This window comes from Gambusia affinis, linkage group LG01, assembly GCF_019740435.1.
Source record: "Gambusia affinis linkage group LG01, SWU_Gaff_1.0, whole genome shotgun sequence".
Lineage (NCBI taxonomy): Eukaryota > Metazoa > Chordata > Actinopteri > Cyprinodontiformes > Poeciliidae > Gambusia > Gambusia affinis.
The window spans coordinates 30293385-30357744 of record NC_057868.1 but is presented as its reverse complement, the minus strand read 5'-3'; the positions used below and the strand labels follow the sequence as shown (position 1 = coordinate 30357744).

Here is a 64360-nt window from a genome sequence, read left to right as displayed (position 1 = left end):
TCATTTAAATCCATCCCATAATCTGGTATAGAACATACTTTTCATTGAGCTCATATTTCTGTATTTGGAATGGTTAGTGTAAAACCATCAGTCTATGCAGTTCTTCGTTTTGAAGTGTGCCCCACAGAGGTCTTAGTTGTTAAGGCCAAGAAAGGGGCGATCTTTTACCCTCCCCCAGTGGAACAACTGCAATGCTTTAACCCTCACCATGCATGTGCAAAACACAGAGCTACAGTTAAACAAGAAGAGAGTGGATAAAAGGGATTCAGATTTAATTTGCAGCAAAATCATGCAGAATGTTGAAGACACACACAGTGATTCTGATCTTTCATGTGGTGTGGACATTGTCCTAGTTAAATGATTTATTGTTTTTCAAACTTCATTCCAGTTTGTGTGTGATGTTTCATCCAGACTTCTGCTTCTGGTTGTAGAAGCCCTTTTAAACTGCAAATGTATTCTGAAATAATACCATTTAACCAGGAATGCTTCCAGTGTGCTGTTTGTGCTGAGCTTGTTAATTGAATGTTTGGCACGTTTTCTAACTACATTTTTATAAAACACATTTCTGCTGCCTTTGCCAAAAAGCAGAGGGAGAATTTATGCTATAAGTATTCCCACAACACCCTGACTTTGTCAGCGGTGTGATACTCAGTTTTCTGATCCATTTTTGGGTGTGACCCACCACTCTTTTCTATCTGGAAAAGTAAACCCGTGGTGCTGTGAAACTACCATCTTTGTTTGTATTAATGGATATGAACGAAGATGAAGATGGTTCTTTGTGTGACACGTTGCCAAAGCTCTCATCTGGGTGACAGGCACAAGATGATTGCCTCTGACTTTACAATCCATTTCAAGAAGCTAAGTTGTCATTTAAACCTTTCGTGTTCGTCTGACGTCTGTTAAGGACAGTGAAGATAAATTCAATTCAATTAAGTTTATATGTATAGGGCTAAGTCACAACACGTGTCATCTCAAAGCATTTTACAAAAAAGGAGTTTCAATTCAATCACAAAATTTCTATTTTAATCAAAGAATGCATTAAGATTAGTGTTGCTATTCAAAGTAGTTTCAGAGCATATACACAAAAAAAGGAACAGAAGAACTGAGGAGTACTTTCTATGTTAAAGAATAGTTAATAGCAGGATGACGTTTAATTTAATTTTAGGTTTTAAAATACATTTAAAGCTTTAGGATCAAGATATTTGATATTATGAAAAGTGGTATTTTAACAGAAATTAGTCGGTTTGACATGTTGTTATAAAACTACAAAAATCATTAACAGAATCATTTGGGCCCTTAAATCCATGCAATGCATAAATGGATTATGCTAATAAATCCAACACACTTTAGTGCCAAAATAAATTGCTGTCTGAGCTCTGGTCTGTGACTTATTGTTAAGTTTTTTGCTAGTCTAGTAATAAATAAAAAGTGACTTGCCTGGATCCAGGGCAATTAATAAAGCATCTGGCTCTAAATGATCACAAAACATAATAAATATAATGAAACAATAATTTTTTTTTTTTTGTATTATTTCACCATATTTCACTTTTCACCTCATGATATCTCCTGATTTATATTCATTTGCATTCTATCAAAGCTAAACCACTGTTGCCAACTTGGTGAAGTCATCATTATCTTGACGACTTTTAAGTGATTTGCAACAGTTTTAGCAACAATATCTGTTTTTGCTGGAAACCTTTGGAGACTAGTAAGCACATGTTCTTACTCTTCTCAATGAACTGTGGGGGCTGCAGCGGGCCCCTCCTTCTTCCCACAGGTCTCACAGATGTCCTTGCTCAGCAATCCTTTCCCAGCTGGACCAGATCCATTCCCTTTGCTTCCAGCCAGCTAATAAACTAATTCAAACTCTTAATGTTAATTGTATACAAGGGACAACAGACGATTATTATAGTTTTAGGCTGGGTTTTATATTACCATACTGCTTTCGGACTCAGAAAGACTGAGTCTGAAAGCACAGACACAATCGATTAATGCTCAATTTAAGCTAATCCAATACATATGGCTAATGAGACAATATGTTACTCTAGCTTTATTGAACACATCTGATACTAATATCCCAGACATATGTGCGAAATGTGGGGACAAAGGCACTTTGATTCACTTTTTGTGAGAATATCTAGAGGGCAATTAATAAATTAATTAATAAATCATATCCAAAACTTTCTTCCAAAATTTTGGATATGATTTCACACTTTTCAGTGTTGGATTATAAACACACAACCCCTCCTGTTTCCATTGTGTGTTGTGAGAAGAATCAATTCACTTTAGTTTATTTATATTGCACCAAGTCATAAGACGCCGTGTCAAGGTGCTATACCAAAAATAAAGTCATTTTAATCCAATTATACATGTATGATCTGAGTAATCCAACAGTGCAATTAAGTGAGTGTACTTTGACTACTGTGACGGTGGCTTACTAGGTAGGAGTTGTCAGTTCAAATCCCTGCTTAATATGTCTCAGTTTTTGGGCACAATTGCCTGCTCAAAAGACCCAGATCAGCTGTGGCTGAAATGTAATTTACCATCACCAGTGTGTGAATGAGTCTATAAATGGGTAAATGACTGAATGTGGTTTCCTCTGGACTTGATAAAGCACTATACACTATACAAGAGCCTAATGAAGCACTTGTATATACAAGAAAAGGCATTTTACTATTAAGCTGACCTCTGGAATTTCCTCATTCTGTGAGGTCAAATAGGATGCAAAGTTGCTGTGTTTGAGTTCTTTGAGGACATCCTGGAAAACTATCTTTGCTGGTTAATCCACTATGTTTTGGGGATATTCTTCATCTATCATCCTTGACACCCACCTTCCTGTTTACTCTGCTGAACCGATAGGTTACTCAAGCAAATGTAACTGAGGAAATATAACTAGTCACTACCCACCTCTTAGGGCAGGGGCCTCAAACTTCAGTCCTCGAGGGGCGCAGTACTGCAACTTTTAGATGATTCACTTATGTTCTAGACTTTATAGACTAGACTACCGTATTTAAATCAATAGTCACACCACCAAAACTGGAACAAATCCAAAAATATTTTCCCAAACTTTGCCTCTATTTGATCTTTTTATGACCTGGAAGTACGCCACAAATCAGATTTTATCATATCAGACAGGGAAATTTCACATGTGCTCCTATACTGGATATGTTTTTGAACGGTCATGCCTCATTTCTTCTGACTCTTATGTGATGACAGATTTGATGTCACAGATTTTAGAGGCAAGAATTTACTCACACAACACCACAGTAACACGCTTACACACAAGTAAGCCTTCTTACATGTGCTTCAAGGTAACAAACATTTGAGCAGACATGATTGATGTATCTTGATAAAAAAAAATGCAACCTTCCACTTGCACAGTTTCAGAGGCAATGCACACATGGTGACATCTTCATTTGCCATCATACAAGAAATAACATATCATTATGCACTATTATTTACATCTTATTACTTTTGTAAGCTCAGTGGCTGAGTGTGATACGTCTTCTTCTGCACATGTGCATCACTTCACCACTGTAGACTTTTCATGCTGGAACCTGATTGAAGTCGCATTACCGTTATAATGTAAACAACTACACCAAGAAAGCATTAAGACCTACATTGGGGGGACATAATCTCAGTTGTTGCTTTGATTTCCTATCTGTGATTTTTACTAAGTAACAGCTCAGAAAATGTTTTGGAACAATATTTCTGAGTTAGAGACTTTGTGTTTCTGACGGTAAAAGGATGAAAAAGCTGGGAAAGTAAAAAAAAAAAAAAAAAAAAAAAAACACAGGGTGGGATCCCTTCTAAGAGCCATAGTTATTGTTGAAGAGAACTTGTCTTTTCATCTTGCAGTCTATCACTTGACAGCTGCTTTTAATCCCCCAAAAAAGAGACCCTACTTTGAATTATAAAAATACTTTCCCTGTTCAGTAATGGAGCAACGTCTTTGGATAAAAAATTGATCACTGCCATTGCAGAATGATTTGCAAAAGGAAAAGTTGTAGCTCCAGAGAATATGTTTATTGGAAATCATGTTATATTGCAGTCTATGATTGCTGTGTTGTTTTTTTCCCCTTTCATCCTACTCATCTGCTTCCTGTATAGATACTTTAAATACAACAGCAAGGCCAACACACATGCACTTGATCACATGTGGAAATATTTTCACAGTTTTTACTTATGGTCTCCTCTGAGACACTAAAGATTTCACTTTATTAGAAGCAGCTTTTCCCAAATTTAGACGTTATGCAATTTGATATTATAAAACATAAGGCGTGACCATTTCTTGGTAAACACATAATAATTGATAATAACATGACACTACTGCTGAAAAAGGATGCTGTCTGTCATGATTTCAACTCATGTTTATTATGGAATAAATATGATATACTTATGAATAAACTGTGGCAGGATGTTATTCCTACCACATGACATGTGGTATGATGTGAATGCATCCCTGGTAAAGCTGCCGCCGTCATAAAGTGCACAGTGTGTGGTGGTGAGGCAGATGCTGCAGACCCAGGTACGGAGTGAAATGGTGGTTTATTGTATAGAATAGTCCACAAAAAGTCCAACAACCAGGCAGCATGGCAGAGCAGAAAGCCAGGGCTCAGCACCGGTAGCAACCAGAGGCAACGAATGAACAAACAACACTGACTAGATGCAAAGACAGAACGCCATAATGAGGCGAGGACCCAACAAAGACAGAGACACAGGTGACACTGAATACACAGGAGGTAATCAGGGAACGAGACACACCTGGGAACTAATCAAAGGGAAACAGGACAACACGGAGACACAGAGACACAGGAAACTCGAAATAAACACACAGAGAAACTCAAATCACAACAGCCACAGTGAATAGTTTGTGCATATTTCATTCATTCCGTCGTTTTCTTCCAGTAGGAAAAACTCAGAGGAAGTGATCAATAACAGTTTATTGACCAGAGTTTATGTTGAATCTGCACAGCAGTCCAGTATGGCAATACATTGTGATATACCAATATTTAGTGAGAACTTGTTCAAAACAGACATGAGAAGATTTATTCACACTGAACATTACATTATTTCTTATCAGAACTTCAGTGCTTTCCAGAGAAGATGCAGTCAGTGAAGTTATAGAAATCCTTTAATAAACGTGACTGTAATTGTTTAGCCTAGAACGTGTGTCTTCCCACTACCATCTGTTTTTTTGCCAGGGGTTTGCTTCTAAGGACGGTGGAGTATTCGGTGGACATTTTAAAAAGACGCGGGTTGACAGCTGCTCACCAGGGCTGCGTAGTGTCCGTCTCTAAGCAACCGTGACAACTGCGTCAGTTCGTGAGTTGTGTTGGGGGCGGTCCTATTTAGGTCCCGCAATGACAATTTAGCTGATCTTAATATTTCCCATGTTTTGTTTTGGTCATTATTATTGCACTTATTTTTGAGATGTGTGTGACAAGTGTGTCTGTCAGACGTTTATAGCAATATGGAATAAATCGCCTCCTGTATTGGTTCAATACGGGGTGGAGACAACTAGGCCGGTCACTATAGCAAATTTTGCTGAGCGATTAACTGTCTCAAAAATTATTGCGATAAACGATAATATTATTTGAAGACCTTTTTACACTGATTTAATGGAAATGACTTAATAATGCATGCAATTTCCTGCCAAAGATAGATACACTTTATTTTCAAAAGAAAATTAAACACCGGAACTGATAAACAAAATAAACAAAACAACCAAAAACAAAAATAAAATGGATTCTCAGTCTCCATTAACAAAAATGTACTTGAATAAAAACAAAACGACATAAAGCCAAAGTGGAAATAAATAGCCTACTGCATTCAACCAAAAGAGTGCAGATTATGAAGTCTGTGTACTATATTGCCCTTCAGTAATCATTAGATTTAAATAGAGAAGATGGGCACATCGACTACCTGATGCAATAGTTCACACTACACGTTACATTTTCCCCTTATGACAATCTCAGAACTTTGGGCGTTCTAAGATTGTCCTTGCGATTTCGTAACCGATCATCCTGTGTGGTGTGTTACAGCTCCGATCTAAATCAGGGGTTTTCCCCGACTGGGAGTGTTAAAAAGCTTGTTGAATGTGACAGGTAGCCAATCAGAAAGCACGGATTCCCCTCCATGCTTTCTGAGGGGAAATTACAGAGGGGAATCCCAAACAGCTGACACTGCGCAACCCGAAGTCCAGACATCGGAGATGATATGTGGAAACAACATTAATGTTTAGAAAATATTTTGTGCAAAGAATATAGAAATGACAAGGGGAGGTCTTGGAGCGAAATTGCTAGCAATTGATGAACACGGTAACTTTTCAGCTGTTCTTCTAATGATTTTCATTCAGTCAGGACATTATGCTGACACTAGAGCCACATGCATTGCAGGTAGATTGTAGTAAAGCATTGATTAATGCCTGGTTTTAAAATTAGTTAACTGAACTTGTAGCCATTTTGTGCCCATTGTTGGACACCATACGATAAAACCCGATCGAACCATTATACCTAGGATTTCTGTCCGCTAATGTGTGATCTCAGGTTTTGAAAATGGGCCGACAATCGGCTGACAGCTCTAAGATGTGTAGTGTGCGCTGGACATTACACTAAGGATATGAGGAAGGGAGGGTCAGTGGAGAGCACTGGAGTTGAACCTTTTTTCATTCAGTGTCATAAACAGAAATAGAAAAAGGCTGGGAGAAACGATAATGCCGATAATTAAAATGACCTTGGTAATTTTAATTTATCATACGATTAATTGGTTTATTGTTTATCATGACAGGCCTAGAGACAACAACAACCACCTGTTATTTTAGGCTACCTTAAGCTAACCTGAATATTTACAACTCTCTTGTTGATACACTGACATTACTTACCTACTGTCTTTCAACCACTTTGAAACACTTTTCTTCATCTCTCCAACATCTTTATCCCTCCCCCTATTCCGTTTTCTGTTTTATGCCCTGGAATTTTGTTCTGCTGCCCCATCTTTACTTCCTTGCTGTCGAGTGCATCACTACAATTCAAAAATATAAAAGAAAAAAACGTGCCTCAGCGCGTTCTTGAAGGTATGGTGCCCAAGATACCTTGGGAGGGGAGAGAGGCTGGCAGGAGGGGAAGGGCGCCTAATCATTGCTGTTCCTCTGTTATTGATCATTTCATACACAACAGCTCTTAAGTACACAAAATGCTGCCTAGAATAAAATTCCCCACATCGTGCATACCCACTTTTTGGCCACTGGCTAGCTCACAGCACGGGGTGAATCAATTAAGTCTATTACTGATAGTTATGTTTATTGTTATTATTATTATTATTATTATTATTATTATTATTATTATTATTATTATTATTATTATTATTATTATTATTATTATTATTATTATTACAGTGATTGAGTAGACTTATGGAAATAAATAACTTATCACAAACACTTGGTTAATTGGACACAAATAGAGATGGAAAAAATGCCACAGTAAAAACAGAACAAAAGAAATTAGTTAACCTGAAAAAGACACCTGCAATACATAATGCTCAATATACACAGCTCCAAAAAAAAAAAGAAGAAACCCATCCATTTTTGTTTTTGGTCAAATCTAAGCTTCTGATTAAACTTGTAAGCTGAATACGTCGCACATATAGGAACATAAAAACTTGGATTGGACAAAATGTACAACTTCCCAGGTACTGTGATTGCTGATGCAGTGGTGGGCTCTTCCATGTCTGAAGAGACAGAAGAAGAATGAAAACAATGCCATTATTACATGTGTTCAGCTGGGGTACCTCTATATGTTTGACTGTATGCAAAGACATACAATATTTGATCAATACTCACATCACTGTGGTTCTATCTCTATATCCTGTTGGTCGATGCTTTAATCAGAGAGGTTAAAGTTAGTATCACTTTTGCATTTGTGAAAAAACAGCATGACTTGTTTTGACTTTTGCATATCCTTACTTTAAGTTTGTGTCTAATCTTGATCCATGATGGCAGAAAATTTTCTGTTTTGGAAAGAAAAGATTTCATGTTATGAGACAAATATACATAATTAGAGAAAACTAAAAACAAGAGCAAGAAACACAAATCAATTTATTGAATTTCAATTTCTTTAAATATCCTAAGGGTCATAAAGTAAAGCAGGGAATTTTGTGGAGTCATGATATTACTGGAACAGAACATAGTTGCAGTGAGATGACTGTGGTTATTTACCCATAGTTTCCAGTGTTTTAAAATCACCACAGATCCACCACTTCCATCAAAGTAAATAATGTTTCTATGTTTTTTGTTCAGATACATTAATTTCACCGCAGACGATCGTCTCATTCCGACAAATTTGTGGTGGAAAGGCCCCAGGAATGAGGTTTTGATGTTTTTTTTTTTTCTTGCCCCTGTTGTGTAAGTAGTAGACAGTATGTGCCATGAGGTGGGTAGTAAATTATTTTAAAGAGAATATCAGTCAAAATAAAAATGTCTTTTGAAGTCAAACATATGCTGGACAAAGTCAGAGAAGGAAAAGAATACTTCAGTAAGTATGGATCAAAATCTTTTACTGTTCTTCTCAGTTGCATTGGTGCATTTGGAGTAAGTGCATTTCTCAGAACAATTTGTACAAACATTAAAACAGCCTGGACTACCTGCAAAATCCAGTGTCTTTCTCAAAATTCTTAGTTTATTTCAAATTAAATATATTTATCAATGAACATATCAGTGCTTCACAATGTTAAGTCATGTTGTCAATATAGAGATGTACTTTGGAGGGATACTTTAACCATGACTAACGTTTTGATGACAAGAATTGCAAATTGTGATGGTTGTAGAGTCATGGCCAGAAATTGGTCAAGAGTCATATTTATGATGTAATTTGTTCACAAACTATGTAATTGTGATACAGAAAGGAGGGCACACAAAAAGCTATATCTCCTTAAAGAGATTTAGTGCTGTGGGAATTACAGTCCACTGTTTCTATACCTTCCATCTGCATGCTGAAAAAATTCCTCAGTAGGGTTAAGTAATGAAGAGTACAGTGAAAGGAAATCCATTAGAATCTTGTTGTGAGTCGCACACCATTGCCTGATGATATTGGAGTGATGGAAACTGACATGATATCTTCAGCCTCTCCTGCCTTTTTCACAATTTCGCCTCTTAACTCCTCCGCCACAGCCTCACTCCTCTTCCTCTTCCTCTTCTTCTTCTCTCTGACTGTTGACTCTGTCCAAGTCCTTGTCCTTCCATTGTCAGAAATGTAACATTGTGTTGTTCTCGGGCTTTATTCACGATATGTTTGCCAGTTGATAGTCCATGAATCACACCTTCAACCTATTTCAGAAAACTGGTTGATCATTGGTTGAACTAATGCTCCACACATTTAGCTACGCCGGAGAAACTCAGGAATCACCTCGGAGCAATTTACCAGTTCAGGACAGATTTAGAAAAAGGTTTAATGGAAATGTCTAGAAATATGATAGACATAGTATGACAATCTGTTCAAGCATTTTGGACGTTAAAACTTATACAATGAAATTATGCTTAAATGTTGTGAAGGTTGAGGCTGTTCAACAGAAACCCTTATAATACATTTTGATCAACATGACAAAAGCAATTGAAAATGTAGAAAAAAGCAGATGATCATATATAATCACTTGCATGATGCACAAAAGCATTTGCAATTTGTTTAAATGAACAGAAAATTGCTTTTTTAATGTGTACAAGTGACAAATTGAAGACTGAGCTAGTAGTTTTAAGAATTTCAATTCTGTTCTGAGAAATGCACCAAAGCGACTGAGAAAAATTGTTCTTCTGTTTGTATTCTTACAGTAAAAGTTAGGCTATTATCTTTACCCAGGATCAGATATTTTCCTGATTTACTTAACTTGACCAAGATTACTTGAATATGTAATTTGACATCTCGAAAATCACTGTTAATTGTGCTCATGACCCACACGTCCCCACAAAGACACGCTGGCAGCAGTCGTTTGAAAAATAACTCTGTTGTTTACAACTGTGGCTACTTTCTGCGCATTTTAGCTACCCTGCTGTCCAATAGCCAAGCATTCTCACAGCAAACACAGATGATTTTGATCAGTGTGCAAGCACTCAATACTTAGGCACAGTTTGTATGGCAACATATCTTGAGCCACATGCGGCAGGAATAAACACTAAAGAGAGATTCTGAAGACAAGACTTTAAGAGCACACAACTTCAAGCCTAAGAATAGGTCTTCCACATGTGAGGAATTATCCACTTTAAGAGGAATTTTTGTTGTTCCACTTTTTGTGCATTTCCTGCAATAACATTTGACCATAGGAACAGACAAGTTGAAAAACTTGTGATAAAACTTTCAAGGTGAGCAAGATTACACCACACCATTTTGACACATGTTGAACTCTTTATGGTTTGATATGGTGTCGATTTCAATAAGAACACATTGCTATGTATGTATGTATGTATGTATGTATGTATGTATGTATGTATATATGTATGCACATACATACATATGTATACATATACATATATCAAATCAATTTGATTGATTTGATATATATATATCAAATAAATCAAATTATATTTGTATAGCACATTTCAGCAGCAAGGCATTTCAAAGTGCTTTACATCAAATCAAACACAAAAACACAATGCAACATAGAATCAACAATCAAAACACAACATTAAGTCAGGTTTCGTCAAAAGTTTTGTAATTGATTATGTTTCAAATACAACTCTAAACAAATGGGTTTTTAGTTGAGATTTAAAGGAAGTCAGTGTTTCAGCTGTTTTACAGTTTTCTGGAAGTTTGTTCCAGATTTGTGATGCATAGATGCTAAATGCTGCTTCTCCTTGTTTGGTTCTGGTTCTGGGGATGCAGAGCAGACCAGAACCAGAAGACACCTGAGAGGTCTGGAAGGTTGATACAACAACAGCAGCAAATATAGCATATATACAGCATATATATATATATATATATATATATATATATATATATACAGCATATATATATATATATTTGTATGTATGTATACACATCCATAAATCCATACTATCCATCTATGAAGTCTTCTAGAGAAAAAACACACATTTTAAGAACAGGGTCAATCTTTGAAAATTTCTTTCAAAAAACAAATAAACAATGAATAGTCTCCTGTACCTAAACTAGTAAAACGCATTATAAAATCATCACATTATATGATTATTGCTGCAGTCAAATTATGTTTTCTGCTGGCTGTGCCTCAACCTGAAGAATTTAATCATCAAATTAACTGCTCTCTGTTCCTAAGGGGTCATCTGTGGCTGCATGTAGACATCTGTGTTGCTCTAATACCATTAAGGGTTTCGAATATTCAACCAATGTAAGCAGACTTTCAAATATTGATCTAACAAGCATTCACAATTGTCCGTTAGCTGTAGCACATTGCATTTTAAAGCAAATTTCCATATGATTTATGATGTACAAGCTATAAGATTAACAAAACCCCTTCAAGTCATTCAGTCCTTATATATTTACTTTGCATATTTACTAGAGTAAATAAGTATAATGTACATGCAGAGAAACAGTAGGTCCCTGACAGCCTCATAATAATCATAATGTTAACATCACTTTTATGTGCATTTTGCTCACTCCTCTATGCCACTTCAAGCAATCAGGTTGAACAATTGATACTTCCCAGAAGAGAAATGAGTCCCACAAGCTTCCTCATGCTGCCTGCTCTGCGTACCTGGCACTTTAGGGCTCGGTCAATGAGTCAATCAAATCATGGCTTGAAGGGAGAATGTTCCCTTCCCTTTTCTCACTGGAGAATCGTCCTATTATAGTATTCAGTAATATTTGTCAGCATAGCGCAAATTCCTTTCCACAAATAGTAGTTAATGTTGCTAATCCTTTTAGACAGGAGAAACAAAAGCAAATCCATTAAGTATAATCGAAACTGTTTCAAAAAGAGAGCATGTCAAACCATGTCTGTGAGAGCATGAACCCATCTAATTGCAGTAGCGAGGGAAGGAAATCAAGTCAAAAACACTCAAGAGTGCACTGATAAATGTCTAAGATGATGATGGCAGAGCTATTTATCTGGTTATTTTCACCATCCCACAACAATCTGCTGGACTTTTATAAACTCCCCAAATGAGGGAAAAAGGAAATGTTTCTTCTAAAATACAACATCTATTTGTCAACCCCTATAAAAGCTTGAAAGGAGGATGGAAGTATTTTCCTTTGAGCAATTCTATTTTATTTCAATCCACTGTCTTGCTCTGTTTCCATCAGCTTGTAAAGGACCACAGGAATGCTGGTAAGTATTATGTCAGGATATTATGTCAATATCCTGACATAATTTTATCCTATAATGGGGTATTTTCTATAAACACAACATACCAACTATAGACCTGTTGTGAGGATACTCAAAAACAACCACAAATGCCCATAAAATATCACTGCTAAAATTAAAAGTGTCAAAAGCATTATCGTCTGGGTCAAGAGAGCAAAATTACAGCAAGAAGTGAGAGGCAGGAAGTATTTTAAAATTTTCTGTAGGGGCTGATGCTGACCTCACAGAGGAAAAACAGGAAACACGCAGATAATATAGAAGGAATGCATTGTTACAACCACAAAGTTACCACTCAGGTGCATACTTTATTACAGCATCTTGTAATATGGATGCAAGGTAAAAACCATCCGTTTACGTTTAAAGCTCAAAGCACATGGTTAGTGTAAAGATCAAACAGGATTGATAGGTTTGGCATTTCTGGGGTTCACTTTTATCCTGTTTTTCATCACCTCCTTCAGGAAGATTGTTCTCTGATTTTATTGAAAGGAGCATGGCAGTTGTTGGATGAAAAATCTAAATTTATGTTTGGTAATTCTCCAGAGTTTAGTACAGAAGTCAAATCCATGTGTGTTCTTATAAAGGACAGGCCGATAACACAGAATGAGATATCTATCTATCTATCTATCTATCTATCTATCTATCTATCTATCTATCTATCTATCTATCTATCTATCTATCTATCTATCTATCTATCTATCTATCTATCTATCTATCTATCTATCTATCTATCTATCTATCTATCTATCTATCTATCTATCTATCTATCTATCTATCTATCTATCTATCTATCTATCTATCTATCTATCTATCTATCTATCTATCTATCTATCTATCTATCTATCTATCTATCTATCTATCTATCTATCTATATATATATATATATATATATATATATATATATATATATATATTTTTTTTTTTTTTTTTTTTGCATAAAGTCTCTTTACTGTGGTTTACTGCAGTCTCAAAGCCTTAGAAATGTTTTATAACAATTTCCAGAAAGTCACAATGTCTAGTGACTTTGCTATATTAGTTGGTTTAATTAGCGGTTTTCCCTTAGTAAATGAAGCAACTATCTAAAAAGTCTTTCTCTGGCACTTGTATTTGTTTGATTTTCTGTAACATGTAAGTAAAACAAAGCAAAAGACAAGATAAATCTGTGAGGGGGCAAATACTTTAGTCACTTTGAGTCCATGCCATCCAAAACATGCAACAAAATGCCTGTTGTACTCAAGAACTCTCCAGAACTCATCAAAGTTCTGGCCCAGAATCGGACCCTTAATGCCAATTACTTCCCTTCACTATGCCAGCGCTCTCCAATATACAGTTATATACATCAGTGTTTCCCAACCCTGGTCCTCAAGGCACACTGTCCTACATGTTTTAGAGGTTTCCCTGCTTTAATGTGCCTGATTCAACCTTTTAATCAGTCATCAATTGAAATAATCACAAAGCAAGGAAATACTTAAAACATGCAGGGCAGTGTGCCTTGAGGACCAGGGTTGGGAAACACTGATATACATCAATGGTTTCTCTACATCATCAATAACATTTTATTTGGCTAATGAACAGAAAAAGAGCAGCTTTATCAGCAATTATACAAAATGGCTGACTTGTCTTTTTTAATTCTTTGGTTAGAATTTTTCCTTTTTTATGGAAGGATATTCAGTCCTGTGTGAAGTTGTTCTTGCTGCTTCAAAGCAAAATCATGTGTGATTGTATAGGTTTGTCTAGGTTAACTGAATTTCATGTGATTTCTGAGTTTCCTGAATGTGTTTTTTTACATGTTTGCTAAAGCTGTCACCATGTCATGGCAGTTTGTTATGGTATAGATAATCTGCGAAAATAATTAACCTCCTCCATGAGCAACTATTGCCTTCTGAAGAAATGCATAGTTCCTGGCCAAGAACAATCAATCCAGGAGGAAGGTCTTAACACTGTCACATAGCTAGGTTGTTTTAAAACAAAGTATCAGAAATATTAATTTCTATTAAATAATTTCTTCCACACCTGATCGATTCAAGAAAAGTGTTCATCCTCAAGAACCCACTGAATTACTCTACTGCGAATTGTTTTAAACATGCCAAAACCATAAGGGAGGGTGTAGGTCAAAGCCAAAACCTGTCTGCCAATCACAATCCTTCAAAATGACCACAACTTCCTGTTAGGAATTAAACATGGCTCCAGGAGATTCGTTTGTGTTGACAGGCAGAGAGGTCGTACTACTTTTAAATACGGTGCTAGAATACAAAGTTAATAAAACACAAGAAAAAGTCAACTGGGAATCATGTCAAAGCGTTTATGTGAATGCGTTTTGAGGTTGAACAGCATTGTGCCTCTATTGGGATTGTACTGCTTTTTCTTTTTCGCAATTGCAGCTTAAGACATTGGAGCAGTAGTACAAATCAAAAAAAGATAAAGTGCATGAACACTTTTTTTTTCCCACCAGGGGGTCTTTTGTGGGCTCTAATGTTCCTTATATGACAGTAGGCTGACAGAAAAGAGGGAGAGAGAGGGGGGAAGACATGCGGCAAATGTCACCGGGTCAAGGAATCGAACCCGCGACGGCCGCATCCAGGACTGAAGGCCTCCAAATGTGGGTCTCGCTATCCCCTACGCCACCACAGCACACCCATGAACACTTTCTGAAAGTGCATGAACACACCTCTCTGAATGCAGTCATCTTTCCTCCACCTCATGTCCAAAAAGTAACAACGGTCACAAAAGTGATGTAAGTGTAACATTATTTTTGGCAGACTGTTAAATCTCCGGTCTCCAATGTCCACACGTAATATGCAAAAAATGAGAACTTGGAAATTTTCACTCAGATCAGAGGTTTTATTATCAATCGTTTTTTTAGCTATGAAATGGATGTTACATGTGGACAAAAGGCCAAATTGCAGGTACTCACTGCTAAATGTGCAAATGGTGGTAAAACAACTTACCGTTACAGGAAAATCATCTATCTGCTGTCATTGGTGGCTATGCTAACTACCCTGAGCATTCACAACCAGAATAAACAATTGTAGCCTTAGCAGGGAACAAAGGGACAGAGGGGGAGAAAAAATCCATGTTTCTTTAAAAGATCAAAACGACTGAGCAGTCAAGATTGTTTCTAATCAATTTTAGAGTGGAAAAGAAGTAAAATTAAAAGGTGAATCACAGATATCAAAACTCAGAAATCAGGGTTCCTTTGACAAAATAAATATTGTGGCAAAACCATGTTTATCAGTGGTGATACAACCTCACATAATATATATAAAATGTAGCATCATTTCAATTTCACATTTATGCTCATAATGAATAAAAAACAAACTTAATTATACATCAATATCAATTTTCAGATTCATATTTTGTCAAAAGAATCTGATGATAAGGTCAATCTGTAAAGCATACAATTTTCTCATGATTATTTTTTGAGTTGGTACATCAAAGTGTTAATCTGCAGCCTTTTCTTTTTTAACAATTTGTACTTTATTGGTTCCTGGAACTCCAATAATAAGCCTACTCTCCTTTTATGTCTTTGAAAGGATATCAAGAGCTGAGAAAGCAACAAATTTGGAAACTAATGAGAATTGTTCAACTCATACAAAGTATTAGGGCAAAGGAACATAATTACACACATCTGCCTTTGGAGATTTTTTTTTGCTCAAAAAGCCTCCCCCCTGCTTTTCTATGAGAAATGAAGTAGGTGTCACTTTTATGCACAACATAAAACCACAGTAAGGGTAACCAACCTGCCAATGGCAGTTTTTTTTTATCGCTAGTAATGGAATGCACAGGCAAGCTTCAATTGTGCACATGTGAATTCTGAAGTTCACAAGAAACATGCTGATACCTTGTGGACGATGAGACAGTAGAGCGTAAGAATGAGTACCAGTCCCCCGCTGATGGATGCAATGATGAAGCCAAACTTGTACACATCCCTGACTGGTTTTATCTGCGAAGCCTTCGCCGAGTTCCAGTCATAACTGTCTGTGGAAATGTTCACAGGATCTGTGATCACAGCCTTCCCAGACATCTGCATTATTCATCACAACATTCCAGAAGTTTGAGTTTCACACCTGTAAAATATTGAGCGGTTGACCCTCTCGGTAGCTCTGTCGAGGAGCCAAAGCTTTCTGAGTATTCCTGCTGGCATCTCCAGTCAACCGGTGAGTCACTGGTTGTCACCAGTTCCCAGTAAACAGACAACACCTCTGAGACTCTCTGCAAAGCTTCCAACGTAGACCCTCGGTAGACCACCTCAAAACTCTCTGGCTTATCCTGCGGCACATTACGAGAAACAAACCTTTTTTCTTTTCTTTCTGACAGAGCAGGAATGATCTTTCAGAGAGCTTGGGCAGCTCTCACGATATTTATTAAAATTTATCTTCATTCAGAAGCACACATTCACCTCCACCTCTTCATTAATCTGAGGCACGCATCTCTGCGAATACATGTTGAGGATAAGTGCCCTCAGGGACTGAACGAAGCCATCATTTATTGAGCCCCGACCGTACTTGAAATGGGTGGTTAGCAGCTCCAGTGTCCATGGTAAAGCAGCTTTCACGAAGCAACATTTGCTCTGCAAGGAAGGAAAAGAAGGTCAGCAGATTTAGAGGAGTTATTTATTTATTTATTTTTTTATTCACTTTTTGTACAAAACAATATCATTTGGACAAATGTTGTCTTACCAAAGTTCTCTGTTCTATGAATGTGTAGGTTATTGAACACCCACTTCTCAACTGGTTGTCCATCTGTAGAAATAACAATGGTAGGATTTCAGCCAGAGATATTTGATCTGATCTGTTTGATGTTGTTTTAACACCTACCAGTTGCCTGACTATCAGCAGGTGTTCTCTAGTGATTGAGTGTCTGCATGGACCGGGTACCTCTGCCATTGACAGAGGGAAACTCAGGAACATAAGCACACACAGACACTTTACCTGCAACTGACAAAACAGATTATCCTCAATTCAATTCAAATCCAGAGCTTGTAAACTTGAGTTTAGTTTCACTCAAGCACTCATTCTGAGCTTCTGTATTCTAAATACAAGCATTAAACACCTACAATTTAAATGGTAAAATTGCTCAATAAAAATCTTGTGCGGTCTGCTGTTTTCCCTCACTTATTTTCCTCCTCCCCACTGACTTTCACTTAACTTGTAAATCATTTTACATGAAGAAAAAAATATTAGAGCAATTTCTACTGCCGCAACACCTTTCACAACTGGAGTGGGGCCAGTTCTCACCTTTCCACCCAAACAGCAGCACAGAGGAGAGGAGCTGCTTAGAGAAAGTCAAAATTACAAAATTGTAACCACTTCTGAAACTGTTAAACTAGGGTACACATTGCGATTAGATCTGGTCAGAAGTGCCTGATGTTTGAATCTTAGAGATAAATCTGAGTAATGGTCATATTTTTTCTTTATTCCACAGAAAGTTGGCTAGTGAGAGGAGCTCCTTCTGTAGCTCGTGATGCTTGCTATCGCACACCTTTTGGAATCCGTAACAGTGAAATGGGCTCCAGATGGACTTAAACTCTGGATGGACTTAAAAAAGATGGCAAGCATAATTCTTTCCACCTCAGAAAAAATAAAATAAAAAATCTATACTCAGTTATACTCGGTTGTTTTTAAAAGTGACCATTAATGTAAGTTGTTGAGATATTGTTTTTTCAATGGGATAATTATGCCACACCTCAGTATCGATGTGAAAAGAGCACTGAAATGAGACAGGGTTCGCTTTATGTGCAACTTCTTACTTTAATTAGGAAACAAAAGACTTTCTTTGAAAGCTGCAGAAATGAGAGGGATTGATTTAAGGGTTTTTTTCTGGTCTTGATGCAACACAGATTTGCCTTCTAAACAGATTTTATGCTATAATACAAAAAGGCAAAAAGAAAGGGGAAAGGGGAAAGCCTCATGTTAACAAAGCTTTTGCTCTAAAAAAAAAAAAAAGTAAAATAATTCACCTTGATATCTGAAGCAGACAAGTCAAAAGAGCAATTCCCTTGTAACAGAACTGGTAATGTGAGCATAGATCCTGTCTTGCCCCACTATTATTTGAAGCCCAGTTAATGACTGATGATGATAGATAATCTGATTAATGTAATCTAATAGAACCATAAATGTGACTGGTGTGTGGCAAATGTGGTGGCACATGATGCAAATATAACTTATCACATGATTTGTTGTCTCCATGTGGCATTAAAATACATTTACGTTGGTTAACTGTGCAATAAAGCACCGAGTATTTTAGACAGATGATTACAAAGCAGCAGACTTTTTTTTCTTTTCTTTTTTAACCATATAACTGATTAGTAAAAAGTTCTCACCTACCTTAGCTTTGCTCTGACTCACTGTTGACACAGGGATGTTCATCTGGTACGTGTTTGGCAATGGAAAACACCAAACTCCTCTGTCACACACATTGAAACAGACAGATCTCTCTCATATATCCACTTCCAATCCACAGAAAGGAATTTCTTCTGAAGTAAATCTGACACTTCTTCATTTGGCGCTGGTCTTCAAAGTTTTGCCTGATGTGCGCCTCCTGCTTTGAGTGAGTTCAAACTGAGACTGACTGTTTCAGCTGACAGACAGCCTTCTTAAAGACCTCCCACCTTTTCTCAAGATGCACGGCTCTGCTGTCTTTGCACACATAACACTAAAATGTTTTTCTTTTTGGATCGCAATTCAATTATCATTGTGTGGATTTGTTGTTTGAAAGAAATTAATACATAAAGAATTTAAAAAAAAACTCATTTAGTGACTTTCAGGTGGATGTTATCTAATACTTGAAAGAGCTTTTTGATGACTCATTAAATACGTTTAGGTATTAATAAGAGTAGCTTTTAAAACCAGTGTGTAATACTAAAAAATAAAAAAACAGAGTTGTTTAAAGATAGGAGCTACATTTTTTATCCCATGCATTTAACTAAGGAATATTTCAGATGAACCGTTTGACGTATCCATCATGTCTTTTTTATTTTATCTACCTTTATTCTTTTGAGTCATATTAAAGTCTAAAATCAGGATTTAAAAATTAAAGAACCATTGCCCATGGTTCTTATGTATCAATGTTTTTTGCATTGCAAATTCAGTTGACATGAGAATAGATATACTATTCAACATATATAGTTTTTAAGAAGTGAGATATCAGTGAGGGTTGATTAAACAAATAACCAAGGACATGTATAGAACACGCTTAACTGAGAACTTGGCATTGGCAGTAATTTAAGAAAATATTATTCTGCATAGGAAAGTGTATGTTTGACATTTACTTTCGGTGGAAACACCTCCAGTTTATGCTCTAACCCTTACAAATGTTTATGCTTTCGGATGGCTTTGAAGAGTGGAAATGTTTTCACATGAGCAGATCAGCAGTAGTCCATGTTTGAAAAGGGTCCTAAATTCATCCTGAATAGCTGGAGGATAAATCACATTCCTTCTGTGATTTATCCTCATGTTGTTGTAGTTGTGTCCACACTAGAGCATTTCAGTGCTTGCTGTCATACATTTAAAACCAAATATTGACATATAATATGTAAAAAAAAAAAAATAAATCACACTTTTGTTCATGCTGACATTAAATCAGGATAGACATTTCTTGCTTTAGGCCAGTTAGAAATACAGAAATTTGGTCAGTTTGCTAAATGGTGAAGTAATAAGAAAATAATTTTATTTAAGAGAATATTGTTCTACTTTCTTCAAATTCCAGAAATTGCATACAATTTCTTTATATTTTGTAGCACTGGCTTCACACTGTACCAGTCTGTTCAAAAGCTTTATTCATCCTTCCACACACTGCTTTGATTTGCCTCCTATAACTGTTTTAACTGTTTTAGGGCTACTTGTTGACTCAAACATTGACTTTATTGTCCCTTAGCCACTATGCTTGAGGTCATTGTGACATGCTGCTGGATAATTTGCTGACCTGCATGCATGACTTGGAATCTAATGTGTTTAGTGAAATGAATTGGACATGTATGATTAAGGAAGTCTTGGACCAGAAGTTGGAGGCATCTTGATGAATAGAGGGATAGCTAGAAATGGGGGATGAATCCTTAAGGGGGGATTTCAGAGGAATGGGTTCCTGAGATGGAGAGGACAGTTATAAATTGTGGCAAAACATTGTAATATAAAGGATCTGGCAAATGTTTGTATTTGCCAGATGCTTAGAACAGATGCTTAGAACAGATAAATGTGTGGATGTGCCAAAACTTCCTCCAGCTGAACAAAAACAAAACTGAAGTTATTATCTTTGGACCTAAAGAGGAACGATCTAGAGTCAGTGCACAGCTTCAGTTATTACAACTAAAAACCAGCTATCAGGCCAGAAACCTGGGAGTAGTGATGGACTCTCACCTGAAACTTCAGAGCCACGTAAAGACAGTCACAAAGACGGCCTTCTATCACCTGAAGAACATTTCCAGGATTAAAGGACTAATGTCTCAGCCAGATCTAGAGAAACTCATCCATGCGTTTATCTTCAGTCGTATTGATTATTGTAACGGCGTCTTCACAGGCCTGTCCAACAAATCAATCAAACAGCTACAGCTGATCCAGAATGCTGCTGCTCGTGTTCTCACTAAAACCAGGAAGATAGAGCACATAACACCAGTTTTAAAGTCTCTCCACTGGCTCCCTGTAGCTCAAAGAATAGACTTTAAAATACTGTTGTTAGTTTATAAATCACTGAATGGTTTAGCACCACAATACATTAAAGATTTGCTGCTGTTGTATCAACCTTCCAGACCTCTCAGGTCTTCTGGTTCTGGTCTGCTCTGCATCCCCAGAACCAGAACCAAATGAGGAGAAGCAGCATTTAGCATCTATGCACCAAAAATCTGGAACAAACTTCCAGAAAACTGTAAAACAGCTGAAACACTGACTTCCTTTAAATCTCAACTAAAAACCCACTTGTTTAGAGTTGTATTCAAAACGTAATCAATTGCAAATTTATTGACGGAATCTGACTATGTTGTGTTTTTATTGTTGATTCTATGTTGCATTGTATCTTTGTGTTTGATTTGATGTAAAACACTTTGAAATGCCTTGCTGCTTAAATGTGCTATACAAATAAAGTTTGATTGATTGATTTCAGAGCAGATTTCACTGGAAGTGGAACAGAGATCTTGATGGTGTTTAACAGAGAGCATTAGAGACGGAGCAGGAAGATGTATTTGAGGAAGATGGAGCTGTAGGAGATGACAATGTAGTGAGTGAGGAGATCTGACTCAAAGAGATTGGTGAGGGAACCAACTGACGTATTCAACCTGAGATGTGGAGAAATCCCATGGAGTAAACTGGAGAAGGATAATAGAAAGCATAAACTGGTTTTCACAACCAGAAAATAACCCCTCAAAGATAATACTGTGGGTTCAGAAAGTAAAAACCAAGAAAGGCAGCTGCCTGACATTTCTCTAACTCTTCATCTTGATTTTTATTGGCAGCTGGCAAGAACCTTAACTCAGTAGGTGATGAGGTTATTGTAGACAGGTGTGGATTTTGTCATGCACTCCAGCAGAGATCCTCTGTTCTGGAAAGAATCTAACAAGAACAAAACACACACAGACATATATAATCCAGGATCCTGCCATGCTTTGGACAACCCATTTTTGGGAAAAGCTTTAACTTACTGGTTTTATTTGTTTGTTTTTCCTATCCTAATTCAGTTTTTTCCTTGTGATGTGACCTGTTTTATGATGTGCACCAGTCAATCCTTCAGGAAAACATCACATTATGATGCTGACACAGGTCAACAATTACAAGGTTTTATCACCTGAAGACCGTTTCTATGATTAAAGGAGTAATGTCCCTGCAAGATCCGGAGAAATTCATCCATGTGTTTATCTTCAATCACACTGACAATAAACAGTGATTGTTTATCTTGTCTTCACAAGTCTATCTGTAAAAACAGAGACAGCTGCAGCTGATCCAGAACGCTGCTGCTCGCATTCTCATTAAAACTAGGAAGAGAGAGCACATCACCCCAGTCCTTACAATGATTCCCTGAAGAACCGAGAATATACTTAAAAGTAACTTCAGTTTGTTAATAAATCACTAGAAGGCTAAGCATCAAAATGCATTACAAAACCTGCTGTTGTCGTATAAACCTTCCAGACCTTTGTGGACTTCTAGTTCCAGTCTATGCTACACCCTCAGAATCAGAACACAAGTTAAAGAAGCAGCATTGAGTTTTTATGTTTCACTAATCCAGAAATCTGAAAAATGCTTAAACTCTGGGCTCCTTCAAGTCAAGGGGAAAACCCCATTTGTTTTGCATGGCTTTTGATTTATAACAACTAGAACAACATAGAGTGTTGTCTTGCTTTTCAACCTGTCATCACTTTCCCATACTTGCAGCTCCAATGTAAATTTTTTCTGTTTTTTATGTTCCCATTTCATGTTCCTGCTTTATGTTCCTTTTAATCATATAATGTAAAGTTAGCCAATGTGGGTCCTAAGGCACACATGTTTTAGATGTTTCCCTCTCCAGCCCATTCATATGATTACATTACCTCCTTGGCATTCCTTTATTTCTTCTTCTTCTAATAATTTCCGGCAGGCTGTACACTAGCTTAACATAATGCCCGGTCTTATTACATGTTTCAACTTCAATTTTCAAATAGAGGCATGCAACATGGAGGAACTCCAGTGCTGCTTTATCTATTAGTAGTGAATTATAGCCATCAGGAAAAAAAGACTTTAAAGAAAAATACTCTAAGCCCCAAATTTGACAAGAATACAAACAAAACTTCCCCATAAGTATCTTGGGCAGCTCATCAAAACAAACAGTACGCTTTCTGGTTGTTTACACTAGTTGTGTTTCCATTTACCAGAAAATCGCTCATTTGAAATGACAAAGATAAGTTTGCTTTATGGAAACATGCCAACTTTATTAAAAAGTAGTTATGCTAGGAGAAGGTGGTGTTTTGGCCATATTGGAACAGACGTATTTCATAAAACTGCTAAAGAAACACTTTTTTGGCATCACATGAATCACGTGATCAACAGTCGGATGCTACTATTGGTGAAATGACCAAGAAAATGATAAGAAGTTGTAGGAGGATGGTGGCTTGCTTCTGGTTTTTCTGGCTCCACCAGAGCTCTTACAGCATTGCACAGTTCATTGAAGTTATGTGTCATTTAAACACATAAATGACACATGTGTTTAAATGTGTCATTTAAACACATTTAAACACAACTATACTGGCTTAACTATACTTTAAGCCAGTATAGTTGGCTTAAAATAGCCAACTATACTTCTCCAAAACATAGGAGAAATTATAAATATAAGTATAAAGGAGTATAAGGGACTTTCTTATACTCCCTTAGTATAAAGGACTTATACTTAGTATAAGTTATACTAGCGATAGGGTTAGGGTAACTTTAACCATAACCCTTGCTAATGATTTTCCATCATGCAGTGATACCATTCTTCCTTCAACTGGAGTTCTGTTGCTGCTTTACGATGTTTGTCAGCCTCCAGCTGATTTAGTGGATAATTGAGACCTAAATATTTTCCCTCACATTTTACCAGGGTGGGATAAAGGCTTTAAGCATCCAAAAATATTCTGAAAAAACTCTGAAACCTAATGTGAGCACGAGCCAGTTTTAAAACCATTCTTTTTAATGTGTAACACCAGCACCATTTTATTTTGAACTGAAGCAAGTGAGGAAGCTCCTCCTGAGCTTTAAATCAGTTGGAGTATGCACAATGCAGCAGGATCCAACACATTTTAAATTCTAACATTTGCTTTTTATATTTTTGGCCTAAGACAAAAAAACATCATTGAACCTCATCTGTATTTTTTAAAAATATCCTAATAAATGTTATACATGCCTGGATGTGATCTAGATGAAAAACCTTTAAGGAGCACAATACAAATCTTGTATCTAAACTAAAAGGTAAATTGAGATTCTTTTACCATAAAGAAACTGTTTTACTCAACATGTCCCTCTGTAGTGATTAATTAATCACTACAAAATCAATTAATTACATTAACATTTTAGTGTATTAAAATTTATGTAATTAATCCAAATAAACTAATTAAAGTCCTGGGCCCAATTTTAAGGGATTTTATACATGTTTACAAAAGGTGCCAATAATTTTGCATACTTCAATGCCATATGAAAATTATTTTGACATCTCTAATTGCAAATGGGAAATATTTGCAACTAAATTTCCTATTAATGAAATCAAACAGAGGAAAAAAAAATATCTTTTTCATTAATTAAAAAGTTTTTCATGCAAAAAAATAAAAAATAAATTATGAGCTGTCAGCTCTCAAAAGGTCAGCAGTGGAAAAGATTGGACAAACCCTGAACACAAACACACGGCTACACTCATTTATAAATACCACAAAAAAATATACTATGCTATAAAAAATATTATATGATCCACCCAATCAATCAATCAATCAATCAAACTTTATTTGTATAGCACATTTCAGCAGCAAGGCATTTCAAAGTGCTTTACATCAAATCAAACACAAAATACAATGCAACATAGAATCAACAATAAAAACACAACATCAATAAATTTGCAATTGATTACGTTTCGAATACAACTCTAAACAGGTGGGTTTTTAGTTGAGATTTAAAGGAAGTCAGTGTTTCAGCTGTTTTACAGTTTTCTGGAAGTTTGTTCCAGATTTTTGGTGCATAGATGCTAAATGCCGCTTCTCCTCGTTTGGTTCTGGTTCTGGGGATGCAGAGCAGACCAGAACCAGAAGACCTGAGAGTTCTGGAAGGTTGATACAACAGCAGCAGATCTTTAATGTATTGTGGTGCTAAACCATTCAGTGATTTATAAACTAACAACAGTATTTTAAAGTCTATTCTTTGAGCTACAGGGAGCCAGTGGAGAGACTTTAAAACTGGTGTTATGTGCTCTATCTTCCTGGTTTTAGTGAGAACACGAGCAGCAGCATTCTGGATCAGCTGCAGCTGTTTAATTGATTTGTTGGACAGACCTGTGAAGACGCCGTTACAATAATCAATACGACTGAAGATAAACGCATGGATGAGTTTCTCTAGATCTGGCTGAGACATTAGTCCTTTAATCCTGGAAATGTTCTTCAGGTGATAGAAGGCCGTCTTTGTGACTGTCTTTACGTGGCTCTGAAGGTTCAGGTCAGAGTCCATCACTACTCCCAGGTTTCTGGCCTGATCGCTGGTTTTCAGTTGTAATAACTGAAGCTGTGCACTGACTCTAGATCGTTCCTCTTTAGGTCCAAAAATAATAACTTCAGTTTTGTTTTTGTTCAGCTGGAGAAAGTTTTGGCACATCCACACATTTATCTGTTCTAAGCATCTGTTCAGTGATTGGATGGGTTCTGAGTCTCCTGGTGACATCGTAATGTAGAGCTGTGTGTCATCTGCATAGTTATGGTAGCTAATATTATTTCCTGTTATAACCTGAGCTAGTGGAAGCATATAGATATTGAATAAGAGGGGTCCTAGGATTGAACCTTGGGGTACCCCACATGTGACCTTTGACCTCTTTGATGAGAAGTTTCCAATTGAAACAAAGAAATCCCTGTTCTTTATGTACGATTCAAACCAGTTAAGCACTGGACCGGAGAGTCCGACCCAACTCTCCAGTCGATTCAGTAATATGTCATGGTCAACAGTGTCAAAAGCTGCACTGAGGTCCAACAGAACCAGCACTGTGGTTCTCCCACAGTCCGTATTTATATGGATGTCATTGAACACTTTTACGAGGGCAGTTTCTGTGCTGTGGTGAGACCGGAAACCAGATTGGAAGGAGTCAAAGCGGTTGGTTATCGTTAGGAAGCTATTTAACTGTTTACACACAACTTTTTCAATAACTTTGCTGATGAATGGGAGGTTGGAGATCGGCCTGTAATTCTGCAGTAGTGATTTGTCTAGATTGTTCTTTTTTATCAGTGGTTTGATTACTGCCGTTTTCAAAGCCTGGGGGAAAACGCCTGATGAGAGCGATGAGTTTACTATTTGGATCAGATCAGTAGCAACAACAGGCAGAACTTTCTTAAAGTTCCAATGCACCCAATGCAGTTAGCCATTTTTAGCAGGTGTTTAAAACGCTATGAGGCAAATTTCCCTGTTTTCCAAAGAGATCCACATGACAGAGATAACTGAAGTCACTTTCAATTTTTAATATAATGTTGTGTATTTTCTGCCAGAACCACAAAGCTATGAATTTCGCAAAACTTTGCTTTAGTTGTTTGAGGTTTATGGGCTTTTTTTATGCACTACTCGAAGGATCCTGTCAAAACATTTTAATCAAAATCAAATCTGTAGAGACTGCGCTACTGCAGCAACAAGACCTTTCTTTTTTCTGTTTCTTTTTGCTTTGGCTCAATGTCTTGTTGCACTATCCAGTTTCAGCCAGTATTCATGGTTCAGATTGATACGCTCCCATTTGATTTGAATCAAATGGGAGAACTGAATCGGTTCTTTATTAATGCCAGATTAAGTCCTGTGGTCTAGTCTGATGCAACTTTCAAACTTATGAAGCTCCTTTTAAAAAGAGAACCTATGTCAAAATAAATTTCTTGACAATCCATTTAAACAAGCCAAGCTTATTCAGTCTCTTTTATGTGTTCAGCTTGTACCAACATTTAAAATGATAGCTAAGGCCTCTGGTTTATATATTTTTGTAAATTGTCTAACTACTTTACAGCTTGACCTTGCTGCAAACTTATGGAGACTTCTACCCTTGGTAAAATTAGGTAAGCACCCAAAATGCCAAAACCCAAAACCTGTGAATGATCTTTCTTGCTGATGAATGATGGAGTCCAAAGCTTTAGGAAATTACCTTTTAACACTTACCAGATGCACGATCGGTATCACTAATGTTGTTGTCTTTTCTCCTTTTAGTTCTTTTTTAAACCACTTGAATCAAATGATCAAACTTTGAAAATGTAAGATTTTTTCAAAGAGATTTTATTTTCTAATATTCAGTGAAAGTACATTATAGTATTGGATCCAGATGAGATAAGTTACGACAGAAGCAATGACAGAGGACTTTCTAAAACATTGACTGTGTCTTAGAAAAATATGGAGTGTAATGAAATATGCTTGTACAGAAGGCTTGTCCCTGATATTAAAATAAATAAAGACTTAGAATTTACACCATATTAGGCTTCATTTATCCAGTGGTTTTATACAAGATTTCACATGGTATGTGTGGTAAACGTGCAAGATTTGTTTATTTTTCCGCTTTCTCACACATGCTCCAGTGCTTGTTCATTGCAACTCTGTGTAGTCACTCAAGTCATCCTGAGTACAGTGTGATGACAGCTGCATTAAAATATGTTTCAATTAATGCATGTTTACACACAGGTAAACAGATGCAGAAATTAAGTAAAAGCTTCCTACTCTCCCAGGATCAGTGCTCAGACATGAATAAATTCCAACAGAACTGAGAATGAAGGGAAAATTACATGAATGGACCCTAATCAAAAAAAAGAGGAGAAAACTTTAAATAAGTAAGAACATCTCAAAATAACAATTTAGTTCCCTCCATGGAGCAATAAATCTTTTCCAGTGGATGAATTTATTTCTTCCGAAAGCATCGAAGGTCATTAATAACATGAAGAGTCATGCATTGGCATTTGGAGCTTTGCAAAACATGGGTGGCTAAGACTCCCAGATGCAATGAATCTTCCTGTGACTTTGTTCAAAAAGTTACCCTTTGGGAGTCAGCAAGCAAACTATCTAAAATATACTTTGAGATAAGAACCATTGAAGTCAGTAGTGTTCACATAATAGCCGTTAGCTATTCAGCAGTGAACTAATCATGCAGTGTTGTATTCAGGGGAACAAAGTGTTCAAAAATGGATCAGTAAGTTGTTCCAAATCTGCCTCCTTAAAAAAAAAGGCAGACAGCAAGCTATCCATCCATCCATAACAGGCGAGCTCCCACTCAGCAATAATATGGTCGCACAAAAATCAAACTTGCTCAAAATTCTGATCACTGCTGAGGATTTTAAATGTTGAAGCAGTGCCATGAGGCAAACTTACCTGAACTTTTCACACTGTGCATATGTAACAGTGTTTAGGTTTAAGTTGTAGAATCCCACTTGCTTTATATGTATCAGTGCAATGGGGAAATAGCGCCCCCTCTCTGTGTGGCTGGTTACATCTTGCTGGCCCTTGTACTCAATGTCAGTCTGTGAAAGCTGCACGAGAGGTGAGTTGCATTCTTCAGCACACAGTAGAAAAGTGTTAGCAACATAATAAAACACAAGTTTTATTAATTTAGACAAATAGTGTGCAATGACTATTTACTATATGTGTGCCTGGCACCAATTTTTGTACTTTTAGTTTTGTTAAAATTGTAAAACACTTCATGTGCTAAGTTAAAAGCTAACATAACGCTCTGTTGTAGTGAGCTGAGTGAAGCTGAGCCGTTGCACTGATTCGAACCCCTGATATCATGGTACTTAATTTATTATTGTATTCTTCATTGTACATTGAAAATATGAATGTTTTACTGTAATTACGGCCAGTCTGCGAAAGCAGCGCAAGAGTGTGGTGAGTGAAGCTGAGCAGTTGCACTGATTCAAACCCCCGATATGTTCTCGTTCAGGAAATAAACTGCCTGTTCACCCAGAAACTCCTTGTCTTCATTAAAAAAATCTACACATTGCAGAGTCAAGGGGTTATTTGGGCCCGCCTGCTACAGTGGAGTGAAGCAGAACCCGGTTACATATACTTATTCAGCTTTTTTTCTTTTTTTTCTTCTTTGCACTTCCTGAATGAAGAGCATACAATACATACATCTTTACATTGTTGGTTGCACTAACCCTTCTTGGGACTGTTGAAAGTCATATGCATGGTGTAGTAGGTTTTGTAACTTATTGGGTCCGATAACGTCTTTTTAATACTGTCTTTCTCTTGGCTGTTCTTCAATGAATAACATTGAGAGAACAAAATCTTACAAATGTGAATAATCTGTGTGGGTCTAGCACATAAAATCCCATTGCATTAAAATCGTGTTTTATTGAAGAACAATGTTTGCTTAATAGGTTCTTGCTTTGAATTTGAAACATTCATACATATCAGATTTTTTTTTTTAATAAATGCTTTTTGTTGGTATATTTCAGCAACAATTATTTGTACCAAACAGTTTCAAGACTTCAATTACAGGAGTAATCTGGCAGAGTCTGGATGATTCTGCTAGAATGGATTATGCAACTCTGTCTTCTGACAGCTCTTTGTCTGCTGTGTTTATGTTAGTGATCGTTTGGACAGGTTTCCACTCAGAATACTTATGCTAACTCATACTGAGAGAGATGTTTTTGCATTGGCTGGATTTTTGATTAAATGCCAGAGTCCACCCTCACCTCACGGTGCACTTTCAACAGATACACTCCCAGGATGACAATTCAAGGATATGGGAGCAAAGACATATTACTTCTCTATTGTCACTACAGAGTGGACTTCCTGTGGAGTTTGGAGAAAATGGGACCAAAAGATCTGACAAGGGCAACTGATAAATGAAAGTGCTGTTGTAATTCGTATTGTTTTATCATGTCCCCTGTCATCTGGGCTGGAAATTTCTGCCATTGTTCAATTACTGTAGTGACGTTCTCAAATAATTTTCGTAAAGATCCATGTTTGCTTGCAAATTTTTGATTACTCAGCTTGTTTTATGATGAGTCTCTATTTTTTTAAAAACAAGAGTTTACCAAGAACAGTTTGATTTTCTGATAAAAATTGCACAGACACAGAGAGGCGTCTACAAAAAACATGAAGTGTCTTTTTAAAATTATTTTTAAATTACTAACGGTTTGAAGTAGAGTTTCACCAAAAGGATGATAAAACAACAACAAAAAATACTTGTTGTCATGTTTGAAAAATGCATCAAAACTAAGAACTTCCAGCATTTTCCATAGACTGAAAGCTAAGCACAGTATTTAGTGCAAAGGGATATAAGTTTTGCATTTTTGATAAAAGATGGATATCATGTATTTTGAAGGAATTAACTCTGTTACCTTCAGTTGTTTGTAACAACTGAAGGTATATCAAAACAATTTAAAATGATTTTGACTGTCAATCACAGCTGTGTCTGAAACCTTGAAATCGCCCTCTGTCTCTTGAAGAACCTCCTACCCTTTGCAACACTCTGCCTTCATCACAACATTGCTTCGTCATGCCATACACTGATGTCATTTACATCCGTTTTTAGGAGAGTTGTTGTTCGCACGACATCTCAGCAGACAGTTCTAACAAGTGTCTGCTAATTGCTGTTGCTGAAAGTCTGGTGGTGCTGAACAGAATGGTAAATGGACTGAACTTATATAGCACTTTTCCAGTCATTTTGACCACTCAACACGCTTTACACTAGAATCACATTCACCCATTCGCACTCACAAACACATACATACACCGATACGCAGATCGGTTTCCTCTTGCACATGGACATGTGGCAGGAGGAAGCTGGAATCGAACCTACAACATTCTGATTGCAAGACGACTACTCTACCATAGAGTCAGTCACCCATAAAATAGAGGTACTCTGTGGGATGGAAACTACGATGGTCACTGCAGCGCTCATACAAGCCACTGCATTGTATTAGCAAACGTTTAGGCAGCCACGAACAGCTGCATGGGAGATTCAAGGACAAGTCAAAGCAGCATGTTTTTGGTGAGGGAATAACGTCATCACATGATATAATACTTTAAAAAGTAAATTTGACATAATACTGGCGCTTTAAGGAATAATTCAAATAAACTTGGCAAGCTGTATAACTAAATACCTTTACATCTTTCAAAAAATCTACTGCAGATTTTTTCTTTTGCTATACTCCTGAGGAAAAAATAAATTATTAGCATGCCAGACCTCAAAGAAAACTGAAAATTGTTGTTGGCAAAGAAAAACCTGAACAGCGCATCTTCAATTTACAGTTTACACCTCCAACTGGCCAAACAGCAAAACTCCTACACTGTAATATAAATCCTTTGATTTTAATTTGCTTCTTCACACCTTATGAAATCAAGCTGACAAGAAGAAAGCCTAATTTGTTTTGTTTTTTGCTAAAACATACAGAAATTTTCACAATAGGTCATTGTCACCTTCAGGACGTTAATGACATTTTATGATGATAAATATGTTGGCCCAGCATTGATATTATAGAATAACTATGCTGCAGTGTCTGTTTCCAACTACAGCATAAGCTTGGTCCCAAAATGTATACACTACACTGAGATGGAAACAAATAAGAACAATAGTATCTTGCATGCAATTTTATTCTCAAAGGAAATATATACGTGTGCGCGTGTGTTTTTATAACAAGCAGAGTGACAGACAGAAAGCATTAATTTATTGATAAACAAGAGGAAAAATGACTTTTTTTTTATAATTTATAGTGCAACATGAGTCAAATAAAAGAGAAAAACATCAGTAAATGCTGTTTAAAAAAATACTCATCTTGTAAGCAGATGAAAGTCAGTCCCCCACTTAGAGGTTACAAGAAAAAGATGGAAAACAGCAGTAAAAAATTAAAGTGGGGAGAAAGGTAAACACAACTGAACTCAAAGTTATTATCAGACTGCCGTAGCAAACCCTATCCGATTATTGCGACGATCAAACTCTGTGTAGTATCGGGCAATGAAGTTGGCTCCCAAGATCCAGATTGGACCTGTAGGTGGTGGCACATCCAAGCCCCTGAAGGAGACGATGCAGACGTCCCCTTCAAACTGTGACTGCTGTAACGATAGGTTTAGACTAATAATAAATATCTTAAACCAGTGCAAAATGTTTAAAAAGTGCTAAATGTTTAAAAATGTATAACAAATGTATCCTGGACATCAATAAATCCTTTAGGCAGCATTTTAATACAGAAATTCCTCACAGAGGTACTCCTGTGGCTCTATCTGAACCTGAAGCATCAGGTTGTTTCCCCTCCCTCACCTTGACTCAGATCTTCTGAAGTCAGCCCAATAAAAGCTGCAAAAAGAACTTCTAACAGGGTTTTTTTTAAAGAACTGTTTTCTTCTTACCACTCTTACGTAAGCTGACAATCTTGGCAGTCTAAAATTTTTCAGTTCTCTTAGATTCTCCTTTAAAGGTTGCTTTCCTTGTAAATGCTGTAAGTTTAGTCATTTTCAGATCAATTCGATTAATGTCTGTTTACACATTAACTACATTAAGCTTGAGATGTTACTTCATCCCTGACTTGTCTGCTGTGCTCCTTGGTCTTAAAGTTACTGTTTTCCATTAATGTTTTCTAACAAACACCTGAGGCCTTAACAGAACAATTACATTTATAATGATTTTAAATTAAACTCAGATGAACTTTATTTATTAGATGACATTTGACTACACAATTATTTTGGCTATAAAAATCACAATCAAAAACTTGGGGTTCATAATTATAACAAGACCAACTTGAAGAGTTGGCATTGTCATGCATTGCATTCTTTTTTTGCAATGCATGATAAGAATGAATATTTTCATTTTCAGAAAAACAATTTTTTTTTTTTTTTAGTTAAGACATTTTTTGTGCTCTTCTTTGGAGGATTTTTCACAATACATCAGCAATCATTCGCCATCTTACCCAGATTATATAATCTTCATGCGTCAGAGAGTAGTCCTGGCCTCCCAGGTGAAAAGTGACACTAGGCAACATCTTCACAGTGTCGCAGTTGACTTTATACTGTATTTGAAGAATAATGTCAGGTAACATTTTTTTTTAAATATAGTTTTATTCTATTTTTTTTTTTGTGGGAAACTTTGTTGCCATGAGTTTGAGACTTACTCCAGTTTCATCCAGCTGAGCTCCAATGGTTTTCATCAGCATTGAGATGGAGGAGGCCGGTCCTGTGATGTATGAGGAGCCCGTATCGATCACAGCTGTGCAGCCCTCTGCACAAAACATCATCTCTGCCCCCACAGCAACCCTACACAAGCAAGTCACAAAATGTATAATTTCTGAATGATTGCACGCAAAAAAAAATATACTCACACATTGTTACGGTTCGTCCAGTAAGGCACAAGGACAAAGGCATATATGAAAAAATAATTTCTATTTATTTTTCCAAATATCTTTCAAAAAATACATTTTTATCCAATCTCAAAAATATAACAAAATGGGTCCAAAAGAAATCAACTAAGGCATAACTAACTCAGGATGACAAACCAAAAACTGACCTCACACAATGAACACAGGGGAATTTAAACACAAAGGCTAGCCTACACAAACGAGGAGGGGTGGGAGATGAGACAAAGACAAACAATGTATAAACATAAACGACTAATTTAAACCAACATATTTTGACTACAACACAACTGTAAAAACAAAACAACCTAACACCAAAAATGTTTAAGGAGTTATGCTATCAATAGAGAGAGAGGCAGGTTCTTGAACATCAGGTGCCCTGCTTCCAGCAGCCTGATGGTTTGTTCCACTTCCTGGTTTGCCCTTCAACCAGTCCTCTCCCCCCCAGCCAGTCCTTCAAACTCAGCAAAACAAAGTAATTAATGATTCAAATTAACAAAAGGTATTTACTAAATGTGTGCACCCATGATAGTAAACGACCTAATGTTATAAACACAAAAGAGTGAAATTATAAATATATTGTGTGAAAACATTAAAATAAATACTAACACTGGGGAAAAGATGGAGGAACCTCCACACACATCCATATTGCATGTACAGACCAAAAGTTTGGACACACAGTAGTGTCCAAACTTTTGGTCTGTACTGTACGTTCAGCATATATCTCACCCTTTCATGGTGACCTCCCATTTTCCTATTTCTCTCGTTTCCACATAATTAAAATATCCAATGTAGTAATTTGGGTCAGTTCCCCCGAGTAGCAGTTCCCCACCAGGGGAGTGTTCTGGGTCCCTGAAAAACATGTACAAATATAAAAAGATTTACAAATGGGTCTGCTGGGCACAGGCAGGCCCCTTGGCCCTCCTTTCAAAGACACTGTTGACATTAAAGTATCATGAAAAGATGCAAGATGTCACAAGACTAGCAGAAAAAAATATAAACTGACACCTAACAGACAAATGATCAGAAACAGTGACAAAATGACTACAAAGTTCAACCATTGTTATTACAAGATATAAAACTACCACAAAGAGATATTTTGTGACTACAAAGGGAAGGCAAATTAGCACAAAGAAACCCAGATGAACAACCAAGACTTAAAATTCTGAACACAGATGTAGGGTCTGCAGTTAGTTTGATACTAGGGTACTATTAGAATGCTCCAAGCCTCAGGGGTCCACGCCTTATGGTGTGTCAGTGTTTTAAGTTCACATTCTGAAGGCTTCATGGTTTGCTATTCATTTTCTCCTTGCCCCCGCTGAAAATGTGGGTTTGAGGATTTATGATTAATGGAAAGTAAAAATGTTTCTGAGTAGAAGTTTAAATTTATGGCCTATTTCTATTTTTTATTTCTAAGCCGACAACAACAATACTGCAGAAACTTACCAAAAATATTTCTAGTTGCAAAATGTCAGAAGAATGAAAAATAATCGTTTTCTGCTGCTTTTTAAAATTATTATTGTTAAAATTTTTGTATGTCAGACAGTGTTATAAAGGTTATGTGACTTTTTATGTCACACCCTTTGCTTACAGGAACTTTATGAGTTAATGATAAAGGGTTCAAAGTTGTGTTTTAAATTCAGTTTGGTTTTTTTTGTTTCTTTTGGAATTGCATTCAGTTGCTCTGACGCAACAAGCAGTAAATTTTTCTTGCTATCTTTCTTTCTATTTTGGACAGCCGTGAGCCAGATGGTGAAGAAGCCTGAGATAACCTTTACCAACAGGATGTAAGACCTTCTGCTAAATTCACACCATTCACTCAACATAAATTATTGACATCTTTGAAGCATTGTCTAAGTATCATTATGATAAATTAGTCTTACGTAGCAGAATAAGGTAGGCAAAATAATAATCATATATTTGGAAATCAATTGTTTTTTCAAACCCACTAGTCCCACTATCATTACTTAATTTATTATGACATATAGTAAAATGTAATAGAGTCCAAAAAACATCCTAAAATTCAGCTTGAGCCAACATGAATTCCCTTCTTCCAAGTCAGGCTTTAATGCGACATAGGAGGACTTTTAAATCCAGTGACAAGAGCAGATCATTTAATCAATTTCTGAATCTAATTCACTCTAAATTACTCTTAGTGATCTATGGTAGACAAGACAGCTGACAGAACCGGCTGAGAGAAGTAAAAGTGACGGGACCGTGGAACAAAAGCACAAACTGGTTCTAATAAAGTAAAGAGCCATGTTCAGCCCAGTAAGTCACTCTTTGTAGTTCTATCCCTGGCAGAGCTGACAGATCAAAAGGGATTTCCATTTCTGGATTCCTGCATAGCAATAGTACCAGAACTAAGAACTATTCCATGACTCCCTGCCTTCCTGGGGTACAGATAAAACCCAACTCTCAACAAAACATCCATTATGAGAAAATCTGTTGATCCTCATAAATCAGGCTAGAAAAAACAGATACTTTCCTTAAATTGTTTGTATCTGTGGACAGGGCCATAATTAAATTGACCCCTATTTGACTTACCATGAAGAACAGTTTGAAGGATGACATAGAAGATAAAAACATCCCCAAAGATCCCTGTGACAGAATAGCGGCATTTGTTTTGCAAGAAATTATTCTGCTGCTCAAAGCTCATTTTCAGGCTTTTGGAGCATCCTTCCGAGGGGTGGCAACAAATAATGCAATGTTAATGGAATATACTTATTATTGGTGATTTCATATGAACAATTAATAAAATTAGGTATTTTCTTTCATTTAGCTCAGGTCACCTCCCAAGGGTGGAGGGTGGAGGATCAGATTTAACAGAAAGTGTCAACCTGGGTTTGAGCCTCTTGTATTGCTCTACACATTCAAGTTTTTTTCACACATACAAATAGATTGAGCATTAGTTACCAACCATATCTGATTTTTTTTTTTTTTTTTTTTTTTGTTAAATCAGACATGGTTGAGGTCAGGATTTTAATCGGAGATGGGGTTATGACATCATAAATTTTAGCTGCATGTTGATTATCATTTTTTCGTGAACTCATATCAAGTTTGTGAAATGTCCATCTATTTAAAAAACTGCCCTGGTAAGTGCTTTGAACAGTCCTGTCCATCTTCTGAATTATGTTTCCCCGTCATAAGGATTTTACTTTGTATGATAAAGTGCAGAGGAATTCTGTGAACACACCTGCTGTAGTAGATTGAAAAAACTTCTTCTTTGAGGATGTGCTGAGACATAATTTGGTCAAACACTGGAGTAATGCCATCAATAGCCACGTTAGGATAGCCCATCCCAAGAACTCCATCAAACTTGGCAAAAATAAATGGCATGGCAGACAGAGAGGTGGCTTCAGCAAATACTTGAACAACGGGGAGGCCGCCAACCTGCGGGAATCAAATACACAGAAGACAGAAAGGTGTAACATGGCATACAAAGGGCATGTCTTTAAGTTAAATGGGTGTAACTCTGATTTATTGGTGCCTGACTCAGACTCACCACAACAACATCCTCGCTCAGAAATCCCCGGATAGTCCCAGAGGCGTAGTTGATTGAAAATCCGGTCCCATTCTCAACATGAGTGTGGGAATGGGAAGAATCATACCTGTTGTGAGTGACTAAACATCCAAAAATTTATTTATGTCAGAGACAAGTTAATATCAATGAGTTTAAATGTCAAACATTTGCACAAAATTAATTAAACTTAATTTAGTTAAGTTTAGTGGCAAGGAAACCACTCAAGTAGTTCAGTAACAATCCCATGTTGATGAGTTTCAGATGTTTGTGTTTACCTTCAGCTTGGTGACCAATAGAGACGGTGAGGTATACACAAAACAAGAACAACAGACTAAATCTCAGTTGTTTTGCCAACTACCAGGTCTGGCAATTCCTTCCACACTGATCCAATCAACTGCACTGTTACTACTAACAATCACAGGTCACTTCACAAATGAAGCCTGTTCAACTGCTTTTTAGTATAAATGGAAAATCAAACCATTAGCTCACAAGAACATTGGGTACCAGAAATTTAGGCTGCATGACTCACCAAAATTGGATTGTAACAAACTGGAAAAGTGTTGTTTGATCAGATGAGTCTTGATTTAGGCTACAACATTCAGATGTTAGGATCAGAACTTTAATGAGAACAACATGAAAGAATGGATCCATTCTACCTCGTATCAAGGGTAAAAGCTTAAAACTAAGTACATTACTTTAATCCATTAGAAGCAGTTAAACATAGTTTAAACACCAGTCAACCTGAATAATGTTGCTGGCACCATTACTCCATAGTAAAGAATACTTGTGTTCTGATGGCTACTTTCAGGATAACGTTACAAATTTCAAATCATCTCAAACTGGATTCTTGTACATAAGAGTTTACTGCACCACAATGGTCCACACTACCAGATTTCAACCCAATACATGAAATCTATTTTTCCAGGTATAGTTTAACATAGTGACACTTACAGCAAGCTGTTGAAAAAGGTGAGCAGCTCTGCGAGGGCACCCACAGGTTGGCTGAACCTGTGTCAAACACCACATTGAACATCTGGGCTGGGGAGCCGATACTGATTTCTCCAAAGTACTGAGTCTGTTTAAAGACAAGCAGGACAGTGTTTCTGAGGCTGTCTACGAGCTCTTTTTAAATATATTTTCCATATGTATTTTCTTCCGTAAGCGATGTTTGGGGGGAATAAAAGATTACACAATAAATATTAAATGAACCTCCAATTCAAAGGTAATTCAACTTGCAGTTTTACTTAAGAACACATTTCTAGCATTGGTCCAAAGCAGTTAGGAAAGTGTTTGCATTTGTGGGCCTCTTAAACCCTTAAGCTTAGGTCTGTTTTTGCCAAAGGGCAAACCCATATGTCTTCAATTTAACATGTCTTTATTTCCTGTCACCTGCAGAATAGTTAACACAAAAATATATTAATTATATGTTTCAGATCTTTTTGGTGACTATGCACACACAAAAATGTGGAAATGGATGTTAAAATGTCTTACATCCAAGTAATTTGTTAAAGGTGTGGGAACTGTCCCATTGTTGGAGTTGGCTGCGTTCATCTGGGCCAGTTCAGTCAACACTTGCTCTGCAGAAACTCCCATCTCCTGTAGCGTCTCTCTGATGGATGGCATTTTCTTGAGAGCAATTCTAGAGACAGAAAAGCAAAAGAGGAAAATCTGAGAAAGAAAAACTGAACTAAATTTAATGCAAATAGAGCTAATGAAGGTGGTTCTGAGTTTTGTGGGAAATATTTTTTCAATTTCTGACACGTGTCTGGTCATAGTATGACAGTCATATTGAAATAAAGCTCAGACATATTTTCCTCTAAATGCCAAGCCAGAACAAATGAATAAAAAACACATGTAAACCCATTTCAGATCATAAGTTTTAGCAACAAACCACTAAAATCAATTTATTGCCATGTCTTCATATGCTTAGCTGTAATTCTTTTTTTTTTTTTCTGCGGCATGTTTTCCTTCTCAAATATGTTTTACACCTAGCGTACCTGTACAACTGGCAATAAGCAGAGCGCAAGAGACTTGTAAAAAAGCAAGATGTCTACCTTCTTAATCCATGACTGGAGTTCACTGCCAGAGATAGGACAACTAAATACATCAAGCCATTTGGCAGTGGAGTCATGGTGGCTTCTCTGACAGCAGGCAGACGAAAAAAATAGAAAAATTATGTAGGCGTTATATGGTAGCTCTTTCTGGCTCTAAAGTTCCTGGTGTGTAATCCGAGGTTGTAAAACCTGCGTCTCTGTGTTGTGTGCAGATTCTTGACTCTTTTTTATACCCTATCCTCTCAAACTGTGTTTTCATTTAGCCACTCAATTTGGAGCTTTCCTCAATGTGACCTCTTGAAAACAAACTTTACCCCCCATCCAATCCCTCTGCACTGGTTCACAACCCTTCTTGTAATAAACATAACCCAGAGGAAGCTCTGACCATCCTGCCCTGAGGACGAAAGGCTCTTTGGATACATAGCTTTGTAGACTGCTGGCGTCACTGGCTGACACACCTTCTCTGTAGGGTTGTGAGAAGCTCCAGAGGAAAGAAAGATGATATGAGCTGACCAGACAGACTGAGTGGATATTATTTACCAATCAAAAATCTACTAAAAGCTTATTATGTTGTTTTACTTTAAGGCCCAGTGGATAATTGAACTTCTTTAACTTTGGGGGGGTGAAAGACCCATTTCCAATGAAGTCATTTGCAGAACCAGCTGTTGCTGCAGAATGCATTATTTTTCTTAGAACTATTAATATTTTATCAGTGTTTTGACCATATGAGTGTCAGAACAAAGACGGAAAGCTTTGCTGGTTGCAAAGCTTGTTTATCATAGGAGCTTATTTATCACCACAGCAGACCTGTGCAATGCCACATTGTTTCAGATGAGCCCCCACCCTGTCAGTCCCTCTTTATCTCTGACAGTCATGTTTGGTGATTAGATATGGACCATGACTAGGAGATTGACCACAAGCAGCTGAAATGAGCTGAAGTTTAAATTCAGACTTTAACAGTGGCACTCAAAATCTTCATTTTGATTTGCGTTAGCCATTCAGAAATGGACTTGCTGCTGTCCTTGGGATAATTGTCTGCTTGTGCTTCAGGTTTCAAACTGATGGGCATACTGTCCTCTACATTTTCTGGTAAAAAGAAGAATTTTTGACTCCATAAATTACTACAAGTTCTCCGGGCACTAAGCCACAAAGATGTACTCAGCTCTATTTTACTACCAGTATTTAGACTCTGATTATTTTTTGATTCTTTGTCCGTTTTGCACCAAATGTGAAGTAATAAATATTCCACTTCTGTCTTAGTCTACAAGATATTTCCCCAAGTCTTTTAAATCATCCAGATGTTTTTTTGTTTAGTTTTGTTTTATTTCTATTTGGTCATTGATGTTTTGGGCCTCAAACTCTCCCACGGGAGCTTCTGTCACAGTCTGTTGATTATTGAATTATAAGGCTGACCTGAAGTGAGGCAAGTAAGTCTAGTGGAGTTTATAATGTTCTTTAGTGAATTCCTGGATGATCCATTCTTGAAGTAATTTTTTAGGCTGACTACTCCAGGGAACGTTCACTATCTTTCCATGTTTTCCCCATTTTGAATTTTGGCTCTCACTACTTTGGTTTGCTAGACTCTGAAAGCTTTATGGATAGTTTGGTAACCTTTTCCAGACTGACTGATGTCAGTGATTTGATTGTGGAATGTTGTGTTGCTTTTTGAGAGTAAAATATATTTTTAAAACATTATTCATTTATAGTGTTTTATTTATTTACATAGGTTAGCTTTCTTTGATGGTAAAATGTGTTTGATGATCTGAAACATAAGAGAGAGAGAGAGTAAAAAAATAAAATAAAATCTGTAACCGGGAAAAAAACTTTTTCTCAGCAGTGTATTTTATGTTGTCATGCAGTGACAATGAACAAAGTTATGATTACGGGTTTTGCTGACCTTTATGGACAGCTGGAATAATGTTCTATGTACTGAATTAAACTAGTTTTATTGTTATCAATTGAGCTAGGTCAGGACATCATAACAGTAACATTGACAGAGAAAAAAAATTGTTGTGATAATAAATGTTAAAAGATGACTGCTGTAAATAAGTGGAAAAAATAATTTCTCTGACCACTTCATTAGGTGTAAAGTGACATCAAATAGATGGGGCTTTGGTGAAATATCAGAAGAGTCAAAGAGAATAGGAAAAGGTTTATGTTGTGATTTCACGAGGCCACAGAAAACTTTAATACTTTTGAAGTTTCTTAGGCAGAGATTAACAAATATAGTTAACTTGGAGCTTTTGTAAGATTTTTGAATTATTTTGAACATTTTATAGCTTTCATAAAAAAAAAAAAAGAATTTGTCATTATGCTGTCAGAGGTTGCCAAAGAATCTGCTGAATTGACTTAAACCTTGGGTCAAAATTGCTTACTCCTCTGCAGCCAGGCTTTCCGGCCGACATCTGAGGAGATATTTGGTTTTATACCATCTCACCTGCTCATCTTTTCCTGAGAGTGAAAGGTCAGTTTGACTCCCCATCCTCAGGTCACTGAGTTCACCTAGGATGTGTCTGCTGCATCTGAATAACCTTGGTGTTCCTGTTTTTATTTGTTCACCAGCCCTTGTTGTTTAGTCCTGTGTTTGATTCCTTATTTTCCATATCAGACTTTAATTACCCTGATGAAAAGCACCTTGGAAGAAAGAATCTGTTTTGTTTTTGAGACCCAAAACCAGACACAATCTAAGCTAAGATTAAGTTCTACATCTTAATTAAAATCAGCACAACTAAAGCAACCTCCTTGGTGTTTTGTCGTGTAGTTAATGAGTACATGATGTGTTAAAGGCCATTTACTTTTATTATTGCATCAAATAAGGTCTAGTTTCACTGACTGGCCTGAAGAGTATTTTTATGTTACAGACATGGAGCATTGATTTTAAAAACAAAACAGTTTCTAACACAGTTGTGTTAGTGAACTAGTGGTACGAATAAAGAGGATGTCATGAGTTTTCATTCAGTTTGTCTCTTTTCCCTCACTCTTCAATTATCATTAAAACTGACATGTCTATGTCCATCTGATGAAAGTTCCCAGTAGACCGATCACTGTCAGACTGCACAAAAAGCATGCAAAGGGTGTGTAAGTTCAAATTGCGGTCTTTAAAAAATGCTGGCAGGAGGCAGAGCCCATGTTGAGTAAATTTTCCGGTAGAGGGGAATTGATAGGGTGCTCTGTTTTTATACGCACATCTTGCTGTTGTGCTCACACTCAATGAGGTTTTTACTCTGAGCTATTTAGTGCATGAGCTGAACCACACCTATCCCACAATATCTGTGTTGAACGTGTGTTGACACTTGCTGACCACCCACTTCTAGAAGCATCTGGGTTCAGGTCAAACAACCATTGGGGAGCCTTGTGGTCACCCCCTAATCTGCTAAGTGTGGCTAATGTTTGTACTTGCACAAAATAATGGAGGAAATTAAATGGAAATAAATACATAAACGGATTCAGCCAACAATGTCTTACCAGAAGTTTCAAACTCCTTAATTTTTTCTCATTTTGCAACATTGTGACATTGTTTGTGATAGAAAACTAAAAGGAAGTGAATAAGTCTGAAGGAAAAGAAACAACAATTTGTATTCAGTCAGATTTCATCTTATAAGTCAAGTTACTTTTTCAAGGCCGCAGAGGTTTATTAGACAACATTAGAAAGTGAAAACACCATGAAGACAAAGGAGGACAGGAGAACTCTGTGAAATATTTTAAGGTAGAGTCATGTTATAAAACAATATCTCAAGTTTTAATATCTCACTGAGTGTCATATTTGTAATTGAAAATGGGAAGGAAATGGTGCAACTGCATACTCAGCAAGAAACAAATGCTTAGAAAAATTGGAATACAGAAGAGGCAAGGATCCACTGCTCAACATGCCCACAAGTGGGGAAATCTGTTGACAATAAAAAAACAAAACAAAAAAACAAACAACAATCTACTAGTTCTGGACTCCATAAATCAAGCCTTTATCAAATAAGTGCAGGAATTGTGGTCATTGCTCACAAGAAGAAAGCAGATGTTGAGAGAAAGCCAGAAAAAGAAGTGTTTAAAAATTTGTGGAGTTTTGGCCAGAAGAAACCAAAACTGAATTTTTTGGAGTACATGCAAAACAATTTGTGTGGGGAAAGGTTATCATGGGCATCACCCGGTAAAAAAATATTTCCAACACATCATTCTTTTAGGGTGCGGTTTTAGGCAGGCGCAGGGAAGAAAGTGTTTTCTGGATTTTAAACAATCATAGCTACAATAGACAGGTTTGATCAAAGCTTACTCCTTTGTATAAATACGCTAGTGATAGTAAAGCAAATTGTAGAAGTTTCAAACTTCTTAACAAACACTTTCCATCAAACCTGGTTAGGCTAAGAATGTGAAAAACTGTTTTGTTATTCAAAATTGGGACAAATATACATACCCAAATGAACTGTCATTTTATGTGCTGCTAAAAGGAGGTTGCATTGATTGAACAAACTCAATTCAAAAGCACACCAGTCGTATCAGGTTTTTATTTACAAAAAATCTAAATCAAAATACAGAATTATCCACCGATTATGTAATTTTGTACTACGTTGTGTTGCTTTAACACACACAATCTCAGTATAACTCATAGTTTGTGTCTGTAAAGCGAGATTGAGATTTATAGTGAATTTCTACTCATTTGTTAGATAATTTGTTTTGATTTCCATTGACTGCTGTCATGTTGATGCTGTCAGCAACAGCAGGCAGCTGTTTAAAAAAGAGAAAGCTCTTCAACCCTCTGTACACAAGTGTTATAAAAGGATTATTACTGGCATTACTTGTGCTCAGTTTCCTTTCATTGCTTAATAGCCCACATTTTGTTGTATAATGCAACAATCATCCCGTTAACCTGTTGTGTTGAATGTAATAAAAATGCTGTCATCTTTGTGGGAGGGTTTTGAGTGTGTTGCAAGCTGGAAACAAGCTGAGAGCAGTCAAAGTGAACCAGTGAAACTATTTGAGCTGGAAAATATTACACACATCCAGATGCAGATCTTGAAATATTTATTAACAAGCAGGCTTTAAACAGAATACCTTGTGGTCAGTCTCACGCACATTTAACTTTTGAGCGGGTCAGATGGATCAGTACGCTTATGTTTGTATCCCACACTGTCCTTGCGTCACTCCTGCATGGCCTCTCACCTTTTCAGTGAGCCCGCTCAACTGGTGGCCATGGGAAATCTAAAACTCCTGGAGTTTCTGTGGTGATTTATTTATTTATTTTCAAAGTTTTTTAGACTTTCGCAAGTGATCGATGTTGATGACGTCTGTGTTTCTCATCCGAAATTAAACACAGAGATACTTGTGAAAACTTGGAAAAAATAAAGAAGCTGCCAAAGTTACAGCAAGAAAAACCTCAAATTAGCATGTGGACAAAAACACATTAGATGCACTAATCTTGTAGAATTACAGAAACTTTTATATGATAAGACAGATAGAATGCAGAGCAGTTGAATGAGATTCAAGGGAAGTACTCTCTCAAACAAACATGCCTACATTGTAAAGTCACAAACACTAAGCATCAAATTCTCACCAGCTGCTCCAAGTGTAAAATGCAAAATGTTTGCATGATTTTGACTTATTTATTTGTGCTTATTTTGTGAAATCCAGCACCTAACAAAATTTATCCAAGTAACTTTCTTCTCAGCTATGTTCTTGAATTTAAATCCAACAAACTCTGAATTAGGCTGCATTACATCTGGAGACAATATGCATTACAATTGTGGGCCAGTGTTCACAACGGGAGGTCAAAAATTTTGAAATCAAGACCAAAGGACATATTAAAAACATATTTTATGCACATCCATGTCATATTCATCCCAAAGAGCTCTGTGAGTGTTTCATACTGTTCTAGGGTGTATCCAATTTAAAGTCTATTTTTCAATTTGTTTTGAGACCTGTTTGGGTAAATACACACTGCCACCAGAGGTCAGCATTTGCCAGAAATTAGAGCATGTGTTTTCCTCGTGCTCTGACTCAGACGGCCATCCTATCACACGGACTGGGGGTGAGGGGGAGGTCTTGATCTTATTCATTCTTTATGGGAAAACATGAAAAGAGTCTGTTATCTCCAGATGGCCAACAAAAATGCTTCAACAGTGATGAAAAAGATTCTCCATCTTTCTGACCATCTTTCTGTAAGACAAAGGGTTTCTTGAAACAAATCCTTACGTTTTAATTTAAAACTGATCGACTAACCCTAATCCTGAACACACATACTGCTGACTGAAAACAGTATCTGCAAAACTGATTGAGTGTATGTTGAAGCAGTTCAAATACATAAAAAGCTGGTCCACAATGATAAGGTAAATTATTGGCACTAACCTCAACTGCATATGAAATGGTGGTGACATTGATGCACAAGCAACAAAATGTTTGCTAATATCACTAACAATAACTGAACAAGGAGAGATTTTGGGCCCAGAGCTTTAAAAATAAGCAAACTGAGGCATATTAACTGCATCTTAGCAGCATAACATAGAGAAGTAAGTTCATTTGACTTTTGTTATAGCTCTGAAGGTGTTAAGCTTTTTGACACAGTGTCTTTGATTCTCCCCCAATGGAGTATCTATTTAAATGCTATCAATGTAAATATGGTCAATGTGTTCTTCTGCTGGGTTCAAAATAAATGAATAATAGCATACAATTCAATTGTGTTAAAATTGATGAAATACATTTTAGGCTGGAGGGAACAGAGTGATTTCCTACTAAATATTTTAAAAAATTGATTTACATTCTCCACTAAATGATGAGGAGACATCGCTAAACTCTTGCTCTAGATAAATAGAAAACATCTGGCACACACTTGGAAATTGCATCAAGTGCCACAGCTTCTGATTTCCTGCAGAATGTGTGTTTAGATAAATATTTGATTAGAACAGAGAAGAAGTAACAGAGAGATGTGTGTGTTGATAGCCTCACCTTTGTGGATTGGTTTAAATTATAATTTGCCTTATGGGTGTTGATGAGAAACTGCCAAACACTGTGAGTTCATTTTATAGTTACATTAATTATGACCTGATTAAACACACAGCTGAGTGGGAATAATAAATTTTAGCACTAACGCAATAAAAATACTGTTTAATAATGATTTGCATATGTGTGTTCTGAACTGAAACTCAGCATGTATGTATGACTTTATTTCCTCAGCATTTGAAGGCAAAGATGCCAGCGGACATAAAAGGACACCCAGCTGTGGCAGTAGTAAAGCTAAAGGAATTCAATAAATGACAGAGTAAAGCATCTCAAAGCTTTGTGAAGTTGATTTTTCTGCATTTCAAAGCTGAACGTAAAAAAACAACCGCTGATAGTCAGATCAACGCTAAGAGAAAGATCCGCTGAGCTGAGCATTATGTGGAACAAGCTGCAAAATGCAAACAGCATTTCAGCAGCATATATTTAGTTTCATAAGATATTCTGTAATTTCATTGCTTAGAAAACATGTCATTGTGGGGCCTAGGTGTTTAATGAAAGGGCTGGAAATGAATAGTTCCTGGAGTTGTCCATAGGTTCCAGATTGGTGGAATTGGTGATCTGTTGTCTGCATTGCTTAAATGTGCTACAAAACTACATGTTACTGTTTTTCAATAATGCGTTGAAATCTTGTAGATTTTCAAAGGCTGTTTATTTGTGTCATATTTATATTTCCTAACTTTAAAAAAAAGCACGCCCTTCACACTCCACACAGCTAGACTGTCATTCAGGATGATGTCAGATTTTATTTCATCCACAAATACTGCAGAACACTTCAAGCTGTCATCGATGTTAAAAGCAACTGAACACAATATTAAGAACTGGGTTACATATGTGTTGATAAAGTCAATTTTTGTAATTTCTTTTGTTACTGTGGTTTAAAAATACTAAACACAACTGCTTGACAAGAAATGGCTTTACCTAACCATAAAGAGATATGACATGTTTTTTGCATCATCATACATGTACTTTAAAAAAAATTCTCAAAATCTTGAATTTTGCCAGGGTATGTAAATTTATGAACATTGCTATAATGTAAACCACTCAAATATTAAATTTTGAACATGCTAAATCCAAATGTACAAAACATTTTGTTCTTAAAGAAAGAAACTCCAAATTGTCTACAAGTGATGGTGTTTTAAGGGTTTTATTTTATACACTCTGATATTCAGTTGTTTCATTAATTTTCAGCTGGATTCATGCTGGGATCTATATTACACCCTTCTACAAATTTTTCTTTCTCTGAAATCAGTGAGAGTTTATATGCCTGTGTGTTGGAGATCAATGTTTTGCTGAAAGGTCTGCTCTTTCATTGGTTTGTCCAAATGTTCTGCAGCAAACTTTAAAAGGAAAAGAATATTCCTTTCTTTGGCAGTGGAGTTTAAGGTAGTGTGCAGTAGTAGTAGACATGGCAGACATAGCAAATGAGAGTAATGTGCAATATTTCGTTTTGAAACATTTGGCAATTCCTGGTCTCTGCAGCTCTTGCACATCTCTTCTGATTATTTTTAGATACTCTCACTGAAATCAAGCAAGAAGCACTGACTCAATAAGGTCAAGTATCCATTGATGCAAATCAATGGATACTTCTTGTGTGACACATAGCTAATATGAAACCATCATCAATCTGGATTAGAAATTGTTTGGTACTGATAGGGAAACTGGATTCTTTAAGTTAAGATTTTAAATGGTTTCTTAGGGTTTTAGATCCTTTTGGAGTTTCTTTCTTCTCTTATTTAGTACTCCTGGTGTCCTCTCATCTGTCATCAGTGGGAAGTGGATAAAATGCAAGTGTAACCCTAGATGGTTCTTTAATTAATCACAGGACAACAAAGAATAAACAACTGAGCTGTTCTTTGTCATACTAAATTAGAAGATTTTTCTGTTCTGTTGGATAAAGCCAGAACACAGGGAGTGGACTGACCAATGAGAAAGAATTAATTTAAAAATAAATAAACCTGATTTCCCTGATGTATCCTCTCATAGATTGTTTAAGTAGTTATTGTAAAACAAGTTGTGTTTATGCAGAATTCAAAAACATGATTAGCCATGGATAAGATCAAAGAAATGTTAGTTATATTGTGGTGGTTGGTGGACAATGGGTTGATCTGTGAGTGGGCTAATCAAGACCTCCATGACTGTGTTGGCGAAGATCCTCTGTTTATATCTGAAGGCCAGATAAGTCTCAAAATTCTGGTAATCATCAAAACACAAAAATACTCAAACACAACAGGAACATTCGCAAACGCAGACTGAAGAAGAGTATTTCAAACACTAAGTCATTATATGAATTATTCTATAACAAAGATTCAGGCATGTTAATTTTTCTGAAGTGTATGAACACTTCAGAAAAATTAAGGCAATAATACCACCTTGCTCTGATTCTTGAGTGGTCTGTTTTGAAAAACTTGTAAAAGAATAAAGAGTGAAAGCAAACAAGGATGTTATCCTGACTATACTTCTACAAACAAACAAAAAACAACAACAAACAAGCAAACTAACTAACTAACTAACTAACTAACTAACTAACTAACTAACTAACTAGCTAACTAACTAACTAACTAACTAACTAACTAACTAACTAACTAACTAACTAACTAACCAACTAACTAACTAACTAACTAACTGTTTTGCCATGAGACAGCTTAAGAACTAAAAGGATTTTTAAATCTATTGATAACATACACCTGACTCCAGGTTTGAGTTTATTTATTTTTGCTTTGAAGCTTGTCTCAATTTCATGTGGTTCTAATGCTCAGTGAAAATTCTTTTTTGTATGTATTTTCAAGAGAATGTAGGATTAATAAAAACAGAAATGTAATTGATTAAATCTTAGTACAGGGTTGAATAATCCAGTTGAGATCTCACCAGTCTTAACATTTTTAAACTACCCTTGTCAAGAAAAAAGGAAACACTGAAAAGGCCTTTCGATTCAGCTTTTATTCCCATTGGGAGGTACCGGTAATACAAATTAGCAATAGAAATGGCATTTGTTGCACAAAAGACAGATAACATGTTTGTGTGCTATTACCCAGACTTCAGCTTCCTCCCATAGTCCAAATCTGTGACTGTTAGGTTAACTGGCCTCAAATTGCCCTTAGACAATTATTTTTCATGGTTGTTTGTCTTTTGTGTTTCTGAGTTGCCTTGTCATGGACTGGAGATCTGTCCAAAGTGTTCTCCACCTCTCCCATAATGACCACTGGCTTGTTAAGATAAACAGGTATAGACAAGTAATGGATGGAAACAAAAGGAAAAAAAGCAGTTTTCAGTGTAACATTTTCTGAGTTAGTCTTATAGATTTTGTGAGGTTGCTACTGTGAACGAAACACACAGGATATGTGGTGGTTTGAAGAATGTGGATGCTTGAAGTCCAGGAAGTCACAAAGCCAGGCAATTAGGGGAGGATGTCTTTGCTTTTTTGTAATGAGGATATCCTCCACGCACAATCACCAAAATGTCATGTGGTCCACTCTTCTTTATTTTATCACACCAGGTTTATTTTAAGGCATAGTGCCTTGTTGGCGTTCACTCTTTATTCTTTTACAAGTTTTTTTAAAACAGACCACTCAAGAATCAGAGCAAGGCGGGATTAACGTTTTTTTTTTTTTATGTGATATTTTTTGCGTTAGAACTTGGTCAAAAAAAAAATTTAAGGTGAAACTGAGTTTGCAATTTAAATCAAAAGAGAAAATTGAATATTTGTTGCATACTTTATGCCATTAAACATGTGTAATTGCCTAATTTAAATAAGAAAATATGAATTTCATAGATTGAATTGCATCTTTTTAAAAACAAATCAATCAATTGGAAAATACATGTTCTCTTTTATTTTCTTATATTACACTGCTCTATTTTTGTATTGATAAAGAATATAGTTTTGTACCAATATATTGAGGCTGATTAGAATTTTACACCTGCTGAAGTACAAATTTTGGTAAAGAGCCTTGAGACATGAATTGACAGTAGATAAATAAACTGAATTAAAGTTAACTGAATTGAAATATCTGTAAATTTAATTAAAAAGGAACTTTCTGTGAAAAACCTCAATTTAACATTTTCCTGAATACATAATCCAGATTTTCTCCTCTATTTCTCAGACTATTTACAAAAAGCCCACTTCTGCTGAAACATTCTCTGTGCTTGAATAATTCAATATTGCTCACTGTCTGCTCTTGTTGTGTGCTGCATGGTTAAGAACCAGTGAAGGGGAAAGCTCAATGCATGGGGACATGGCTTGTTTTCTACGCCGGCAGCCAAGCGTGCATCTCTTATGTAACGGTGGGGGTTGGATGACCAAAACACATCATCCACTGCAAATTAACTCATGTTGCCTTGTCATCGAGGCTCTCACTTATCCACACTTGCAGTTCAAAGGGTTCCCAAGCTTAATAATGGCCTAAGTATTAATTACCAGTTGATGTATTCTATAAACAGATCAGATTTTTAACGTGCAAATTTGCTTAAGCCTTATCTTTCCCATGTTAATACCAACCAATTACTTTGAGATTTTTTTCCAGCATGATTAGAATTTTGATGACTTTGTGTCTCTAATATGTGGAGCTACTATACATGTTTAGATTTAATTTGAAAAAATTTTGTGGTACATTGCTGATGTGAAAATGATATTTGTTCTTATTAAAACGTAAAGACAGGGTTTTGTTGAAAGGGGTGTATTCTCCAGGCTCATAGTGTCATTCATAGCACAGTACATCAAACATGGCTTCAAAGATATTTGAATTTAGGCCTCTGTGTCTTTAAGAAGCTTGTACTATTTCTGACACGTTGCCTTCAGCACATCATCAAAAGAATGCTTCTCATTATGTCATTTACAACCTTCCTTGTGAGCGTTGGACTGAGTAGTTTCTCTGAAAAGCTCTGACAAGCAGTTTTGCCAGGTGTTTACTGATAATAACATTATCACATAATATAAAGCTCAAAAAGGTTGATACCACCTGTTTGGAGAGAAAATTGAAACCTTGATGTAATGCAGTGCTTCTCAATTCCAGTCCTCAGGCCCCCCTGATCTGCATGTTTTAGATGTGCCTCTATTCCAGAGCAGCTGATTCAAATTATTGCATAACCATCAAGTGCTGCAGAAGCCTATTAATCAACCTACAGATTCAATCCAGGTGTGTAGCAGAAGGGAAACACCTAAAACATGCAGGGGGGGGTGGACCGGAATTGAGAAACACTGATGTAATGAGACATATAAAATATGAATGTTCAGTTTGTAACTGTATTATTTAGTACAATGTGCAACCATCTAGCCTTTTTCAGTTGTACATGCATCCATTACACCTTTCTCAAAGTTTCTCAAAATAATTACCAAACCATTTGTCTTCATTTGTTTGTAAATGTATTGATATGAGGTTTTTGGAGGTTGCTTGGTATTAAATATTTCTGTTTAGACAGATAGGAACAATGAATTTCAACAGACTGTTGTTTTGTGGACATTTTTTGCATTAGTAACTTTAAGTCTTTTTGAAGTTATTCAAATGAAATAGGTTAGTTTTTTCATAGTTTTCTGTTATGTTGCTTTTAGGCAACGGTTGAGCTAGACTATGAACAGGCCGGTATGGTAAGGCAACACCGGACAAACAACCATTCACACACACTCATACCTAAGTACAGGTGATCATGTAACCTAGAAACTGTGTTTTAGGACTGTGGGAGGAAGCTGGAGAACCCAGAGAAAACACATGCCTACATAGGAAGTAGATGTTCAGAATTTGAACCCAGGACCTTCTTGACCCAAGGCAGCAGTTCTACTTACAGCACCGCTGTGCAGCCCATTTCAGTATTGTTGATATCTTTTGTTTAATGAGCAAAGCATGTTTTAGTGTTTAGCCATAATGTAAACTTTCTCTAGCTGAAAAGAGATTATATATTAACATAGCTCAACATTTCTTTTTAAAGAGCTGAATGTTAAGTATGGTGTGCACAGTTTTTCACATGACTATATTTGGCCAGTTCAATAGACTTTCACCACGCTTGATTCAACACCTGATTTAGATTTTACAGTCAGAGATGATAAACATCTTGGAGGTTTGTCAGAACATCATGCTGACAGGGAGGAATAAAAAACAGTGAGGAAATTGCATGTTTTCCCAAAATTGAGCATGCTTAATGCCAATATGTCATCTTGTTTCTCCCACTTCTTTGCCTGTTTTTTCCCTGCAGTGGGGCAAAACTGACAAATATAAGCCTTTGGATTCTTCATGTCAGTCTGGATAGACGAGCGTTTCCTGTAAAGATCCTTTTGTCACTTCACTAGATGAAAGACATTTACTTTGGTTAGACACATTTTTATTTGCACTTAGCTATTTCTATGTCTTTTGTCTGCTTGTTTCCTGTCTCCTTTATGTGCATTTAAGTACTGGAGGAAGTTTATTGATAGTCATATTGAAAATGCTTCCTTGACAATTTTGACATAAAAAGCTTAAGAAACGTTTAATAATCCAGGCATAATGTTTTATGACAAACAGCTGTTATATTAGTTTTATTTCAAATGAAAAAACATAACTTGTTAATCTACCAATGAATACAAAATGAGTCTATTTTTTTTTACTAGAAGTATCTGTTTTCAACAAAAAAAGTCTTCTTTCTTAGTTCTTCCAGGCACATTCCTCAGAAGATCAATGTCATCTTGTTTCTCCCACTTCTTTGCCTGTTTTTTCCCTGCAGTGGGTCAAAACTGACAAATATAAGCCTTTGGATTCTTCATGTCAGTCTGAATAGACGAGCGTTCCCTGTAAAGATCCTTTTGTCACTTCACTAGATGAAAGACATTTACTTTGGATAGACACATTTTTATTTGCACTTAGCTATTTCTATGTCTTTTGTCTGCTTGTTTCCTGTCTCCTTTATGTGCATTTAAGTACTGGAGGAAGTTTATTGATAGTCATATTGAAAATGCTTCCTTGACAATTTTGACATAAAAAGCTTAAGAAACGTTTAATAATCCAGGCATAATGTTTTATGACAAACAGCTGTTATATTAGTTTTATTTCAAATGAAAAAACATAACTTGTTAATCTACTAATGAATACAAAATGATTCTATTTTTTTTTTACTAGAAGTATCTGTTTTCAACAAAAAAAGTCTTCTTTCTTAGTTCTTCCAGGCACATTCCTCAGAAGATCAGGTCAAATTTCAGTGAAGTCGCTTTCCTTTTGAAAGACTCAGCTCAGCTTGGTGTGTGTGAAACAGACCGACTCAGTAAAGTTAAGAAATATTTTGTTGTTTGATTTGAACAATAGCAATGATGTACTAATTTAAAAATCAGATTAACCTTTGCTGAATAGTTGTTGTTGTCTTTAACTTTGTACAAATGCAATCTAAATATGACAGGCACACTCATGACATGTTACACAACTTATGAAACATTATAAGTATTTTACATAAATGTCCTCTGCAATTTAGAACTAGATTCTTACATGACTAATCACTAGAAATAAAAAATGATTTCAAAGGGAATAATAAGAATCAGTGAAACCACTTTGACTGAAAACTGTAATGTAGCATGCTTGATAAGAATCAAGTGTTTGAGTTGCTGGTTAATATTTACCTACTGTGTTGATACTGTTAACTGATGGCATTCCTGAAATTTTGCAGCTCAATAACTCCAGCTCATGAGAACAAGCACACTCCTCGTCACACGGTACTTGATGTTTGGTATTTGTTGATCTAAGAATCATTTCTGCAGAGTGGCCTTTAAGTGTCATATTACAGCAAAGAGGCTCAGGAACAGCATTCCTCTCTTAAATGTAATATTGTGAAACACATGAAAATGTCTACCTTAAACAGTAGATGTATTATTTATTGGTCACATTGCAATTTTTCTTGTTTTGATCTTTGAAGTTGGGGACTATTAAAATGATAAAAAAATATGTATAGATTATTTATAGATAATTATTTAACTAATATTTTGGTTCTATGATAGCAAATTTCTGATAGCTATTTTCCATTTTAGGACAGATTAAATCGCAGACCTATTTATTTTTAAAATTGACTGAAAACAGCTATTTAAAAAAAATAAAGAATCTGATTAATTAGACAACCTATTTAGTGTATGCATGTGCAGAGAGCTTTTATGTTTTAAGTTATTTTATTATTTTAAAATTGAGTTTGATTGGAATGAAATTTTCTTGTGAATGTAAAACATTTTTGTGTTTCAATTGTTTCTCATTATGGTTTTTCTTTCTTTATTGTTATTGTTATTCTTTGCCGTTTACATAATTTAAAACTTGTTCCATCTTAGCTATTAAAGATATCAACTTAAAACATAAATTATGGTGCTCTATCTATTATTGCAATTTAAAAGATGAAAGCAATTTTTGCATGTTTAATTTTTAGGTGTTTGCAGGCTTCTGTCTTGGAAACAGTCTGCATCTCATCAGTCAGAGTACATCAGTGTCCAGCATTTGTGTGACATTCACTGGCCTGCAGCCATTACTTTTGCTCAACAAAAATGTCACGTGACATGACAAGCAACAAAGCCCACTTTGCAGCACAGAGCAAATAAGAGTGGTGTGCTTGTTGGGGGAAGGCTGGACATAGATATAGAGCCAAAATTAACCTGATGTAAGTCTGATGTTTAAAAGAATCAAAAATAGAGAAATAGTTTCCCAGGAGGTGTAAAATGATCAGAGTGGAGTTATACAAAAATGTTCTCTGTGAAATGGGATGGAAAGGTTAATTTTATGTTCTGCTATCCAGGTCACCGCCCTCACAGTGGTAGAGAGTCAGTTACTGTACTTTATCTGAACTGGCAGGAAGCACACACAGAGCCTGTTTTCCTTTGCAGTGGCATGTGTTTCTCACCTGATCCCTCCTGGCTCTGTCCAGACAACACAGACTTGTTATTTGCACTGCTCTGGATAATTCAATTGCATATATTGCTTGCCAATGGCAAGGAATTTTTTTTGTCCACAATTAAATTGGACTGGTCAGACAAAGAAAAAGAGAAAAAACTTATTGACCTTTAAATTGTGAATTCCACTTCAAGGCTTTGTGTCTTCGGGGGAAGAAAATTAGCTATTTTAAACTCAAATGAAAAAAAATTATGTTTGTAATGGTTCAATAATCTTGAGAGCTCTGTGTGTTTTTCAGACCTGTTGGGAAAAGGAAACTGGGATTTATGCCTTTACTATGCCTGTCTCTTTGTTTGTGGATGATTTCCGCTCTTTGGTTAATCCTGTGTTTGCACAATGGTGGAAGGTTTCCGTGAAGAAGCATTAACCCTCTTCTGTTGATAATCTTTTGGTCATTTATAAAGCTAAGCTTTTATACATGTCAAGCGAGAAAATTGGCATTTTTTGATAAAAAAACAAAAATATAAAATGTATTTTGTTCTGTACAGCTATTTTTCAAAGACATTATTGCAAAATACACCCATGGCATCTTATCAGCTGTTAGAAACAACTGTTCATACTTTAATTTCATCATACTGGACTGATCTGACTCTTTATTCCTTATTACGTCAGGACTCCATGTTTCCTGCTTACAGATTGTCCAAACTGCTGCTGCAAGACTGGTCATCAAGATGTAATTTTCATGCATTTTCTGCTTCAATTTAAATTAAATGTATGATGTCACAGTGAAGTTCTGATATGGAAGCTGCATGCATTAACTAAGTTATGCATTGGGTGGATTTTAAGTTTGTTTGTCTCCACCAGAAGACGAAATGTTCAGCTCAAGTTAATCATAGTAATCATTAATTATAGTGAGGCAATGGAGTGAATCATAATCAATTAACATCAGCGATTAATGTGTTTGTTTGAATAAAAGCTGGTATGATCAATTTAAATGGACAGCCAAAAGAGAGTCACTGCAAAAAGATGTTCCTCTTGTGAAAAAAGATGTAGAATAATTCCATGTCTTGCTTCGGGAAAAATGTAAAGGTTTAAAAGAGTAAAATCTCATATTTTTTAAGAATTATTATCTTATTTGTAAGGTGTTTGCATGTCCAATTGATACAGTTTTGCACTTTAATTTTAGCTAAAATTAATGTGTTTAACGTCCATGTAGTGAGGTTTAGCACCCAAAAATGAGTCACACACTGTTTCCTATCATGGTAAATTACTTTTATTGATATAGGAATTTTTGATTTTTTTGGCAGAACTTTATAAACATTTGCATCAGTTTACAAAATATTCCTATGAATTAAACAAAGAAAAACAGAAAAAAACTAATTGACCTTTAGGATAAATAATCAGCCTTTTATTTACTTTCCACAGTCAGTCCACATGAGCTTCATAAACCTCTTAGCGACAAACATGCATAAGAAAAATATCAAAAACCAGACACAAAAAATTGTAAGGCATAAAAGACGTGGCTTGCTCAGGGACAGTTTTTAATTTAAAAATGGGAATGTCGGAATCTTATTTCTGTAGATAGGAAAGCTATAACAGAACCCCATTTTATAAATCATAATTTGAAACAGTCACATACTGTCTGTTGCTACATTTATTCTGCACAAAGCAAAATATGGAAAGATAAAATGTATTATTATTATTAGTAGTAGTAGTAGCAGTAGTAGCAGTAATAGTAGTAGTAGTAGTAGTAGTAGTAGTAGTAGTAGTAGTAGTAGTAGTAGTAGTAGTAGTAGTCGTGTCAGTTACATTAAGTGAGTTCTGATGAGAAGCAATCTGAACCTTAACTATGTTTTAATTCAAAAATATTACAGTTAGTATAATTATTTTTGAAAGATCAGCTCTTTCACAAGAATTTTAACAAAAAAAATCTGTGAAAATTACTAAATGACAGAACCAAAATAATTTTTCAGATTTTTTTAAAACACAATTTATACATTTTCTTAAAAATATTCATAATTTAAGAGTTCCACCCCAGGATCCCCTGGAGGTTGTCTGAAGTTTATCTTTCCCGGATGAAAAGTAATTGTTGTTTATGACTCACTTCATGACGGTGCTGGACTAAATGGGCGGGTTTGGAGTTTGCACCTTAACAACCTCCATAAAGCAGCAGCTCGCGCGCACAGAGGCGCTTGGTGTCTGCGTTTCCATATTTTGCGGGTCAGGACAACAGCCTGCCGGAGTTCCCGTGGGATTAAACGCACGGATCCCAGTAATCCGCCCTGAAACGAGAGCTGGCCGGCGGGAGGAGCTTCAAAACCTGGCAGGTTTGGGGTTGGCTTGGAGATTTCCTCGTGGAGTCTTAGCGTGACGCATGCGCCTTCCGCCCTATTTCTCCATCCCCACGGCACAGAGGGTTTTTGAAGCGTTACCTGCTTAAAGGCGCCGCTGGCTGTCATACACAGAAGCTTAGTGATCGAGGTTCTTTCCTCGTTTTCCCCTAAAACAGAAAGTTTTAAAAGGAAAACAAACATTGTGTTATTCTAATGAAAGAGGCGGAACTGTGAGATAAATCTAGAAATAATTCTATGGGGAGGGATTAGATCCAATTACGAGGAATAAGAGCGTGTGCTGCTGCTAAAGATGCGGAAACAACAGCAGCTGTTGAAGTCTGGAGTTTCATCCATGTAGAATGTATTCGTGAGCGAGGAGCAGCATGTCCAAGTTTAAGAGTAAACATGTTCGAAGTTGGACTCAAAGGACATGAAGTTGTTTTTTGCGTGGGATGTCCTCCGTGCTATGAATCGTCTCATTCTTTTTCCACTCTTCGGAATTTACGGGTTTTCTTTGGAGCCTAACCACCATGTCAAAAGTCATTCAGAAGAAGAACCACTGGATAACAAAAGTGAACGAGTGCGCGGTCATCCGGGACGAGAATGGGGAGCTGAAAGTGGAGCTGCACGGTGGAGCGGAGAATGGAGAGTTTGCATACATTGGGCAGATCAGAGAGGATGCTGTGGTTTATCAGGACGGGAAACTGTCTGAGGGAGAACTGCTTCTTGGAGTTGAGGGGCTGTCAGTGTCTGGATTACCTCTTTATGACATCTACACTGTAATCAACTGCTGCAAAGGACCTGTCAGGTTAAAAACTGTTCGTCAAGGTAAGTCCTGACGTAAAAATCACAGGCATGAATCCAGGGGCGCCTCCAGAAAGTTTTGATAGGGACCAAATTTTTTGGTGATACATGTAAATCGAAAGCCGACTACAATTTATGAAGCATATGTTTCATATGTTGTTTAGGTCCTATTTAAAACAACAACAACAACAACAAAGAAACAAAAGATAAATAAATCAATCTAGCTGTTTTTATGTACCTTTTGAAAGCTCTTCAAGGAGGGCAGCTCATCTAGGTAATTTTCCCTTCCATGGCCATAATCAAGAAATGGTAATAAAAAAACAGCACTAAAAGCTTCCCAGAATGTGGCTTAAGGTTCCCAATTAATGATGTTATGTCTGGAACAGTGATCTCTCTGGCAAAATTGCATAACACACTGTCCAGCCAATTGGACATGAGTGATGCAACGTCTAAAGCTCAAATTTAAGTTCATAAAGAATTTAAGAAATTTATACAATGGGCTTGAGAAAATCTGGAGAAATTCTGTTGGGGAGCTAATAAATTGGCACCATATGGATGGATTTAAAAGTGCAAGCCAATCATTCCTGTTAATCACAAAGACGCAAGTAACAAAACTGTGACAAAAACTATAATTTGTTGCACTTCGATATTGCGGCATTCAACTACTTCTCTATTCCAGCTGAACATTGTTACAAGAATTTGCAGAGACATGCACAAGCATAACTCTTTAATCAGAATTGGCTGCTTTATGTTAACAGCCATGGAGTAGCTATGCAAGACTCACTTTCTTTCCACATAACCAGTCTGTTTCACTGGTGAGAATCTAACTCAGGGGTACCCAAAGTCGGTCCTCGAGGGCCGACATCCTGCATGTTTTAGTTCTGTCCCTGATTTAATGCATCTGGATAAAATGATGGCTCGTTAGAAGGCCTAAGAAGAACATTGACAAGCTGAAAAGGTTGTTACAACCCCCAGGGAGAGAACTGAAACCTGCAGGATGGCGGCTCTTGAGGACCGACTTTGGACATACCTAGTCTAACTGCACTACAGTAATATCACAGACAGAACAATTTTCTGAAGACATCATCTATTCTGTCACTTAAACTCTATCACTCCACTTACAGTTAATTTCAATCAGCAGTCACATTAAGCTAATGCCAAAGACATTGGAAATGTAAGAAGGAAGGAAATACTGATTTGCTTTTGGATTCCACATAAAACAATCACTTATCTTTATTTGGCTCAGACACAAAGGAAAAAAAAATAGTAGCTAAAACTACTTATTGTCACAAAACATTCCTGGGGAATGGCTACAAAGGAAGGTTGCTGTTTTAATGCAAACTGCTGATATTGCCCTTAAGCTTAAGATTTCTGTATTATTTAGAATTCTTGAGGCAAAAATGTATCAAATGAAAAAGTACGTAAGCGAAGCCAACCTCCTTACTCCCGATTACATTCTCAGAGTTCATTGATGTTTTCTATGTTGGGTAGGAGTGAGGTAGAAGCTTTTACTCGCTGTTCTGCTGCCAAGAAGCATAACCATTTGACATATTCCTGTTGAAATTTTTTTCGTAGTAATCTGTTCTGTGAATCCCATGACAGATTTCCAGATGTTACTGACATAACATCATCATACATATATGGTTGTAACATCATGTATTAGTTGCTTTTAGTTTATATATTTTGGTGCACTTGTAAATCCTCATTATCTTGCTTCATCCTAAATTGTAGCATTGGATCTAAATGAATTGGATCTCATGCATTCATTGCTCTTCCTGGCCCAGAGGCAGTCAGACATAATAGCTGTGAAATCCTTAGGGAATATGTTTTTTGGTTGCGTTGTTGCAAATAGCACAGCATTATAATTTACAAACAGTTTATGATGTGAATGAAGCAGAGAAGTGCTAGTACTGCTGCTCCTCCCTCCATGGCAGCCTGGAGTAAATAAGCTTTGACATGAAGCTGTTCTGACAGTCATCCTGCCCTCATTTGTTCGACATTGAGTGGGTCGTACTTAAAGGGTTACAGCTTAGACCACTTACTCCATTATTAAAGCCATAATTGTGTCGAAGCAATTCACCACAGTGATTTGTGATTTAAGACAGACCATGAGTATCTGGAAGTTTCTCTGCCAGTGGCTGACAGCATGTTTCAGAATATGTGTTTTTGTGCAGTTTGTGTCATGTGGACCAAAAGCTGTAATCTTATTTTCCGATGTTGCATGCATTTTGAAATATCAGTCAGCTTTGGTGACATCTATGAATGTTGCCTTCAATAGATGGCCTGCTCAAAGCTTGATTTTGCTTGGAACTTTTCACTTTTTGTTTTTGCTGCATGATGTGAGGGTAAACTGTTGCCCATCACAGCAAGACGCATCTAACTGGGGGTAGTTGTTATTGTGCAGTTCCTTCTTGTGTATTGAGGCAGCTTGACCTATTGCTTCCAGCCTGCTGCAAGTGCATCTGTCTGTTAGATGCTCAGAGCGAGAGCAACTCAGCCTTAAAGATACTATCCTGTGGTCAGTGTGTGCCTTTTTTTCACTAGGAAAATGTGCATTCATTGTAAAACACAGTGTGGTAAGGAAGTGTGGGTTTCCACTGCACAATTTTATAAGCATATAGTTGTTAAAAAGCCCTGAAGAAAAATATTTCTAAATTTTCTTTGTGTGTATTTGGGTCAGTTGCATCACAAAAGGGTCAAAGATTGAACTAACAATCTGCCGTTGGTAAATGCTATAGCGGACAAGAGATTTCTGGGAGATCTGAAGCATTCAAGTTGTTTTTCAGTTGCAAGGGCTTCAGCGTTGTGTGTTTGAACCAGAGTTGACTCCAGTGAACCTCAAACCAAAATGGATTCTGCTCTGTGTGGAGATGTCATGATCTGTCAAACTGTCTTGTGTTGTTTTGTTAGTTTTGTATGCAAAGTGGGTTACTGTTTGCCATGCCCTGATATTGTTCTTCTTTTTCTCTGCCCCCCTTGCATCCTTTCTCTTTTAGTTCTGCATCAGTTTGGCCAAATTTCCCTCACCTCCTCAATTTGTTTCTCACACAGCTGCAGCACACACCTCTTACTCCTCTAAGAAAGGCTGAAGAAGTTGAGAGAAGTTTAACATTCCAATAGTATTATTTAATAATAATGTTGTGGCCATTTATGTCAAATTTTTGTAAATCATAAGTTCTAACAATTTACCTTTTCTTAGGACAGTTTAAATATATTTAAGTTAGTTTAGAATCAAAATATGTAAGAAATTTTTCTATTTTAATTGCTTAGATTACTTTGGAGCCTTTTAGACCCTCCCATTAATTTAAGTGGTTAAGAACAGAACAGATGTCCAGTGTGATGATGGGAGGTTTTTGTGAAATGTTTGGAACACCTTTTGAACTTGAAGCATCAGATTAAGTAAACTCCCATTTTCAACTAAGTTTTAAGAGATTTTTAAGTAATTGTTTTGTCAACGTCTTTGCAATAAATGAAGTATATTTTTAAAATTTTTTTTTCAAACAATCAAGTCAGAAGTACGTCAAAGAATCAAACCACATGTTGACACCCTTTTCTTTAACATTGTTTGTTCTTGAACTAAGAAGGCAGTGACAAATACAATAGAAATTTTAATGGAAACTATCTCATATTTAATACTGACCTTATAAATGGCATAAAGGGTAGTCAGATATATTTTTTGTCAGCAGTTTTATTACATAGCACCTGGAACACAGGATAACCACCTATCATAGGCCCTTTATATTGCAGTTAGGGCTGTGAATTGATATTTTGTGCAGCTCTATGTTTCTTAATCATTCCTCCTCAGTATTTAGTGTAGTATATTCATTCCAGATGTTTGTATTTTATGGTTGGGTTTCCAGCAACCAAAAAATCAAGACAAGTGAAACAGAAATGCACAGTGACACAATAGAACTGTAACTGTTTATTTCTCCAGTTTTAATTTTTAATTCTTATTCACTTCTGTTCATATCTACGGCCTTGTAACTCTCCCTCCCTCCCACTTATTTTCCTAATGTTTTTCTGAAGAAGGAAACAATGTTGTCGCTTAAAAGTATCTGACTTGAAAGCATTAACATGTCTTTATGCTTTCATTCAAATTTGGTGGAAATAATTTAGTAAGATTTGTGATAATAAGGGTTCTACTGCTTTAAGGCAGAACGCTCCATAAGGAGTGCAAAATTTTATTAAAAATGTCCAAATACAGGGATAAAACAAGACGAATACAAATCTAAAAGAACAACGTATTTAAAACAAAATTGATTAGTCTCCTTATGGATGATATGATTTCTGGGAGTTGAAACTTATCTATGACTGTAGAGTTCATCGCGATTAAATTTGAATTTCACAACAAGTTACCAGGACAAACAGAAAAACAGATGAAGGTAGTCTGTTTTTTCAATGATGAAGGTTATTTCAAGGGAGTTTGATTAATTATATGCTGAAAAGTCTGTTGAACAGCTTTACTTTACAGCTTAGGTTTTCTGTTTCCAGTATTTCACTTCTGCTGTGTCGTGCTTGTTCAAATGGAGTTTCTCACAGTAACTCTTGCTGCATTTGATAAGGCAAGCAGCTACTCCTATGGTGGAAAATCATTAACCATGTTATATAACTGCTGTTTACAGTAAGTGCAGCATCTTTGTCTTTGTGTGTCATGTCCACAAAGAATATTTGACCTCTGGAACTTAAGTTTCACCACCTGTAACCAAAACATCAAACTAGCACTGTTGCGTACCATTTATCCAGACCAAGTTTGTCACATAATTTTATTTTAGCATCCATTTACAGTTGTCTAAATGTTCTTTCCTTCAATTGAAAAGCTTCCCAAGAAAGCAGCAAAGCTCTGAGCAGTGACATAAAGGATATCCTTGTCCATCTGTCATCAGTTTCTTGCATGAGTCAGCAGATTTTCCTTTTCTAATTAAAGGAGAAGGATATGCTTTGACCGTATGAGCGGCTCACAAGACCTCCTTTGTGCTTTGCAATCTGCAAGGCTCCCATGCACAACCAGGAAGGGTTTAACTATGCAAGCTGTCCCAGACCAGACGACAGATCGGTGAGACTGATGTGATCACTATCCTTTCTTTTCCAAACAGATGTGGCTCATGTTACATTGGCCTGCACCACCTGACTGCTGTAGGTGGAAATGGTATCGGTGTGTGCAAAGTAGGCCACTTAGTGCTGTGATGCCTCACAGGTGTGTTTCTTTGGAAGATAAATGCAGACTGAAAAGCAACATAGAATTGTGTGCCCTTGTTGTACTGACTTTAATATTTTGTGATTTGCTGCATGTTTGTAGTTTGACCACATATTCAGATTGATTGCATAGTTGTGACTTTGATTATTTATATAGAGCAACAAAGATAGTTCTGCCACCTGATTGGTTTGTGAATTTTATTTTGAAGTCTTCTCTTCAGGATTCAGATTCCATATTAGAGGTAATTTATTAACAAAAATTAATGACCAAACTACTATTATTACTTAAATCTTCAAAGGTTTTGTAGTGCAGATTCTGATACATACAATATTTTCTTTTCTGTCACTAGGACACTCCTCCAGGAATGGACTGCTTTGACATTCTCTAGAAAAAGAAATCATTGAGTTAAAAACATGGTCTTTTATTGCTTTCTTTTTGATTAATGTCACTCTTCAACTAGGCCTGTGACAATAATAAATTTTGCTGAGTGATTAATTGTCTTAAAAATTATTGCGATAAACAATAATATTGTTTGAAGACCTTTTTACACTGATTTAATGGAAATAACATAACAATGCATGCGATTTCCTGCCAAAGATAAATACACAGAATAAACAAAACAATCAAAAATAAAATGGATTCTCAGTCTCCATTAACAAAACAATGTGGTAGAATAAAAGATAAACAAAATAAAGCCAAAGTGAAAACGAATACTGCATTCAACCAAAAGAGTGCAGATTATGGAGTCTGTATACTATATTGCCCTTCAGTAATCATTAGATTTAAATAGAGATGATTGGCACATCGACTACCTGATGCAACAGTTCACACTACATGATTTTTTGCCACAATTTTCCCCTTAAGACAATCTTAGAACGTTGGTCATTTTAAGATTGTCGATTGTGATTTTGTAACTGATCATCCTGTGTGGTGTGTTACGCTCTGATCTAAATCAGGGGTTTTCCACGACTGGGAGCATTAACACAACCTGTTGAATGTGACAGGTAGCCAATCAGAAAGCGTGGATTCTCCTTGTGCTTTCTGGGGGGAAATTACAGAGGGGAATCCCAAACAGCTGACACGGCCAACCCGAAGTCCAGCGGACATTGGAGATGATATGTGAAAACAACATTAATGTTTATTCAACATTTCCTGCAAAGAATATAGAAATGACGAGGGGATGAGTTGGAGTGAAATTGCTGCTTCATTTGGTAAACCCGGTAACTTTTCAGCTGTCTGTCGTTAACGTGACATAAATGGGTTTTAATGATTTTCATTCAGTCAGGACGTTACGCTGACACTAGAACCACATGCATTGCAGGTAGATTGTAGTAAAGCATTGATTAAT

The 64360-nt window shown here is 36.4% G+C and overlaps 3 protein-coding genes across 4 annotated transcripts in view; 1 reads left to right on the top strand and 2 right to left on the bottom strand.

The window, feature by feature from the left end:
• Nucleotides 1-6924: 6924 nt before the first annotated feature.
• Nucleotides 6925-18851, bottom strand: csf1b (colony stimulating factor 1b (macrophage)). Its single transcript, XM_044116425.1, has 9 exons — nt 18648-18851; nt 17139-17258; nt 17001-17063; nt 16721-16891; nt 16389-16590; nt 16163-16299; nt 7964-8007; nt 7841-7878; nt 6925-7728 (listed from the first exon to the last, which is right to left on the bottom strand). The coding sequence occupies exons 1-8, from the start codon at nt 18687-18689 to the stop codon at nt 7842-7844; spliced, it is 816 nt and encodes a 271-aa protein (XP_043972360.1). The 5' UTR covers nt 18690-18851; the 3' UTR covers nt 6925-7728; nt 7841.
• Nucleotides 18852-31594: 12743 nt separating this feature from the next.
• On the bottom strand, nt 31595-38967 carry ren (renin). Of its 2 annotated transcripts, none has more exons than XM_044115093.1 (9): nt 38885-38967; nt 38322-38469; nt 37782-37905; nt 36813-36931; nt 36504-36700; nt 34037-34159; nt 33068-33209; nt 32867-32965; nt 31595-32015 (listed from the first exon to the last, which is right to left on the bottom strand). In XM_044115093.1, exons 1-9 carry the CDS (start codon nt 38959-38961, stop codon nt 31854-31856), a joined length of 1191 nt encoding a protein of 396 aa, XP_043971028.1. In that variant the 5' UTR covers nt 38962-38967; the 3' UTR covers nt 31595-31853. The 2 variants fall into 2 exon arrangements, with proteins under 2 accessions (XP_043971028.1, XP_043971036.1); XM_044115101.1 differs by having other exon boundaries at nt 31595-32012.
• Nucleotides 38968-56797: 17830 nt separating this feature from the next.
• LOC122829370 (membrane-associated guanylate kinase, WW and PDZ domain-containing protein 1-like) overlaps nt 56798-64360 on the top strand; it is a 60886-nt gene continuing 53323 nt past the window's right edge. Inside the window, exon 1 of the mRNA XM_044113905.1 lies at nt 56798-57842. Within this exon, the coding sequence (XP_043969840.1) occupies nt 57545-57842 (298 nt within the window). The 5' untranslated portion in view covers nt 56798-57544. The remainder of the gene's footprint in view (nt 57843-64360) is intronic.

What these genes read in the sequence shown, in the direction of transcription:
- ren (XM_044115093.1), bottom strand. Translation starts at nt 38,961, where the DNA reads ATGACTCCACTGCCAAATGGCTTGATGTATTTAGTTGTCCTATCTCTG. An exon ending in TCCAGTCATGGATTAAGAAG is followed by an intron (nt 38,470 to 38,884) that starts GTAGACATCTTG and finishes TTCTGTCTCTAG; the next exon opens with AATTGCTCTCAAGAAAATGC. An exon ending in CTCAGCTGGATGAAACTGGA is followed by an intron (nt 32,966 to 33,067) that starts GTAAGTCTCAAA and finishes CTTCAAATACAG; the next exon opens with TATAAAGTCAACTGCGACAC.
- csf1b (XM_044116425.1), bottom strand. Translation starts at nt 18,689, where the DNA reads ATGAACATCCCTGTGTCAACAGTGAGTCAGAGCAAAGCTAAG. An exon ending in TCATAGAACAGAGAACTTTG is followed by an intron (nt 16,892 to 17,000) that starts GTAAGACAACAT and finishes CCTTCCTTGCAG; the next exon opens with AGCAAATGTTGCTTCGTGAA. An exon ending in AACCGCTCAATATTTTACAG is followed by an intron (nt 16,300 to 16,388) that starts GTGTGAAACTCA and finishes ACATTTCCACAG; the next exon opens with ACAGTTATGACTGGAACTCG.